The following is a 72,089-nucleotide window of genomic DNA, read 5'->3' as shown; positions in this document are numbered from 1 at the left end:
ACAAACACACATGCCTACACACAAACACACATACCCCATACACACACATAAACACACACGCCTACATACACACACACACACTCGTGATTGCAAAAAACATAATTTGAATTCAAGATGTCAAAATTCAAATTAATTTTTTTTTTAATGCTTAGTTGGGAAACCTGCAGGCAGGGCCTTATTTTACCTGTATAACCAGATTCGTGCGACGAGGGGGTAAGTGGGGTAATCGCCCTGGACACCAAGATATGAAGGAGCGCCATAAACTAAGCTTTTACTGCATTTTAAATTTTTTTTGTACGTATTGTTCTTTTTTGAAAAATAGTTTTTAAAATCTGATGCATTAGATTTTAGAAAACGTCCACCATTCTGTGTGTGGGAAGGGGGCGTCAGAAAATATTAGCCCCGGGGACTCTCCTCTCATGGGACGACCCTGCCTATAGGCCGAGAAACCCCGCTTAGGAGCCCCAAAAAAAGACACTATATGGAAATTTACTAAAATATGTTTTTTTTTCCGGTATTTACCACCACAATTTGGGTTATAAAAGTATTGAATAAATAAGTTAATAATTGTTAAAAATGAACTAAATTTTTGCATCTGAAATTTGACTTTGATGCTGGTTTTGCCTTATTTCTGGTAAAGTTTTCATGCCTTATTATTTGTGAAGATGTGTTTTGACATCGCCTGCTTTTTGAAAATCCTATTGCCATACATTTTGTGAAGTCATAATTTTAAGTAACCTGTAACTGTAGCTGAATGAGCTCGTTTTTTCAAACAAATATCTTAAGTAGGTCATTTCAGGTTTCTTCCTCTTAGACTTAAAATAAATGATGCTATTGACCTTAATGCTTGCTAAGCTGAATTTATTTCTTTGTGCTTCACCTTGTCAGAGTAAGCTTTCTCTTTAAATGTCTGAAGCATTTTTTCCTTCCAGATTAAATTATTTTACATTTTTTTAATTTTTTTTTGTTTTGTACTTTGAATTAGTAACATCAATGTATTAACTTTTATGGATAGATATAAGCTTATGTTTATTTGTAATCATTTGTCATTCTGCACCCTTATGTTATCCCCGAAGCAGAATACTTCAAAATTTGGGACGTACGTTGCAGAGCAGATACTTGAACTGCAGAACAATTCTATTCGATTGTGACGGGAAAACTCGGGCAAATTTTCTGCAGAAATTCTACAGATTTTCTACAAATATATTTTTTCTTAAGATGTAATTTTGCAGAAATTCTGCACAATATCAGGATTTCTTCAATACTCAAATTACGCTTACTTAGCAAAAAATTCGTACAAAATGTTGAGTTTTATGCATCACTAGAGGACCCGACAGACGTTGTTCTCTTCAAACTTTGTAAATTGAAAAGTTAAAAAAAATCAATAAACTATCAAGTGTTTGAACCGCTCTGTTGAAAAAAATAAGTAAAAAAAAATGTTTTATGCTGCTATGGTGTCAGAATGCGTATATTTATTACAACTTGATTTATCTAATGCGCCTGAGCAGTTGTTTTATTAACTGTTTTTTCTCCCGTACTTGATGGTTTGTTCCTTCAGCCATACTCAAAGGATAAAAAGCGTCCTCAGACATTAAGTGTAAAAATAACTATTCATCTAGAACAAACGGGAAATCCCACTCCAACATCCCCCATATGAAAAAGAATAAAATAATCGAAAGGATATCGTTTAGAAAAATCATAAAGGTAAGAACAATTCTTTGAATAAGCGAAAATCACTCATCCCCCCCCCTCCCGGGGCAGGGTCGCGCCAAGCTTGATCGGCGCCGTCGTGCAAATGTCTTTTGCGCCTTTATGCTCTGACGTTCGGGGAAAATATAGTTAGCACCTCGAAAGAGGTTTTGTAAACAAATATAAAATGGAAAAAAATACATTTGGCATTTAATTTATTTAAAAAATAATCTTTAAATATTTAATTTTGGAATATGGTGTACGTTTTTACTTCATATCTCGAAATTATTTAGAGTTAGTTCAGCAGCTTATCTGATATGCTAATAATGCATTTTGGAAAAAGGAAAATTTTTCAAATAGCAAAGTTCACGCCATTGTGAGTATCTATCTAATTTCTGAGTGATAAATAATCGATAAAACAGTTATACCTGCCAAAACATGACAACAGAAGCGGTGACGCAACTAGAAAATAGTTTTAGAGGAGTACATTGAAAAAAAAAATCTCTTGTAAAACTTTTGTAGTTTTAAAAGACGCAATTTTAGACGGTCTTTGGTGGTGTTATGGGAGAAAACGGTACAAGGGGCTCCGCGGAAATTAGTAGAAGTTGAAACCTGAAAACGCGATTATAGGCCGTATTTATTGACGTTAGAATAAGAGATGGAACTCCGGGATTCTACCTGATTTTTTTTTTTTTTTTTTTTTTTTTTTTTTTTGTAAAACAGTTAGAAATCAATTCCTCCTCTCCCCTCCAATTTTTTGAAATTGAACTTCCAAAAACGCAATTGCAGACAACTTTGAAGATTTTTACGGGAAGAAGATTTTGGAGCTCCTCCCTGAAAGTTTTTTCAAAATTAAAGCCCAAAAAACTTGAGCAATATTCTTTGATATTAGGAGAAGTTCAGAGGCTATTTCACTTAAATTTTACGTAAGCCATGTTTTAAAAACCTAAATTTTAATGATATCAAAGGAAGGCGGTTCGGAGGCCCTTGCTCGAATGTTTTCTGAAATTGAAGTCTTAAAAACGCGATTGTAAGACCATATTTCGTAACATTAGGGCCGGCAATCTTTCGAAATTGAAGCTTCAAAAATGCAATTTTAAGGTATTTTTGAAAGTAGCTTCAAGCGATGTTGTTTGGTATTTGAGGACTTTTCCAGGAAATTTTGCGAAATTGAAGATTTGAAAACGAAATTTGAGATGCTCCGTAATGCTTTTGGTGGCGGAAGAGGTACAGAAACAGAGGAGTAGCATTTTAAAGGTAATCTTACTTTCAGACGAACTAGAAAAAAGAAAAGAAATAGGACGGCGGGCGGAGTATCTGGGAACAATTAGCTGTATACTGAAAATTTTTGATTCAAAGATTTCTTTTTGAAAGAAACTTAAGTTTTTCTCCAACATCTTTATTTTTTTTCTTATCAAAACCACTTTGTTTTCCTAAGACGTGTTTTTTTTTTTTTCTCTTCAATAATAAAGAATATTTTTGAAAAACATTCAACTCAGCATTCTGGAGGTGCATAAATTATAATAAAACGTATTCACTGCAAGAACCAAAATGGGGAATAGCAAATTTATGGCGCTTCGTATGCCCAACCTTGTGAATCTATAGACATACCGAAATAGCATTCACGGCTCCACATATGAAAAAAAAATTCTCATGTATGCATAAATTAAAATCATGTGTTTTCAGTGTAAAAAAATGCGCTTTTGAATAGCATGTTTGGACACAACAAGGCATTTTTTTTCCTTTTAGAAAGACAGCGAGAAGGATTGTTTTAATGAGCAGTATAATTTCACCATCACTATTAGATATAATGAAAAGTTCAACTTTATTTTTTTGGTTGGAGATTTTTTCCACTCATTTGGAGCATTTTTGATTGGAAGAGCTCGGCGCCTTTTTGACTCTGGCGCCGTCGTGCGTCGCGCGACCTTGCACATATAGACGGCGCGGCCCTGCTGCGGGGTAAAATAAACACATTCGTAAAACATCTTTAACGTTTCAAGCCAATTAAATACTAAACCATGTACCTATATAATGTAACTTAGATGAGCGGTTTTAATCAGGAACATTGTCATAATGATTATAGCACGAGGGCAAAGTTATTAAATAAACCCATGCCCAATTTGAGTTTTTATTAACCAATTAACATTTCACTATAAAATATTATGTGATTAAGAAAATCATAGCTTCATAACATACACTGGTGTGCAAAAATTAAGGACGAAGTCGAAAAATTAGCATATCAGCTGAACGAAGAGGCAGAGCGGACATAAAGACCAATCAGGAGATTAAGTAAGTTGATGAACGGTAGCACATGCGCAGATATGTAGGCAGACGTAATGGGGGAGTGTCTGAGTTGTATAAAGCATGTTGTCGGTGTAAGATCAGTATTTCTGGCAAAGAGATTGCACGCCGTATAGCAGTTAAAATCACACCGAGTTGCTGCCTCAGCGAGAAATGGCGAATAATCAATCTGTTAGACTACATCTGGATACTTTTACCCGAGGTTGAATCATTGGGAAGTTGGAGGAAGGACGCAGTGTGACAAGTGTGGCTGCAGAGTTCGGAATTGCTCACAGCATCGTTTCACGACTTTGGAGACAATTTCAAACTACAGGAACAGCTGTCCGGGGGTTCAGTAGGGTCGTCCACGAGGAACCACACCCGCAGATGACCGGTATATTGGCTTACAGGCCAGAAGAAACAGGTGGCAGACAGCGGGAGAAATCGCTAGACACAGGACACAGGCGACTGGACGACCGATATCGCGTTTTACCGTGGCCAGAAGACTGCTCGGTGGTGGTCTGTTTGCACGACGCCCTATACGGTGTGTACCTCTAACGCCTGCCCATCGGAGAAGGCGTTCTCTGTGGTGCCAGGAACACCGGAACTGGCGAGACAATGAATGGGGACGATTACTCTTTATAGATGAGAGAAGATTCAGTCTGAGTAGCGATTCTCATCGCATACTCATCTGGAGAGAGCGGGGAAGCCGCAATCATCCCTCGAACATTATTGAAAGGGACAGGTATGGAGGTCGCGGTGTTCTCGTTTGGGGAGGCATCATGCTTGGTAGTCGTACAGACCTTCACATCTTCGACGCAGGTTCAATCAACGGGACCCGTTATTGGAACGAGATTCTTCTTCCATATGTGCGTCTTTTTAGAGGCGCTATGGGTCCGCAGTTCCTTTTCATGGACGACAATGCACCATGTCATCGCACAGTAGCTGCCGAATAGCTCTTAGAGAGTGAGGATATTGAACGTATGGATTGGCTGGCACGATCTCCGGATCTCAATCCCATCGAGCATGTGTGGGATTTTCTAGGCAGACGCTTGGCAGCTCGTACCTTACCACCAGTAACGATTCGGGGGCTTCGATTGGCTCTGTAAGACGAATGGGCTGCAATGCCTCAACAACTCATTGACACCCTCATTCTCAGCATGGGCAGACGCTGTGAAACCTGCCTAGCAGTCGGGGGAGATCATATCCCCTACTAAAGACCGGATGTTTCATGCTGGACACCCATCACAGGGATGTTTCGGCCTTCTGTCGCATTGCGCTCCATGCTACTTTATCAATAAAGCTTCTTTTTATCCCTCTGATTTCTCTTTTAGTAAGTGTTGCTTACATTACACATGTCCTTACGTATTGGGGATCTTACGGTATTAAATGTGTTGATTTGGAAAGCTTTTGTACAAAGTTATATTGAAAAAACCGTCTCATCCTTAATTTTTGCACACCAGTGTATTAAGTTTTATTAAAGAATTCGCACTATTTCTGTGTGAATTTTAAAGCAAGTGCTGATTTGTGCCATGATACAGTTGAGATAACATATTCATAATACATGTCGTTCAACATTAATATCATGGTTTCGCCAAGAAACTACCATATGATTTCTTTCATTTTGCATTTTTTATAAGCTGAAAAAGGAATCGATTATTTCGCAAATAGCTTCCTGGATCGAAATGACTCTTTTAGGCACGCATCTAGGAGAGTTCGTGACATAGTTAACAAGTCAAGTGATGGGTACATTATGCTGTTTAGATTAATTCCGTTTTGTTTTAGATATACTAGACTGCTTAGAAAGATTCTGTGTGTCTTTCACATATAGTGCAGCGCATTCGAGTTGATGTCCGAGTTATTTATACACTGAGTGTTAGCAGTGTCCAGTTTCTATTATAACTGAGCTGGTGTGTTTGATGATCCATAGATTCGACAACTTCTAAAAGAGGAGCCAACTATAGTGTCGGATCTTTGATTTTTCGATCCGGAGCAAATCGTGAAACTGCCAAGTTTTTATATTGAGTTTCAACGAAAAAAATAACAGAAATAGGGTGAATTGCCGAAAAACGCAGTTATTCAGAAAACACAATTAAGGATTTATTTTATTTTGGTATTTGTTTTAGACAGTTTTTGAAGCTGAAATTCTCAATGTTTTTGCTAATATATTTTTTGACTTTACTTTTCCAAATATTTACTTTTATTAAAGCTTTCTTTTTCCCTGTTTTTTGGGGTATAAGGGGTCTTTAAGTAGAGCAGAGAAGAGCAGCCTTACTTTAAATCGCAATTGCAAAGACAGTGGGCCTGGGTATTACAAGTTTGTTTGCATGGAGCATCCTCAACGCATAGTACAATTTCACATGTGGGTCATTCCATGCGAAATGAGCAAATCAGCTGTGGCTGACATGTCACAGATTTCAATGAAAATTTTTATTTAGGTAAACCATGCATATCTATGAGGGAATGCAAAGTATGGAAGTTTAAAAACTGTTTGTTGCTTAGTTATTGAAATTAGAAGTTGATGCTTACGCTAAGCCTAAATTTTCAGAGTTCATTGCAGCCAGTTTGTGACTCAGTAACTCCATAAGTTATAAACGTACACTTAAAAAAAAAATATTTCCACATTCTATAAACAAATCTCTATTGGGAAAAAGCAAAGTAAAATTTATTCGAATCTTTTTTTGAATCTGAGATATTAACAAAGATTGAAATTTTGCCAATTTACTTCAGATTTCAAATCACTCTTCTAGCTCTTTTAATGAAAAAATAACAGTAAAAATGATTCAGAATGAAAAATATATCTATAAATAACTATCGGCTCTAATTTAGTAATCATTTATGAATTTCTATATGACGAAATTGTACTTTAAAAAATCAAAAATTTCCGAAAATTTTATTTTTTCCTTTATCTCAGATGTTATTTTGAAGATGAGGGAATGCTCTAAATTTATTCAATTTTTTTTACGTAACATATTGAAGTGTCTTTTAGATGCTACTAAATTTTAATCATTGGTATCTGCGTATTTTTGTTACTAGAGTAATTTGAACTAAGGTAAAATTTCATTAGATACTTCTTTTCATTGTAAGTTTAGCGAAACTAACCATTTCTTTCATGTTTCATTTTCTCAAAAGCATGTTTATGAGGTATTTGCTGAAATGTTTCCTAAATTATTGTGTTGAATTTTCCTCTCCATTCATTATATAGGAACACAATAGCTCTTAAAGAGCATACTGAGTTTAAAGATACGGGCAGAGGATCATCTCGTCTAATTCACAATAGCATTTGACATTGGGCTATGAGTTTGAGGAAATTTGTTTTATCCATGAATAAGCATGTTTGACGGAATTTCACGTAAAGGTCAATCCATACAGGTTCCATACAGTATAAACTACACATTCATGTTCAAATATTTCTAAGTTATCAAATTAAAATAATTATTTTGAAAGTTACAATATGTTTTTTCAGTATAATGTATTATATAGGGCACAATATACGTAATTTAAGAAGGTGCAATGAAGCTTTCACACTTTTATTTCTGTTTTAGTGTGTTGACTAGCAAAATTGCTCAATTTCAAAGACCTGTATCTTTTTTACAAACCAAATACAAAAAACAATATGTATAACATGTATAGTACTTGAACGGAATATTCAATTGCCCAGAAAATTTTACTTTTAATTCCATCCCCTTTTGGTTTATAGGGGTCTAAAAATGTCATTTTCGTCATTTTTCCGATTTTTGAGGGGCTGTAATCTATAAAGGGTGCACAAACACACAGCAACAGTTACGTATTCTTTTTAGCATGGTTCCAGTGATTAGTTTTTGTCGTATTTCATTTTGTATTTCCGTCACGTGAGTTATCCCCCTTTGAAATGAGTAAAATTTTTTCATTTGGCCTTCATTTGGCCTTTAACCTGTTGCCATTATTTTAATTATTAACTTACAGCTACGTAACTCAGTATGTAAGACTATCAACTTATGCACTTTAACAGCAAAGCGTTAAATTAACTGTCATAAATGTAATTCAAATAGATTTCGGCCAAAATGTAAAGGTCTAAAAGTCCCATTTTTGACTACGAAAATCACTTTTGATGACCTCTAAAAAGTCAAAGGTTCAGTTGAGAGAAAAAATAAAAGTGGTTTTAAGCACATTTTATATGCAGCTTTTAGGAATATGAATTTCAAAAAAAAAAAAATTAAAAATGGTCGAGCGCATCCATTGTTGAAACTGTATTTATTGACCCATAAAACAAAAAAAAAAGCTATTTTTCTGAATTTTATTTTTCGTTTGGAAATCAAAAACCAATTTCGAGTTTCTTCAAGCAAATAGTAGAAACACAGCTCTATATTCTTGTAAAATTTTAAAGTTGTCTGAATTTTCCCTCATTTGAATTTTTGTGTGTACGTGAAGGAAAAAATCATCATTTTACAAAATGTCACTAAGTTTAAAACTGATTTTGAAGACAAAGGAGTTAAAATACAACTTCAAAAGTAAGGTATTTCTTTTATGATACTTAGCACATTATTGGGTATAAATTTGATCAAAACTAATGCATTCCTTAAAGATTGAGATTAAAAAATAAAATGCTTAATTATGAGAAAATTGAAATATTTTCAGTTTTTGAAACTCGGTTAAAAGTTAACTATAATAACTTTGAAAATTTTACTGATATCAGATTAATTACCCTACTCCATAGATTGCAACAACATATAACTTTTATGTTTTCATTAAATAGTTAATAAAATACAAGCCTTCAAAAGTGCAACATTTAGCATTTATGAGAATGCTGTTCAATTTGACCAATTTTCAATCGCATGTAACTATTCAAATAAAAAATTTTAAGCAAAAATATTTTAGATATTTTTATATAGGCATAAAAGGAACCTGTATACCAAATTTCATAAAAATTTCTTACCTTGCGGCCACCACTTTTTTGCGAATTTTGCTCATTTCGTATGGAATGACCCAATTGTGCACAAAGCTATGTTGAAAAGTTTATCAAGTTTAAGCTCATACTGTTCTTTGATACTTTTCCGTGCTTTGTTTCGAGTTAGATACTCACTCAACTTAGTGCTTAAAGCATTTTTTTTTTTTTTTTTTGGCAACAGAAGATGCCATTATGACTATAAATAATTATAAAAATAATCTATGAAATTTTCTAATCGTCTTGAGTAACTGAAGTTTCTCAAATTCGCTCGCAGTGTAGCGTACTGAAGCGGTGCAGATGAGTGTTCAGCTGAACAGGACATTTATTAGGGAACTTAATGAAATATATTTAAATACTTTGTACCGATACCTCACAAAAGCTCACAGGATATTTTGGGATTATGATGTAACACGATGATAGTAGGTTTCGGGAGCGTCAAAACTGAAGTCTGACTTCTCCAAAGTTTAAATTTGCTAGTGTTTTTCGCTCTGCGGATTTTTTGGGGCAATCAACCCCTCCATCCCTTTGACGAAACACAAAAGAAAAGCCATACTGTCTTTTGTTGGAAAATGCAGCTGTCATTAAAAGCTTGGGAAGAATGAGAAACATTATTTCCCAGTCGAGCCCGCTGGTCAAAGATTATCTTTGGAGAATAAAATGGTGCCGCTGCCCAAGATGCAGGTGGCTTCAACACACCCCCGCAGATCGGCGAGCTGCGTAATGAACACAGTGGTGTCAATTGACCTGTCATGGGTTTCAACCGGAAAGATTATGCATAGTGCACATTTATTGAGAAATAAATATTTCGGGACTTTTTCTGTCGAAATACTACTATGTACAGAAAAAGCTAAAAAAAATTGAATTTCGGTTAAATTCACGAAAATGTACTGCTTATTCGCGAACTAAAAACTTTAAAGGAATGTAGTTAATCCTAAAGACATGTGTAAAGAGTGTTAAAAGGAAGCATTTGAATGGTATCAGAACAAGATTTAAACATTTTATTTTCGTAAAAATTTTTGGAAATTCACCATTTTTTTCCTTTTTTTTTCAAACTTTCTAGCTCGTTTCCCAGTAGCTAAACTTTATATATTTCAAAAATAATATTAGAAATGAATTTCTGGGGGCCTAGTTGTGTCATCATCATGGTTATCACAACAGGGTTTTTGTAGGCATTGACTTGCGATGGTGACTGGGGCTTATAAGTGCGAGGGCAGAACAATTTTAGACACTGATGATTTTATTTTAGGCTATCTTTGAGTGAGGGGAGAGGCTTCGAAGGCTGTCCCACGGTAATAAATGTTTTGAATTGTAGTTTTGAATTGGCACTTTTAGTACAACGTTTGGAGGAACGAAGAGACGGTTCGAGGGCTCTCCCCCAGAATTTTTTTAAAGCTGAAGTCTTAAAACGTTTCAGCTGTTTTTGGTGATGTAATTCTTCCCGAAAAAAATTCCGAAACTGCTGTCCTAAAAACGCAAATTAAGGCCATCGTTAGCAAACTTAGGGCAAGGGGTTCGGGACTCTCTCCCTAAAATTGAGCGAAATTGAATCTTTAAAAACGATATATCAGACTATCTTAAGGTGGAACGCAAGGGTTTGGAGATTCTCCACCATAAGTTATTTTTAGCTCATGAAGTTCTTAAAACTCAGTTTAAACTCCCTTTGATGACTTCAGATAAAGTTTTGGGGGACCACACCTGGATTTTTCTTTTTTCCCCTAAGATAAAGTCTGAAACACAATTTTACGCTTCTTTGCTGATGTAAGGATTAAAAGGGGAGAGGGGTCTCGAGCAAGAAAAAATTCTGAATCTGGAGTCTTAACAACGCAAATTTAGGCCATCGTGGGATTTAGGGGAAAAGGAGAGCGTACTCGGGAGTTCTTCCCTGAAAATTTCCAAAATTGAAGTATTAAATTGCAATTTTACGTTATCTTTGGGGACATAAAAGTTTGCGGGATCTCACGAATGTTTTTAATTAAAATTTACACGTGTAAGTGATCTTTTTGATGATAGAAAAGGACGGGGCCGTCGCCCCCCCCCCCCCCCTTACGGAGTAGCTAGCTGTCACTGTCCTGACCCCTTTAAGAAACTTTCCTCAGATCTCCCTCTTTCTTTTCATGGTACTATATACGGTAACTGTTTTATATACTGTGAGACCCTCACAAAGTAAAAAAATGAATTTTCAGTTTTTTATATTAGTATTTCTAAAGGTATCTCTTGATCGTAGATCCCTTGCAAATGGAATTTCCCTTGCTGAAGAAACCTTTGCACTTTCATGGACCTAACGAAAGTCCACCTGAATGGCTCATCAAATACAATAGCATCATCGAGGAAGCAGATGGGTACGTTGTGATCAGTGGCGAATACAACAGATGCATTCCTCCAGCTCTCACCAACATGATGGACCATTTCCCTCCTAAGTCTTACCGATGCAAACCATGCAGTATCGTCTGTTATTCGGCAGGTATAAAATTTTCCTTCATTTCCTCTTAAGGGTCCATAGGCTTTGCTTCAGAGTATGGACATTTTGAATCGCCATGGAAGCTATTAAATCGGGACGTAAATAACATGTGCATGTATGTCAAGTTTTGTGAAAATGGGTTCAGTAGATCTGATATAAATGGATGAGACATATCCCACCCCGGCAAGGAAAGTAACATAACTCAAAAATTGGGGGGAAATTACAAACTATTGGATAATAATGTAAATTTAATGCTCTTTCCTTTACAAAACTCGCACAAAAAGTTAGCTTACGTAATCGGTACGTGATGGCGTAAACACGATATAGTTAGTAGTGACACATCATCAAAATTAGAAAAAAAAATTTCGAACTTAAAGTATGCTTTATTAATTAAGTCAACAAAAACTAACCAGTAAACTTCACATCATATTTCTTTTCGCGCATATAGTATTATTTGAGATAAAATCACTAAAATCTACTTTTACGTAAAACTTTGATTTTCTCTAATGGGTTTTTTGAGTTGTGTCACTTTTTTTGCTAAGATGCGATATGTGTCTGTACGGTCCTCTCTCTCATTAGAGATGCAAAACTACAAAATTTTCTAAAACTTGGTTTACTTATGTGCTGCGGTTCTAGCAAAAGAAATTACGCGACAAAGTATCAACATTTGTTTCATTTGAAAAAAAATTTCCTTCTTTAACTTTAATATTCTATTTTTTTTCACTGAATATAAACCATCATCACTATAAACTTTTGGATTATTTCGTCTAAGATTATTTTTAATTAAGTATGAATGAAATTTTATGTGCACTTTAAAGTCTAATGAATTTGTTGACAAATACAATACTTGTAACTCATTTTAACGTATGAGAAAGGCTTTTAAGAAGATTTTCAATATTTCCTTTTAATTTAATATTAGTTCTTATGATAGTGTTGTAATTTATAATAGCCATTAAATGAGTTACTATTGCATTTCTCTACAGGACCTGGCGGTGGCTCTACTGCTGGAATGCAACTGAGATATTTCCTTGGCGAGCTCGGGATGGTAACTCCCGGATTCATGTTCACCAACCCTGTGGTGCATAATGCATATGCAGAAGATGGAACGCCTGGCCCCTCCAACGAGGCAGCCGTCTCGAAAGCCACCAGGCTTATTTCTGAATTGGAGTGGTATGCAATAGCTCTCAAGAACCATACCGAGAAGAATGGATTGCCATGATGTTATTTGCAATTAAATAAAAAGCATAATTAATGATAATTATGCTCAGAAAAATGACCGAGAAAAATTTTAACATTTTTAGGTGTCAAGGAAAATTTTTTCTCATAAGACAAACGTTTTCTCATAGTTTATGCTAATACATATTTTTTTCTTTCTCTGAAACTAGCCACCAAGGTTTTCTTTTTTTTTTCTTTTTTTTTAGTCTCCCACGTGACCAGGCGCCAGGTATTTGTCAGACCTTAAAAGTGCTTATTAGTTTGCTACTGTGTATATTCTTAAAATTAATAATTTCTTGCTCATGAATGATTTACTTTTATTGTTCCCTATGTTCAGGCCCGTCATTTGGTAGATGGAAGAAGGGAAATCAATTCCCCCCCCCCCAACCACCGGATGTCAGAAATATAATGTAGTTATGCATTTAGGCTGTTATTTTCTTCTTTGTTTTCTATAAGATGTGTTGAGTACAGGGTTGTATGAGTTTCGGCCAGTGGTAGATTTAGCCATGTATAAAACCGGTTAAAATCGGTTAGGATAAAATCAGTTTTGGCCATTTGAAATGGGTTTAAGAAGTAATAAAGTTTAAAATGAAAATGAATAAGTACATAATTTAATGAAATATGAAACAGAAATCTGATAATAAGTCACTATTCATTATTTAGGTAACTTTACACCCAATGCAAATAATAAATTGCTGTATGTTCCAAAAAGGTTAGTCACATCACTGGAGAAATATGAGATTTTTTTTATTTAAATATGTGTCAAACAGATTTGTTTGATTTATATTATTTATTTTTTGGTAAATGGATTACATATTACAAGATTTGCATTAACGGCTATTGTAATATGTAGGTTACATATTACAATACCTGTTAGATTGCTTATATTGTAGGCTGTTTAGTATTACTAATAAAGTTGCATCTTTATTCTTAGTTGTGAACATTTTTTAATGTTAATATAAGATAATTTAAATATAAATCACCAAATCAGTTTTAAAAATTACTTCAATTATGATAAACAAACATCTTATTTCCTTTATTTATGCATTAAAATGTGCAACATTATACATAAAATTTTATGTACATACATATTAGTGTGCATTTGTACAATACAGTTTCGGCCAGCTCTTTAATGGTAACATCCAGTTTTGGCCGGTTTTAACCGGTTTCTACCTGCGGCATGGTCATTATCAGTTTTTTACCACCAAAACTACAACCCTGGTTGAGTGTGACCCCCCCCCCCCCGAAAACTTTTGAGATGACTACCCTGCCTATACTCAAAAAATACTATGGTATAACTCAAGTTTATGGTAATTTTTAAATGATAGTTTTTAGAAAAAAATGTACGCTAGCTTTTTACGTGATATATTTCATAAATTATAATTCTTATGTAATTCTATGCTTGATATTTATAAATCGAGTTCATGCAATAAAAGACAATCACTGCACCTTACAATTATTTGTATTCATCGCATTCTCACGGATTTGTGCTGAACTGCTTTTGCTGTCTTATGGATAGGATACAATGGTTGGAAGCGTTCGAATCATTGAAGAACCAATGTGCCTAAAGTTTTCTCAGATTTCTCAGGGAGAAAAAATGTAAAGAAAAGGCTAAAATAATAGTCACATTAATTTCAGCAAATAATTTTATTTTTCTAAAAAGGCAGTTGTTACAATAGCAATTTTAACAATAACAGAGTGAGATATTTTGAAGGATGAGTGTCTTATTGTGTATCCGAGTAATCACGAATTGCTTATTTTGTTATTTTTATTTTGTTTATTTGTTTATGTAACAGCATATAATGTGTATTTTATTTATATCCGTAATCTCACAAATTATTACACGAATAATATTGCAACTGAAATGTTTTTCTCGAAATTAGATTGATGTAATCTAGTAAAATTTTCTTTTGTATTTATTTTGTAACAAAGAAAACTAAAATAGATGAAAAAGAATAAACTTCCCACTTGGATACTGCTGTTATTTTCTATGTTTAAAGATATTTTTTAATATAGCAATTGAATTTTCTTTATGTTTCCATCAGGATCAGCTGATGTTAGCAATATGCTACTTATTACCCCTTTTCTTCTGGAGATTTTAAGTTAAATAAATGGAGTCATTTTCTTACGTATGCAAAAAACATAAGCAAAATTAAAAGTTTCTCGATTTTAAAACTTTTTTGTCAGTAAGGTATTTAATACCTTACATTTTTTATGGCAATTTTTTGCTCATTATTTCATGATATTTCTACATTTATTGTTTTGAAGCAATTTGATTCGAATAATCAGAATGTAAAATTCGATTTAAAAAATAAATAAATGTTAAAGGATCAAATGCTCTTATGTATTTTTGATTCTTTCTTTTGATATTGAATGTTATCATATTTCCAACTGAATGATTGCTAGTGATATTTTAAATAATTTCTTTTTAGTTTTTGCGTACTTAATTTTTAAACGTTTATTAACATGTTCACTGTCTCCATTCCATAGGAAGCTGAGGTGATTACTAAGCTGATCCCCTTCAAATTTACTAAATGAGTTCTCGGTACATCAGTAATATCGCTGTAAAATGAACAGATTTTAGAAAAAAATGAAAACAATTCTAATGAAATGGTAAAAAACTTACTATTTCTTTCAGTAGCGTAACTATGGGGTCAAACGCCCCTGGCGTACTAAAGAATTTGCACACCCCCCCCCCCCCAAGGGGGAGTCACCCTTCCACGTGGAAAGTCACCGGAGGTCACTGTAACCTGCAAAAAAAAAAAAATTATTTTTTTTTTGGAACATTTTTATTAATTGGTTCGACAAACAGGAGGCAGCAATGCAATTTTTTTTTCTTATTTTCTTTTTAGAATTGTTTTCAATGGTGCCCAATGTTCCTTCTCAGTAGATTATATATACCCCCTCTAGCTCTTTTTCTTGCGAGTTTTTTTTTTTTTTTAATTTTATAAAAGCATTTTTCAAACTCTATAATAAAAAAAAACTCTTAAAAAATTGTTTTTTAATTAGTCTAAATGCCCCCCCCCCCTGGCTGCTGTGCCCCTGGCAAGTGCCACTCCTGCAAACCCCAAGTTACGCTTCTGAATTCTTTGAATAACACAATCCTATTTATCAAAGAAACTATAATTATTGTCTACTTGGCACATGTCTAGAAAATTAAACAAACACCAAATATTTTTAAAATAAGTTTCCTTGAGATGCTCAAAATTGGAGCAAAATGTCTAAGTTTTTTTTTTTTTTTTCGACTGCCACATAATAACAAAAAGTCATTGCTGAAGTGGCCAAGTATTTCATGTAACATTATTTGGAAATAGATCAGTGACCGTAGCCGGCTGGTCCACCAAAAAAGTGGGGGTCAAAGAAGGTGTAGAGGGGGCGGGGTCATTAAAAGCCTTATTTTAATTGGGCGATTGAACGTCATTACTGATTAAATAACCTTCTCTAAAAACAATCGGGGCACGGCTTCCGAAATCGGGACAAATGGCAACAGTAAACTCTCTCCTTTCAATTTAAAGCTCCACTTTAATTTTCCTGAAATAATAACATGAGAAAAACATTAAACATGTACTTATTAAGTCGATTCTTTCTTTCGAAACAAATTTTTTGAATCGATTAATTTTTTCGTTTTTAAATCGATCGTTAATTTTGAACTCAGAAAAGTGGAGAGGCAAGAGGCAAAGTCCTTTTGAAAGTAAGAGGGCAGTTAACCTCCCCCTGCCCCCCCCCCCCCCCCCCCCGCCTTAAGAGCCGCCTATGTCCGTGACTCACGAGCAATGCTCGCAACATAGAACGAAAACAAAAATTTTATACCTACCTATGATGTTTATGGCGGTGAACATGTTGAAATGCTTTGCATTTCTTAAATTTTACAATTTTATGATTCATCATCATTAAATATGTTTGTTCTTCTGGTTTTTTATACAATTCAAGAATTATTCTGTTTTGCTTTCAAAGACTATGATAGTTGGAAATGACCATCTGTAAATCGTTTTGAAAAGTGTAACAAATTTTGTTAAAATTAAATTCAATTTTTTAACGATCTAAAATTATTCTTTCATATACACAATCTGTTGTAGTTGTTTGTTTTTATTATAATGTTAAACTTTTTAAAATTCTGCTTTGAGCTTACTTTTATTTGTTGAATTTTTATAAACATTTCATTTTTTTAAATTTATCTTTTAGCTGAATGCAGAAAATATGAATAAAAAATATTATGTACAAATGATTGTTTATTTCTCTTCTTTTCATTACAAGTTATAATGAATGCTTTCTTTTTGACAGTATAATAAAAGCCGAGGAATCTTACCATTCTTTTTTTGTTTTAAAGTCGTTAATTTTTCAGTGTTATACAAAATACACACTCCCAATATTTTACACTCCCCAAGATGTGATGTGGTATTTTTCTGAAATCTATTGAAGCTTCTAACTTTACATTGGCTTTCAGTTAAAACCTAATCATTTGAATCACACATTGGAAAGTACAATATGATGCTGCTAATTCGGAATCCTGAAAATCGGAACTTTTTTTCCCTCATATTTGAGGCAGTGACAAGCAAAGGGATGTAAGTGGCAAAATTAAAAATTTGGAGATAACCAGTGCAAATGGTAGGTGAACCTCTCCTCTGTCTTGGGGCAAGAGATGGTACTCGTAGCCCTGGTAGGTGCTGCTGTATAGCATGATTTAGAAAAAAAAATCAATGAAAACCTACCTAGGATGTTATTTTTAAACACGTTTTACTCAAAACTTAAAAATGTCCATATATATATATATATATATATATATATATATATATATATATATATATATATATATATATATATATATACACACTGGTGTCCAAAAGTTAAGCATAATTGTTATTTATGTGAGTAATGTGAGAAATATACATCGAAATAGGGGGAAACGATATATGTGAGTGCAACACGGTTACAAAATAAGGAAACTACTCAAAAAAACGGTAATATTTACTTTTATCATCCCAAAAAATAGTTTAAATGAAAATTAGGCATATGAGGAGTTTACTCTTTGCACAAAAAATTTTCTTTAAAAGATGATGCTGAAGTTCAATAGTGTGTATGGCCACCTCTGACTGCCAGGCACGCTGCACAACGATTACTCATACTTTCTATGAGGTGGTGGATGAGTTGTGGGCTTAAACAGTTCCAAGAATGCTAGAGAGCTCTTTTTAGCTCCGGAGCGGAGCTTGGCGGGGGCGAACGGGCTTCAAGTTGTCTCCCGAGCATATCCCATACATGCTCGATAGGGTTCAGATCAGGGGTGTTCGCAGGCCACGTAATTCGCTGGATATTTTCTGATTCGAGGAAGTCATCGACCACAGCTGTTCGGTGACATGGCGCGTTATCGTCCATGAATATGAACTCAGGACCAACAGCGCCTCGAAACAAGCGAACATAAGGCTAAAGAACCTCGTCTCTGTATCTTTGACCAGTGACTGAGCCTGTCTCAAAAATATGGAGGTCGGTGCGGCCATCCAACATAATACCCGCCCAGACCATTACTCCTGCTGACGCAAAGTGATGTCTTTCTCTTATGTTTTGCGGTTGGAAACGAGTCCCTTTTTCTCTCCAGATTGTTACCTAACGAGAATCACACTGTAGAGTAAAGCGGGACTTATCACTGAACATCACATTAGCCCACTGTCCCAGACTCCAATGCCGATATAGCAAGCTCCAGTTTAAACGAGCGCGTTTATGCGCTGATGTGAGAGGAATGCAAACTGCTGGTCTTCTGGCATACAGACCGACATGATTGAGTCTCCTGTAAACAGTTTGCCTCGAAATTGTTACTCCTGTAACGGTACTGAGCGCCGAACCCAGTTCTCTGGCACAGCTGTCCCTATGACGTCGTGCAGAAATTGCCAGAAAACGATCTTGGCTTGCGGTTGTGACTCTTGGTCGACCTGATACTGGTCGGCGGGTAACATCTCCCGTATTTGAAAACCTCTGCCACAGTCTCGAGATTACACACTGAGGCACATTAAGAATACGAGACACTTCAGTTTGTGATCGTCCACATTCTAGCTTTCCAACGATTCTTCCTCTCGCAAACATGTCCAATTGGCGTCTTTGTGCCATTATTAGTTCTGTTTCACCAGATCCAATGTTTCTTGGTACAGCAATTGCATGAAACGCGCCTGAACTCTCTAAAGCGTGCGAGCTGTTTTATCCACATTCCGAAACGCGCACCGGATTCACGCATGACACCATCTACTATACTATTTTGCATAAACGTATTGTTTCTTCTTCAAACAATGAATCTCCATAAGTAACTTTATATAATTTTACGAAAATTTACAGATTTTTCTCGCATTGTATGAATTATGCTTAACTTTTGGACACCAGTGTATATTCAACTTTTTTCTAGTTTTAAAAGTCTTAAAATTTATTGTGAAAACGTTTGGGAATTATTATTAGTTGAAAACACAATACTTTTTGTTCAGTCTTTTTTTTTTTTTTTTTTTTTTTACAGCTTTTGGCCGCCACGTATTATGCGTAAACAGTCGTTTTGCTGTAATTGTGCACTGTACTACTGTGCAGCAATCTTTTAACATCCACTTGCGGTTAAGGATACTTCTTTTTTCTTCTCATAAGTATACAAGACAAAGCCTGTTAAACATAAGTGCAAAACAATTTTTAGTAATCTAATTTGATTTATTTATTGCATCAATCGGCGCAGGATTGATAATAAAAAGCAATATCCGCGAACTATATGCCCCTGCAAATTGTTTGCGACTTCTTCTGTTTTAGTTCAAAGAAATATATACTTTCATTCAGATTGATCAAAAAATAAAAAAAGAAATCTAGAATACTAGGAAAAACGTGACAAATACCGCACAACATGATAATTCTCACTATTTTTGTGAGTCAGAATCCAAAATCCGGAAAATTCAGAAATTCGGAAGGGTCGCGATCGCGAGCATGCATTTGAGGTCCCATACTGTTCTAACAATGCCCTTCAGCAATGCAAATGCTTCACTGCTCTTGGGGGGGGGGGGTCAAGGTGTTATGTTTTATCTGTCTGTTCTATTTCAGTGCAAGATTTATTTTATTATTTAGTTATGTTTTCCTCTTTTGATCGGTCACCTGCTACCTCAAATCACTAATTCCGCTGACTGTATGAATTCCGTCCCACGCCCTTCGTTGAGGCATTTCACTTAGTTAAAAAATTAATTCGAAAGCAGTAATTTACCCATAAAGCATTTTTCAGTGTTAAACTTGGTTTTCGTTTTATATACAGGGTTTTCCGTTTTAACCTGCAACACCTCTATTTTCGCAACCATTAGTCCTAGATGCATACTTCCAATTGCAAAAATGTTCAAAACCAGATACAGGGTTGAGATATTGTAAAGTTTGAAGAAAAATAAAAATGAGTCAAAGAATACATATATAGCTGTTAACAAGGGTTTAAAATTATACGTGTGTATAGAGTGTAATTTTTCAAATTGATTGAGGTTTTGTAGTGTGTTTTTGCGTATCACGGCATAACATTTGCATTTGCTTTTGAATAGCAATGAAAATTATTAATACTTTTTTTTTTACTTCGACAACCTGCCATTCTTCCGAAAGGCCGATAAGTTCCAATCTCGTCTTCTGTATGGTCCCTTAAAACTTTGAAATCGAATATCTCCTTGAGTTTTGGTTGCACAAATGTCATATTTTTGAGCAATCACGATTTCTTATTGTTCTCATTTGACTGTTTTGATGTCGTATCTTTTTATTTTCCCACCGTCACCCTCCGCAATCTGTCACCGTCGACCGGCTCCTCACGATGCTGCTCCTATAGCGAAAGCCGTCTCCAGGTTGCATCCAAGTCCTACACACACGCGCATACATATACTAGTACACACGCACGCACACACACACACACATACACACAACTACCCACACATTCATGCCTGCACACAGACACAAACACATATGCCTACACACACATACACATACCCCCCCCCCCACACACACACACACATTTATATACACAACTACCCACACACTTATGCCAGCACAGAGACACAAACACACATGCCTACACACACACATGCACATATCTCCTACACACAAACACACATACCCCCCCCCACACACACACACGCCTACATACACACACTCGTGATTGCGAAAAACATAACTTGAATTCAAAATGTCAAAATTCAAATTAATTTTCATTTTGTGTTACTAATATCTTTCAATGGAGATTATTTCCTTAAGTATAAGTTAGGGGACCTAAAGCTCGTCTAAAAAGTTAAATTTTGTATTTTTTGACTAATTTTTAGTTTTGCTTCAAATTTTCAAAATCTTAACCCTGCATCTGATTTTGAACAATTTTGCAATTGGAAGTATGCATCTAGGACTAACGGTTTCCAAATAGAGGTTTTGCAGGTTAAAACGGAACACCCTGCAAGTTTTTTCTCTCTTTCTTGGTATTGAAATTTGAAGAAAGACGAGTTAATAGGGCTGCAGTTTCAAGTCTTTTTGCCCTACTGCAGAAATGTCGAAAACCCTCCCTGCTCAAAGGTTTAATCAGTGATAGAGCCAAGCCCGGCTCCTGGGGGGTAGGCGGTCGCCTAAGGCGGCAGATGTTAGGGGCGAAAAGTTTCGAAATTGAAACATTTTTTTAAAGAATGAATATCTGTTTCAGCGCCATAAGATTCATTGCTTCAATGCTAAAAAAAATTTAAAAAAAAAAAATAGATTGTGTACCAGTGCTTGGATATACAAAGCATAGTTTGGAATTTAACTAGAAATTCAATTTAATTTTAGAGGTGGCAAATTGCGTGATTTAAAAGTCTTTTGAAAATATTAATATCTGTTTCAGTGAAATGCACTACCGTAAACGTGGGCTACTTTGTCCCACATTTTGAAACTTTTCTCATCTTTCCTCAATAATTTTGTAACTATTCATATTTCCAAGCTGTAGAAACTTTTTTTTACACATCTAGAACTCTCTTAATTTATTTTTAAATAATGATCATATTATTTCCAAGTATTATCACCTTTTATAATTGTTTTTTGTTTGGGCCAATGTTACCCTTGCCATTGGGTTACTTTGGCCCAAAGTGATTTTCACTATTTAAAATCATGGTAGAACTAACTAAAGTCAAAGAAAGAGGCGTGTTCGTACAAAAATCTATTTATCTAGAAGAAAAATACATTTTAAAAGAAGTTTGAGTCACACATATTTATTTTAAGGATTTTTTTTTTTTTTTTTTTTTTTTTTGAGCAATCACGATTGCTTATTGTTCTCATTTGACTGTTTTGATGTCGTATCTTTTTATTTTCCCACCGCCACCCTCCGCACCCTGTCACCGTCGACCGGCTCCTCACGATGCTGCTCCTATAGCGAAAGCCGTCTCCAGGTTGCATCCATGTCCTACACACACGCGCATACATACGCAGCTACACACACACACGCACGCACACACACATACACACAACTACCCACACATTCATGCCTACACACTGACACAAACACATATGCCTACACACACATACACATACCCCCCCCCCCCCCCACACACACATACACACATTCATATACACAACTACCCACACACTTATGCCAGCACACAGACAAACACACATGCCTACACACACATACACATACCCCTACACACAAACTCACATACCCCCACACACAAACACACACGCCTACATACACACACTTGTGATTGCGAAAAACATAATTTGAATTCAAGATGTCAAAATTCAAATTAATTTTTTTTTATTTTTATTTTTTTTTTTATGTGTGCATACCTAGTTACTGTCACTTACATTGCTGACAGAGAACAATGATCTTTTCATTAGTTTTGGAGGTTGAATAATCTTTCAAGAGAACACATTCGTAAGACAAAGGATCCTTATTGTCGGCCACTTTCGAAACTTGTGGGTGCGTTCCATATTCTCAGCATGAGCTCCTTCTCTCACATCAACAGCTATCCCTGGAAACTTGAGCCCATTCGATTCTACAACAAAATTCAGCCATTTTTCCACAAAATTTGTAAGAAGTAGATGTAACTGGGTAAACTTTTTCCAGGGGCGTAGCTAAGGGGGGGGTTTTGGGGACAAAACCCCCCCCGAAAAGTTAGTCTCAAAAAAAAAGAGAAAAAGAAGAGAGAAGAGAAAGAAAAAAAAAGAAGAAAAGGGAAAAATTCCAAGCGATTATTAATACATATATATATATTATATATGTATATACATATATATATATTATATATGTATATATATATATGTATATATGTATATATATATATATATGTATGTATATATATATATATATATATATATGTATATATATATATATATATATATATATATATATATATATATATATATATATATATATATATATATATATATATATTATATATTATATATATATATATATATATATAATATATATATATATATATATAAGAAGTAACCCCCCCCGAAAGTCGGGTCTAGCTACGCCACTGACTTTTTCTAAACTTGCTACAATTTTCAGTTTGTCTTCATCTTCCACATTTTAAAGATTAGATGTAGGTATGTATGCATGATTTTTTTAATTTTTCATCAGTCGGTAAAATTCGAATCTTATTCGATAAAATGAGAGATTAAGTAACCCAAAATTTAGTTTCGGTGCTCCCCTGTATATTACGTTTCCTAGACTAGACGAAATAGAGCCCTAAAATCGCTATATGGTAGTATTTTTTTCTCAACCGTTTGTAAGCATCGGCATTCCGACTAAACGCTCTCACAAACCAAAACTTATTTTTATTGCTGTTAAACAGCCGCTCTATTCCGGAAGTATGGAAGCTCAAACATCGTTCGTGAATGGTCAATTGGCAAACAAAATAAAGCGTATTTGCTGCTTCGACGCTTATGCATTGCAAATGAATGCAGCACCCGAGAGGGCGCTGGTATGTGCGAGCTCTTCAATAGAATTCTCGTTTTATCGAAGCTGAGAGAGAGAGAGAACGAAATCATGTTGCTTGGTGAGTAAAGGTTCTTTTAAAAGTTTCGGAGGGAAAGTCCCTCTTTTTTCAATTAGTCAATATTTCTACAAAGTGTAACGTGTACCTAATATAATCCTTTTCCCATTACGATGAATATTCAATCTTTGATTAATGTCAGATGCTAAAACTGTTTTTCCAATCAATTTTTAAAACTTGACTGTGTTAACATTTTTTCGAACTTAACATATTGTAGAAAATATTAGAAATTTTATTTTGATAGTATGTTTCTTTAAATTAAAGCTTAATGTTAGTCTCAATCATATTTGGAATGACAAATTTTTATTAAATGATATGAGACTTTTTTTTTTTTTAAATTACATATATATACGCATCTTATCTGCTAGGTTTTTTTTTTTTTTTTTTGAAAACGAGCGCTAATTTGTACATGAAAAATGCAATGAATCTGGCGTTTCTAGAACTTCTTATGCAGTCAATCTTTTACTGTTATTGTCTTTAATTAACGATCGACAGTGAAGTTATACTAGAAGTGTCGGTACTTATTTCTCCAGTGTTCATTTAAAAAGATTGGAATAAAATCTAATTAAATGTCCTTTCATTTTATTTATTTAATCCCCCCCCCCCCCCAAGAGTTGCTTATGAAACATTTGCCTTGTATAAGGGGAGGTGAGGCACGTTGGTCCGCTCATTAAAAAATTTAATGATTTGTTCTATTTTCTACAATAAGTTTCACTAAACACTTCTCAACACCACAGATTGTTTTGGAAGTGTTGAATTGATAAACATTTTTTATATTAATTTTTCAACGGAACCTCGTAAACGTGCCCCACGGGTGGGGTACGTCGGTCCGCCTGGTGGGGCACACTGGACCGCATAACTCAAACAACATTTGTTATAATTTTAGTGATAAATACTATTAAACTTTGTAACTACCTTATTCTCTGTTGTGTGTAGAGTGAAAAAAATTAAGTTTAAAGATAATATAACATATTAAATTGATTTTTTGATAAATCATCTTTATTTAAAAACAGCAATAAGTATTCACCAAGCACGCAATTATTTTTTTAAAAATCAAAAGAAAAATCGCAGAATACTGTTATAATTATTGAGATTTAAGAGCAAAAAAAAAGTTTTTAAAATATGTGGGGGTAGATTGGTTGGGTTCAACGTGCCCCACAAAGAGTAGACTAACCTACCCCACTTTCTTGGTCTGAAAAAGTGATGCCATAATTTTTTTCTTTTTGATAAAAAATGAAAAAATTGCCAATTATATCGCATTAAAGGAACTTACTTTAAGAAAGGAGTTCAATTCTTTTCCCGCAATCTTGATGAAAACCATTAAAAAGTTACAGTTTTCTGAAAATTACTCAGGACTACTTAAAAAACACTTTTTGGAATAAAATTTGTTCAACGTAACTGTACCATGTGATTTCATTGTAGGATTTGTAGGACCACAGGTGCTATTTGTTGGTCATAAAATAAAATTAAAAAAAAAAAATTTTAATAGTATTAAAATAATTGAGACCGGTTCAGCGCTGCCCCACCCCTTCCTAATGATCAGTTACCTCTGCTTTGAATGGTTCCGCTTGCATTCCACGCAGCCAAAATGTGTATTTATCGAATAATCATTGATAATTATATTATTAGGACTAATAAATGCTATTTTTGAAGAAAAAAAATTGTGACTATTTTAGAAACTTTTTCCATTATAGACTTCTAATGCAACTATTTTAGCAGTGAGTGGCAGCACTGCTGTTGAGTTACATGAACTAAAATGAGCGTATTTTATCATAATGAATTTATTTTCAAACGCGGCCACGTACTAAAAATATCGAGATGGGGTATGACATTTCGCAATGTTTTTTTTTCCACAAAAATTTGATTTTCCTCTACTTTACATTTTTATGTGCTATATGTACAGGATGGGGCTATTGCCCAACCCCCTACCCCCGGATTTTCGAAACATAATGTAATTATGTACTTTGTCTTTTTTCCCTGTAAAATGTCCTGAATTTCTAAGCCCCCCCCCCCCCTCGCCTCCAAAATGATGATCCTGTCATAGTGCTAAGTTTTGTAACTATATGACCAGCAACACGAACTTTTCGTCAAAATGCATGTGAAATGTTTTCAGTTCATTCAAATACTCAACGCTACTGATTCTTTTAATAAATTTGTCTGTAAAGAATCAAAAATGTGATAGACTTCGCATTTCACTTACATAGTATGAGACGTTTTTAATTTTTCCTCGTGCGTTGAAACAGTATCAAAACTAATTTTTTGAGGGATAACTTATCAGTAGATTTATAATTATATTCACTAAAGCAACGGTTCTCAACCTGTGGGTCCCGCACTCCTGAGGGAGAGGGGTAGAAGAATTTCCAGGGGGGCTGAGGGTATATGAGAGAAAATAAAAAGATTAGAAACAATGATATACTTTATTTTGTGATCACATGAAATTATTAAAACAACAGTAATTAAGGTTGCAAAAGTGACCAATGGGGCACGCCAACCTGCCCTTGATTTTAAATTGCCTAAAATAATTTGGGATCAATATAGTATTTATTTCTTTGCTTCTTGGATTTCATACGTTCTTTCGATAACATGTTCAAAACGAAGTTTTGTGCAAAGAGTGGCGAATTTTGTGTGCGAAAATATCTGTATTTTTACTTATTAACTAGCTTTTGCTATCCTAATTAGCTCCAGTTTCCTATTCTACTTGTACAGTCGAACTGGCTTATAACGAGCCCTGTTTTAACGATAACTCGGATTTGGCGAGGAAAAAAAAGATTTGGTTGGTACTATGTTAAGTCTATGTGAACATAACTCGCTTTTAACAAGCAAACCCCGCTTAAAGCGAGCAATATTTTTGTGATCCTTGAAATTCCCGTTGATTTCCTCCTCAGAAGGGATAATTTCACTTTTGGAAAAATTCCACTAACATTTTAAATTCAACCTAAAGTTACAGATAAGATATAATTCTTGAAAACAAGTGATGACACGGCCCTTTTTTTTTTTTTTTTGAAATTCGTAGAGTAGAGGAGCATTTAAAAACTATATATTTGTTGAAGGGAATGTTATCATTAACGAGATATACTTCCGAGGATATTGTAGCTCAAAGTGAAGCTAATGCAAATGAGAAAAACAAAAATAAATAAAGCGACCACGATAATGTGAAGAATTAGAAGTTGAATAGCTCTCGACATACATGACTTTTAACGTGCAGAAAAACTCCAAACTATTTGAAGCCACAGATGCAAATGAAGATGTTTTTCGGTTCACACGTTCCTTGAAAACAATAACAAGAAAGAGACAATAGGACAGTTCAAAGTAAATGGCAAACTTCTTTGGTACTGTATAAAAGCATAGAAATAACAAAGAAAGCATGTATAAATTTCATGATTTTTTTCACGAACCGATTTTTTACGATAACTCGGTTATAACGAGCAAATATCGCGGCCCCTTCGCGCTCTTTATAAGCAGGTTAGACTGCAATAAGAACGTACTGGGGGAGGGATGTGACCGCGTGTCAGTGCTCAAAGGGGGGCGCAGAGCCTGAAAGGTTGAGAGCCCCTGTGCTAAAGAATCATTTAAATTCGCATGCAAACACGCACTAAAAATACCTTAAATACGCACTACAATATTTTCCTTTTTTCAGTTCTCACATCTGAATTTAAAAAGATTGACCTTTCAATTTTTCATTTTGTTTTTATGTCGATAAATACTTATTAGCATGTATTCGTTCGTATTAACCATGCTACAAGCTAACTTTGTGTCAAATTTCGTGAAAACGGTCTAGGCGCTACGCGCGTCACAGAGATCCAGGCAGAGAGACTTCCAGCTTTATTGTTAGTAAAAATGAAAATATTTCAATTAATTCGTTTTTTATGATACAGAAGAGCTTGGTTTGACGTGATATGAAGTAGATTTAAATAAATAAATAAATAAATAAATACGGTGGTGCTAAAAGGTGGCAACAAAACAAGGCGTTAATTTTATTTACGAAAATGAATACGATTCATCTGTAATTTTCTATTTTATTCTGGAGCTCAATCATTTAGAACCTCTTAATTTGGTTCCGGTCAGCATCGGATTCGGGTTTTCTATGAACAATTCTCATCGCTCTCCTAAAGGGCCGTTGAAAGTTATTCTAATGCAGAAAACTCCAAGCTCCCGAATGAGATAAAATTTTAAAATATGCATGCAATATTTCACCCTATGTTATAAAATTTTGGGGGAAATGAGTTTAAAATTGGAAAAAAAATGAATTTAAAAAAAAACTCTTTGAGGTACACACCAAATGCTACAAACTACTTTGGTGCCAAGTTTCACGAAAATCGGCCGAACGGTCTTGGCCCTATACGTGTCACAGACAGCCATTCACCCATCCCAATCTTACCGCTTTATTGTTAGCAAAAATTAAAGGGAGCTGAATCAGATGGTACGGATATTTAATTTTGCACAACTCCCGCATTTTCAAGACAAATACGGTTGAAAGTTTACATAAACGATACGTTAATGTACCGTGCCGTTCCCTATGGTGTTTTTGCCACTCTTTCAAGCAGGGCCGTCCCGAGGGGGGGGGGAGCCCCGGCGCCACGAAATGTCCCCGGGCGCCACGAAAAATTGCCCCGGGCGCCACGAAATGAGGGGGCGCCGCAAGGCGCCCCTCTTTTCAGCGGAACAGAAGGACCTCGTTTTGACAGGCACTATACGATGAGAGGCGCCCCTCATCGTATAAAATGCCCTGATTGTACAAAATTAGTTGCGCCTTGCGGCGCCCCTTCATTTCGTGTATCATAGGTACACAGTCATAGACACACAAAATGGAAAATCATTGCAATGCTTCTCTATTTTTTTCTACGACACGAAAATATTCCTCACTCCAAGTCTCCAAAACATTAGCTTCTTTTGTATCATTGAAGCACGTACAGAGTGAGACTGTAACTGTTTTCTGAGAGTATAACTGTTTAAAATCAAACAAAAGGCACTTTTCCTTTGTTTAGCTCTCACCAAATTTGCTTGAATTCTGTCCCTGCATGCAGTGACGGAAACAGGAAAAAGTTTTAAGGGGGCACATCGGAAAAAAAAAAAACAGAAATATTTTTTTTTTTTTTTTTTTTGTGATTAGATGGGGAAAAAAGGTCAAAAAGTGTCCGGTCAAATTTTTGAAACTTCTAGTTTTAAAAACGCAATTTTAGCCTTAAAAACGCGATTATGGGCCATTTTTATTGAACTTAGGGTAATGGAGGAAGCTCAGACACTGTTTCCGATCGATTTTTTTTTTTTTTTTTTGAATAGATTGAAATTAATTCCTTCTCCCCCTGTAAGTTTTCGAAATTAAAGTTTCAAAAACACAACTTTCGACAAACTTTGAAGATTTTATGGAAAGGAGGATCTGAAGTATTTCCCATGAAACTTGTTCAAAATTATGGTTCAAAAAATTTAAGCAATGGTTTACATTCAAGCTATTCCACTTGAATTTTTTTGTAAGTGTCGTTTGAAAACTCCATTGCTTGTGATATTAAAGAAAGGCGGCATGGGGACCCTTGCACGAATATTTTCTTAAACTTAAGTCTTAAAACGCAATTCGTTAGGCCATATTTTCTAACATTAGGGCCAGTGATTTTTCGAAATTAGAACTCTAAAAACATAATTCTGAGCGATTTTCGAAGTTTTTGAGTATTTGAGAGCTTCTTTCTAAAACTTGGAAATATTTGATACAAAAGAATAACATCTCTGTTTATAACATATATGAAAGCTGGTATTAAGTTCGCACAAGTAAAACCAAAAATACTCTTGAAAAGAATCATTGGATGAGTCCAGATCGAAATTTAATTTTGATGTAATTTACTTCGATAATTACAGTTTCTATTTATTATCAGCAAATTATTTATTCTTGTTCTTAGTTTTATCAATATGAATAACCAATTCAATTTTAATTGTTTGTTTTTTACTCGCTAAAGATTTGGATTTTTAACATTTCCATTTTTCGAAAAGTTTTTGAGGCATTAATGTTTTACAAATATTAGAAACAGATTCATTGCTTGTGTTTTAATTTGAAAAATGCATAGCCCTCTGATTGGTCTGTTCATTGGTATGTAAAAAATTCAAGCATGTATTGTGCACAGATGCTATAACTAACTCGATTTTTCTGTGTGTATGGGGGGGGCGCCAGGAAACTTTCGCCCCTTCGCCATCAGCTCTTTGGACGGCCCTGCTTTCAAGTAGGAAAATTAAATATTACATTCAGGTGAAAGGCAGGTAAGAAGTTTGTAGTTACCGTGTTCAGTGAAAATGCTCCAAAACTACATTTCATTCAATATTTATTTAGAGAAGTAACATAACAGGATTGAGTTTATAATTACTTTTTTTTTCTATTACAGGTTTACTTTTCCGAAAATCTTCCTTTAACCTTCTGCTGGTGTTATGTAAGTACCAAAACATAATGCATTCAGGGACGGATACAAGGGGAGTTTCATGGGGGGTCATGACCCCTCCCAAACCATGGACAGTATTTTTGTCAAATGTAAGAAATTCTGTCGCAACTTGAGCGAAAGAAATGAAACTCGTTTTTCAAAAACCGACGGAACCGTCAAGCTTTAGAAAAAGATTTAAATAGTTTTTTTTTTTTTTTTTTTTCAATTGAAATTGATCGATAAATTTGAAAATCAATTTCAACTCAAATTTAATTTTCAGTCATTAAACGGACATACTTTGTAACTCACATTTTGTTGAATGTGAAACAGACTTCACAACAGAATTGAGGAAAGAAAATAAAATTATCACTGGTTGAAGATAATTATTTGCAAACTTCCGTTAAAAGTTAAATTCGGCTAACAACACTTCTTTTAAACATAATTTTTGGCTAAAAATTATGAATTAATCGAAATATTATGTAAATGTGTTAATTATTATAATGCATAGAAATATTGTCTGATTTAAATAAATCACTGCACTTCTGATCTATTCAAAATTTCTTTTAGGATTACTTCATAATTTTGATTTTGTGTATCATTTTCGGTCGCAAAACGTTTACGAAGTAGTACTGGTGTTTAAAGATTATTATTTTTTTCCTTTTTAGCTACTTTTAATTTTGCTGTTAATTTTATTTTGTTAATGTTTAATAATGTACCAAATCTAACTCTTCCGTACTTTCTTTTATAGCATTTCTAAATAAACTCTCACTGTGTCTTACAACTTGTAATATCATAACCTGCAACCGACGGGTGGAAAACCTCTTGTCACACACTAGAGAAGATGGAACCGAGACGCTGAGCAGGTAGAGGAATTTAGCATGACGTCATATTGTTGGCAGTTGGCACATTTTTATGAAAGCTTAACCTGAAGCTTAAAATTCCTAGATTGAAATAGTTTAATAAGTTCTCATAACAAATGTAACGACACGCTCTCTTAAATGCTTTGAGATCGAAGCTGATTTCGAGACTGCAACAAAATAAGTTTTGCCACCGTTGTTGCCTTACAAATATGAACTTTGGATCAATAACAACCAATGTCAGATTTTGAACAAGTCCACGAAACTTTTTTTTTTTACGTTGTGAGTAACTTCCTAATGTTGAGTTATATTAATCACATTAATCTACGTCCGATAATCTTTGTTTCTTTCAACAATCAGGATTCTTATTTGGAGCTAAAACGGTGTCCCCCCATTTTTGCCGACACGAAATATCCTTCCCCCTTGTTTTTCAGTTTTAATCATACCTTTTGATATATTTAGGGGAGGGGGGATTTTAATGTTGGCGAAACTGGGGATATACCGCCATAACAACCAATATCTCTTGTAACTGCAGTATAGTTAAAATAATTAAAAATTATTTGCGTATTCCCAACGTAGCATGTGATAATTGGAGACTCTTGAAGTGTTCAAATTTTCGCTGATCTCGAATGTGTAACAATCTTGGGGCTAAATGCTGCTTTCTTCCTATATCTGCTATAATGAAGTAGTGTTTTGCTTCTTGATTGTGTACTTTTTACTTCCTTTTACAATAAAAAAATTATTAAATAAAAAAAAAACCCGACTGCGTAAAACCAAAAAAACTAAAAAGAAAAATGTATAAATCCAATAGTTTAGAATGTTATTAAGTACTACTGAAAAACTACACCGTTGAAATAGTTTTATAACCGTATACACAAATAAAACAAACATAAGTTCAAAAGCAGAATAGAAGGATCAACAGTCGGGGCCCATTCCTTTATGATTCAAGGAACCCCGTAAAATTTGAATGGGCCCCGACTGTTGATACTTCTATTCCCCTTTTGAATTTATGATTTGTCTTATCTGTGTACGGTTATAAAACTATTTCAACGGTGTAGTTATTCAGTAGTACTTAATAACATTCTAAACTACTGGATTTATACATTTTTCTTTTTAGTTTTTTTTTGGTTTTACGCAGTTGGGTTTTTTGTTTTTATTTAATAATTTTTTATTTTACACTTTTTACTTAACTTTCATTGACTGAGTTATTATGATTATAAGACGGTACATTTTGCAACCTTGTCATTTCATTGGGAGAGTTTGTTTGTATCGTGAGGTTTTTAGTAATTTGCGGTGGTCTAAACTACTGATAATTAGTCCCTCTAGGAACCTAACTCGACTTAAAGCTACATGGGCTTGACCTTCGGCAAAAATGCGCGAACTTAAGTCAACTACAGCACAGCTATATAAACAGCCTGTATAACTCATGATGACGCGAAATCGGAAATGTCGTCAGTCAAGTCTTTCTCGCAAAACTAAAAAAGTCTCTCAAGAAAGTACAGGTCGCGAAACTCAGTCCCTTAAATCAAGGCAAAAACAAATGCAACATGTTAGAAATGAAAATCGAATTAGTAGACTCTTTCTTTTGGTGCTTATTGCACGGGTTTATTTTGATGAGGACTACAATCTGAGTGTCTTGCCTTCGTTACGCATAATATATTTTTTATTACAGTACAGAATACATATAAAGAACACATGGAAGAATTTACATCAGAAAGAGGGGAAAGTACATTTAGAGCGAGGGTGTCTTGACCAACCGCCTCAAGTGGGAGAAGCAATCGCTTAGACCACTCGGCCAATGAGACCCCAATTAGTAGACTTAGTAAACAAAAAATTTCAGGCGTGCGAAACTATTAGTGTCGCACGCTACCTGCGTGCGACACAGTGTGCAATACCCAACGTGCGCCGATCCCAAACTGACAAAAAATATGGCAACTGGTTGTTGATATGGTGAATTTTGATTACTGTCAAGTGTTTAGTGACACTCCCAAGGTTAAGACAAATCGATTGACGTAAGAATTACCAAAATTGGCCGAGGCGTTTAGCCTGCAGAACGCCACATAAGAACAAACATACATACATAGACTTATAAACACATTACCCATCTTTGCGTGGCGTACGCAGAGTCGGGTAAAAATTCAGGCAGCGAAAACTACCTGCATTTGTCGCACGCAGGTTACGTGCGGCACAGTATGTGACACCCAGCGTGCGCCGATCCCAAACTGACAAAATGGCAAATGGTTTTTGAAATGGTACTTTTGATTACTGTCATGTGTTTAGTGACACTCCCAAGGTTGAGACAAATCGATTGACGTAAGAATTACCAAAATTGGCTAAGGCCTGTAGAACGCCACATAGAAACGGACATACATACATAGACTGATAAACACATTACCCTCCTTTGCGTCGCGCACGCGCTAAAAAAGGAAGTATTGTATTCGCGAAAACTTTTTCACTCAAAAATCGACCTTAACTTCCATTTTGCTCACCCCCGAATGAATGTTGGTTTTTTTTTTTTTTTTTTTTTTTTGAGGTTTTTTTTTTTTTTTTTCCCCCGACCCGACCACACGGTCATACATACCTAAGAACGTATAGACGCCCGAAATAATCATTTTGACGATTCCCGAGTTAATAACAGCGACTTTTCTCGTGACGTCTGTATGTACGTATGTATGTCGCATAACTGAAGAACGGTATGTCCTAAAAAGTTGAAATTTGGTACGTAGACTCCTAGTGGGAGTCTAGTTGTGCAGCTCTCCTTTAGGTTGCATTCGGATGTTTCTAAAGGGGTCTTTTGCACTTTTTTGAGGGGAAAATCATTGTTAATTTCGATGAAAACTCAAGTGGTGATATAATTTGGCGGACACTTGAATTTATATTGCCAGTCTGTTGGTCGCCAAGTTTTGTCGCCAACTTAGCGACAAATTTGGCGGGTTTTTTTTTTAGATCTGGTTTCAATTTGTCTACTGTTGCTGATATTTAGAGAGTTTACTATTGAATCACATTAAAATTGCAATAATGGGGAAATAATAGGAAAATAATGGGCCGATGTTTCCTGCAAGTTAGCATCGGCAGCCGATGCCGATGGCTAAATTGTTGAACCATCGGCGCCGATGTGATGCACACATCAGCTCGTTGACTATGGATTTACGTAGAGTTAATAAGAAATCACACTAAAGAAGCAAAACACGATATCAGACATAGGAAAAAAGCGGCGTTTAGCCCTTAAGATGGCGGACGTGTCATTGCCTTTAGACTACGATTCAGGGCTTTAGTTGCTCCAAAGTACAAAAATTTCTTGACTTTCACTCCAACTGCAACAATTTTTTTGTTCCCATTCATTGTCACACTGCAATCAACCAATCATGGTTGTTTGGAATCCAACTGCGTGAACATACTTTTGACAACCTATGAGGTAGCGGTTGGGCATTATTGATGCCGTAGTTAATAAACGCTACGAAAAATAAGGTGCCATTTTCTCGAGAGTTTGGACTTCATTCTTTATTTTCCTTTCTTTTTTGAAAACTTTAAAAATCTATTAAAATAATGAATTTTAAAAACTGAAACTTAAATTTTAAACTTTAAAATTTTGTTCGTGTCTACAAAATTTTGTTTTCAAAATTATTTCTAGATTTTAATTTTTGAAATTTGACACTAAAAAATTTTATTTTAAAATTATTTTTACTTTGACTGCAAAAAAAAAATAATAAGAATGTTTCTTCAAATTATACTACTTACGAAAAAACAGGGGTTCCACGAAAAAAGTGGTTATTTAAAAGAGATCCACTCAGAAAAAAAATTAAGAAACGCTGATTTAAACAGAAACAATGACTATTTTCGAAAATTCTTATCTGTTTTTGCCCTTGACAACGGGTTATAAGTAGTCTTGCCACATTTCTGAAGTTTTAAACGGGGACACCGGAATGCCCCTCCCCCCTCGTCGCAAATATTCAAAAGAGTACACACCCCTGGCTGGTTTTCAGAGTGTTTTATAGTTCAATCCCAAGGTTATGAATAAATGCTTACAAATTATGAACTTAAACCAGGGGCAATAATAAATGACCTTAGCAGAAAATTTAAACATTTTGTTTTCAACAGGTAAATATTTTTAAGTTACTTAAGTAAGAAAAAAAAACTTTGAATGAGGAACACACACACACAAATTTGAGCAATATGTACATGTACTTTTCATTGACTAGGACTTCTTTTAGAAAGTCTTTTTTGGTTTTAATCTTGTAAAAATCCTCACAAAGCTGATCCAATATTTATTTTACTAGTCAATGTTACAAATGACAAAGTAGTTATCCTAAATAATCCTTCACAGTTAATTATTTGAAAATTTTTTTTGGTCATCTGTAATCAAATTTATCTTTTATCGGGACGTGAAGTAATCCGGCCAGGACACCGGGATTTTGTCTGAAAACCGGTACTGTCTTGGTCAAACCGGAACGTCTGCCAAGCCTAGTTGTAAGTGGAATGATTTTCAAATCCAGAAACCTTCTATAATATATACGCAATCAGACATATGCATCTTTCGTATGCCAAATGGCTAGCTCCTGTTGTAAAACCAGCAAAATTCCAATATTTTTCCATAAATATATTATATGCATGAAAATGAAAGAGTTTTTCATTCTTTTTAAAATTTAATGTGTGAGATTTTCATTGGTATAACACTTGTATTCTCCAAACGTTAAATATTATCTCAAAACTGAAAATGCAAAAATGAAAATGTTTAAAATTTTTAAATACTCGTATAATTTATTTTTCAGGCATATTAAGGATTTTTTGAAGTGTGTTGGTGAATGTTACCATGCACTTTTTCCAAACTTTATTCCTAAATTCGAGGACAGTCTCAACATGTCAGAAAAAATATTCAGCAGTGATCCTATATTTTGTAAGTACGTGGCAAAAATATAAGTTTTCTATGTTGTGGTTTTTAAATTAGAAATTTTCTTTAAGTCGACTAGAGGGCTGCCATCCCCTAATCGCTGAGGTCATGCACTTTTGCCAATTGCATAGAACATTGAAAGGAAAAATTTGCGGCAGAAGTGTTATTTTAACTTTCTCTGTGCCAAAACGAACATTTTGAATTTTTTTTAACTATATTCAATGGTAGCAATATTAAACAGAGGCGCCCCGTTGGGAAATCACGAGAGGGCACTGTGAACCCCCTAAAAATATCTTGATTCGGCAAAATTTGGAGTTTCATTAGGTAAAATTATCATTATTGGGCAAAATTTGGAGTTCCATTCGGCAAAAATTATCATTCAGCAAAATGTGGAATTCCATTCAGCAAGTTGAGAATTTCCGCCCTGATAAAAACTTAAGTTCGGGGCGCCTCTAACAGTAAACAAAGTAAATCATGCACAATTTAGCAAATTGATTTACGTTGTTCACTATTGTTACTCTGTTGCAGAAATTGATTCATTTAATACTCAATTGGTTTTTAACGATGGAGGGAAAAAAGTTATATTCTCTGATTGTTTGTACGTTGTTTTTCACGTAATTGCAGCAAATGTGTCAATTGTTGCTCAAAGGTAAAATCTAGCAGCTCAATCAAAAAGGAAAACCAAGCTCAGTTAACTTTAGAAAAAACTTCAAGAAGAAAAACTTTTAATATATTGCAAACAAATATCCGACACCTAATTAAGATACGCTGTAGGACTCTTAGTTTGGCATTCCAAAATCCGTAAAGATCGGAAAATTTGCGATTTTCAGCGACAATTTTCACTTTGTTTTAAAGTTAAAAATAAATCCAGAGGGTGAAAATTCAGAAAGTTCAAAGAAAAATCGGGAACGTTTTACCTCTTTTATGCAGAAATAAGGCGATTGAAATAAAATAAACATGTTTCAGAAAATTATCGGATAATTTTTGTACTCGTAAGTAAAAAGGTTTCGTTTTTGCGATCGCCATGTTTTCTCTGACTATGGGTCAGATACGCAAATAAGTTAATGTTAGGAAGCAAGCTATAACAGTGCTGTGATAAAGTTATGGCAAAGGAATGAAAAAAAAAGTCTTTGAGGTCAGTTAAATCATCAAAAAATAAACAGATACAAAATCTTGCATTCCTTGTGACAATACCCGTTCTTAAAGTTGCGTTTTTTAAAAATACAACAAGGGACTAGAACACTTCAGGACTCGTCTGTATTTTAACTATATAGTCCAACCCCATCAATCCGAACTTAAGGGGGGGGGGAACCAGTTAAGACGGGTCAAAAAATCCTTTTTTTTAAATATAAAATTTTAGAACTATTCAAGAATACGTTGTCAAAATTTAATTTAAAAGTCCGTTTAGTTCCAATGCTATGAGCACTTAAAAAACTGAAGATTGGAAAATGTTCACAGAAGTTTTTTTTTTTTTTTTTTTTTTTTCAATCACGTTTTTCTCGAAACGACTTTTTTTCAATTGGTGTGCATTCTAGCGCAAAATGTTATGGGCCAATGGTTCTGAAATTTTGTGTGAATATTCTTTATACAATTACACTCTATATTAACCTAATTCTTTGATATTATTATTAAAAATATTTTTAATGCGAAAAATGGTAGAAAAACGTGAATTTTGTGATCAAACACCTCAGTAGCATGAAATATTTTATTTTTTTAGCCAGAATTCTGAGCAAATATGTTGTTAACCATAGAAAAAATTGTAATGGTTACAGATAAAAATTGTGACTTCAGGAATGCACAATAGCAACAAGCTCTGATGGCAACCATCCATGGACATCAGCTTCTAACTCTTCTATTTCTGGCAGAAATGACTTGAAAAAATTACAAAGTGTATCTCAAAATATGAACAACATATCCTTTAAGTTTGAACAAATTCTGATTATTCCTTCAGTGTTGAAAAAATTCACGAAAAACACTAAAACTTCTGCCTCCTAAACTGGTTTCCCCCCCCTTAAGAGGATCCAAATAGCCCGAATAAATGAAAGTACGGATTTAACAAAACAGCCTATAAATTGAGCCAATGTACATAAACAAAACACTGTGCACTTTTAAAATTCAAGAGAACGAAATATAAAATTGCATAAGAGAAAATTGCAAAAATACAAAATACGGCCTTCAGAAATATTACCTTGTTGCGCCTAACTCGGTTTTTTATTTATACAGTATGTACATCTGAAAGCTGCCTGGATTATGCGAAGTCCGGTTAAGTAGGGTCCGGATTAAGTAGGATTTACTGTATTTAGAAAGTATACTTATTTTATCTTTAAACTTTTTGACCAGACTCCGATCAAAGTCCAGATTTTCCCTTCTTGACTTCTTTGGAAAAAAAGTTCTAACTTCTTTATCATTCACAAGATGAAGTTTCCCAGCTCTGTTGCATTCGAAAGGAATTAAATTTCATTGACATTCGTTATCAGACGAAGCACTCTCGGTTTTTCATATCATCTTCTACCTTGGGAGGTAAAAGCACTAAGTCACAAAAACAAATTTATCCAGGAGATGAGTTTTAAACGGTTTTCTTTTGTTACTAGAAAGTCGCCCGTCAAGGTATGACGAGTGAAAATTGCTTCTACTCTTTTACGTTTGAACGAAACCATTGACAGTTTGATGATATTTTGATAGTTGAAATTTTAACCCTAACTCCAGTGGATTAACCCTAAACTCCGGTAAGTAGCGTTAATTTTATCTTTTTCGTTTCTTCATTCCCCTGAAATCACGGTTTTACCAATAAAACAGTTCAGTTACCGGATCGAGTTCAGCTTTGTCACAATAAAGCCTTTCCATGCGCGTTAAACATTACCAAAACATATTATCAGATTATCATGCCGTGGCGCGAGTTTAATTGTTGAAACTCGCGAGTTACTCGATCATTGGCTATTATTTATATGAGGATGATTTGTATTACTGATAGAGAGCGAGAGAGTCATTTATGGGGTTATAAAATACAAAATTCTTTATCAAAACCTTAGTGCTTTACAATACTGAATAGAGTATAAAAAGTTGAGTAAGATGGTGCTTAAATCTCGATTTTGAAAATGATGAAAATAGTGCCCTTTACAGTCCAGGTACAGATATGCACTAGCCGTGAGAACGCATGAATCGGGCAATAAACTCCGAAATGAATTTTGTAGAGTTACAGTACATTGTAACAGTCATCCATGGACATTCCGGGGAAAAAAAAAAAAAAAAAAAAACTCCAACTTTTTCAGCTCAGTTTATATTGAAAAATTTCATACATTCAGCGATTTATCAATGTAAGCCGTAGAGCGACTTTCCTGTGACGAACCAATAAGACAAAATTCTGAAACTCTTTACTGGTTCATATCTCACTCTTCGGGGTCCCCCGTACCTACTGCTACTTATGGTTTAACCGGTTGGATTGGGCCTTGAAGACAGATCTATTTTTTTTATCCAGACTAGAAGCTAAGCAATATCCCTGGTCCAGCACCCCCAGAAGTAATGATTTACCTGGAGGATTTTGTGACCGCGAAATATTTAATGTGTCCCTGTCACCCTTGACAAGCCCGGAGGATCTTCTATCGGCTGGCATCGAATCTGAGGACCCTTCGGTCCTCGATTCTCTACTGTAGGGTTAGTACCGTAAAAAATATTTTTTAAGTATATAGAAGTATGTAAAAGACTTATAAAATAAGCTTCATCGCGGATAACGTTACCAACACCGCAGTTTTCATACACTGGTCTTGAATTAATCAGACTGCAAGTTTTTTCTAGTGTTAAAGACAAAAAGTGGCAATGTAACACTGTTCGTGGCGGTTATAGACGAAGCAATAATTTCAGTCCGTTTCCACGACAAAAACTCATGCTGCCATCTAGTGGTAGAACAACAAGTTTACTTCTAATTTATTATAGTTGATTGCAAAATAGCACTGCCGCAACCCCCGCGGCACGGGGAGGTGCAAGAGGTATTGGGGCACACGCTCTAAAAATATAACACTTCGTTAAAATTAAAAAAAAAAATCTTATGGTGGGTGGCATCACTTATAAATCTTGCGAGGGGGGGGGGGGACCCACCGAAGTCTATGTACGCTACTGATCATTGTGATAAATAAGTTTCAAATAATGAAGTTTTTGAGCAATGTAAAATTACTCAACAGTGTGTTTTTTGATTCACATTTTTTAAACCTTTAATTGCAGATTTAAACTATAATTGGGAATGCGTTGCTCAGAACTCTGTGTCTCTGATAACATGCCTTGCTGTAACACAAAGCATGAAAACATCCACTCTCAACGATAAAGCATCTCGTCTGTTGGCGTGCAAGTATGTGCTTACTAAATTCGTTTGAATTAAAAACACAAAAGTTGAAAACTCGATTTTGCTCGCAAATTTCATTTCAATTATCAAAGCTGTCATTTTGCATCGCAGAAGTGAAAGTGACACAAGTCAGTAAAACAGCGAGAAAATCCAAAGTTTTACACAGTAGGGTAACGGCAACAGTAACAGACAATCGAGTCGTTATTTTGGATTTAAATAATAAGAATTTTAGGCGAGTAAAACTGATGTTGCTGCTACGCGTGGATACGGTGCAACCATCTAATGTTGCTCACACACCACATTGTAATACACAACCAGCTCAGTTAGTTCCAGCCGAGGACTGCAGTTTCGTGCTTACTAGGACTCATCAGCCCGGCTTAGGAAGCGACTGAGTTGGGGGTGGAAAATCTCTTAAGGAAGCCAAGAGTGCCAAACAAACTGGTAGCCAATACAGAATTAGCACTGACCAGACGAGTGACCGAAGCACTGGTTCGGTACTGCTCGAATATTGAAGGCAAGGCAAAGTGATTTCAGAGTAAATTACCGTCCTATAGCCAGGGCTAAGGCAGAAATGCATGAAATACACCGCCAGCTCAGTCAATTCCAGCCGAGGACTGCAGTTTCGTGCTTATTAGCACTCATCAGCCCGGCTTAGCTCAGCCGTGCTTATAAGCACTCATCTGAGCTGATGAGTACTAATAAGCACGAAACTGCTGTCCTCTGCTGAAATGACTGAGCTGGCGGTGTATTTCATGTATTTCTGCCTTAGCCCTGGCTATTAGGCAGTAATTTACTAAAATCATCTAGTGTTATTTGGAGTGAATTTTATGAACCAGTTAGTATTTACAAGGCAGTGGTGGAAGGTTCTGAACAGTCACCACGAGGTCTGCCGGTGTGTCATGTTCATTTGAATTTAATAAAATTTTAGATTTAAAAAAAAAGGGTTTTTTTGCACATTTTCAAGGGAAAAGGGGAATTCTGTTCACACATTATATTCATCATTTCCTTACCCCATCGGCTACTGGGTATCATCAGAATTGTCGTTGTCTGTTACTGGGGGGTCGGACCTTTTTTCGAAATTGAGTAAATAAGAACAGAATTAACTCATTCAGAGGATCCAGAAGCAGCTAAATGTTATATGAGACGTAATTGCATGAGAAAAAAATAGTTTTAAAAGTCTAAATTCATTAAAGGGCTCAGAAAATTGAATTAACCTGAGAGCGATGTCTTAAGCAAGTCTGTTACTGGTGCCGTTACCCTAGTAGTTTTTTAAGTGTTTTAGTCTAATACAGTGGACTCTCTCTATCTAAACACTCTGTAATGCGAACACCCAGACATTCTGAACAAATTTTGTTGGTCCCGGGAGCATATATGCGTTGATTCCGTCTCCCTCTATAATGAACACTCCCATAATCTGATGATTTTTGTTCGATCCCTTGAGTGTTCAGAATAGAGAGTCTACTGTTTTACAATACGCGCAAAAAATTATGACGTGATGTTTATTGGATAGTTTTTGTTGTCTAAATTATCAATGCATACTAGTGTACTCATAAGTTCGAAATTCTTCCTTTAAATTATGAAATTTTAAAGATGTGTCACTATTGATTATCTCATTTTACGCCACCACATACTACCAATTACGTATGCTAACTTCGTGCGAGTTTTGTGGCAAGAAAGAGCTTTAAATTTCGATTTTAAATCAATAGTTTACGTTTCCCTAAAATTTGGAATCTTGTCACTTTCGTTGCCGGGGTACAAAATGTTGTATCCCTCCAACTGCTATGAATGTCTGTAACTGCTATTTAAGTTAGTAAAATTGCAATTGAATAATTGTTTCGAGAAAATAATATTAATAATATAATTGTTTATATAATAATTGTTTCATATAATTCAGAAATACCAACACTCAACTTATTTGAAATTTTATATATATCTGTAAAAGATTTTTTTTAATGTGTCGATCGTGCAGAGGGGCGAATACAAGGAGAAGGTCATGCCCCCCCCCCCCTCCTACAAACCGTCGACGATATTATCCATACAATTTTTACATATTTTATGAATAAAATGTAAAAGATTGAAGTGATCACTTCATTGCATTTCAACTATTTGTAAAAACAAATATTTGAAATATTACTTCCTTTCATTGCTTATGAAATTAAGTAGTAATGTTTATGCCCCACTTAGTTCATTATTTCTGATCTATTTAGTGTTTTTCATTAACGCCTAAGGAGTTTCAGAAATTTTTCATATCCAAAACACTATAATTTTATCATGATCCTTAAAATGGCGGTCTTTATCCGTTCCTTCGTTCGTGTTTATATTATGTCGGTCGGGCCATACTACGGTAAGGGCTATGGATAACTGGATGATCAATGGGTTTGTTACTGGAGGGATCAATATGTTTGTTAAACATATTTTTGTTGAGGGTTAATTTTAAATCAGACGTATTTCTTCTTTCAAAAGCCTTTCTGCACGGCTGTTTATTTTGATTTTCACAAAATTATCGTATTATTTATCATCAGAATTTATTCTTACAAATTAAAAACCATAAGTAGACCCTTCTAATGTTCCCATCACTACTTGCAATCAATAAAATACTTTTCCATCAATAGCACCAAAACCAATTACTGTCCTATCTTTTAACGCGAAACCTTCCTCGAATTTGCGCATGCGTCAGGTCTCTTCTGATTTTATCAAAACAAGGGTGATAGCAAGAAGGAAAGTAACGAGCAAGCAAAAACTGAATGCATCGGGAAGTGCGTTTCCTTTAAACCATCACCCCTTTTTCGATTGGAGCCGTTCGGAGCTGCTAGTCGCGGAGTTCGAGAACAGACAGTAGTAAGTTACGAGTTTTGTGAATACAAGCTATGTTTCAGCAATACCTCACAAATGTGTGAAGTGTAAAATAGGCATCCTTATATATTATTTCTGTAGCCTGTTTTTGGTTTCTACGCGAGATTTTCCTCAATTCTTGATCGATTTCTTTGATTTACACCTTATTTTAAAGCTTATCGTGCTGGCTACTGACGAAAAATAGACCCACGGTCTAAAAAAAAATTTCTGCCAAAAAAACCTGTTTTAAAGAACCAGAATGAGGTTTTCGGTTAAATTTATAACTTTAACTTGCACGATGACCGACAGAGCTGAATAGCTTGATCGGCAGAGCGTTCGACTGGTAACCAGGAGAATGCGTGTTCGGGCCCACGTCCGGACAATCTGCATCAAAAAAAAATAGAGAAATGTCTTGCATTGCATGAACACTTAATAAAGTGAATAACAAATATGAGGGAATAGAATACATGAGAAGGAAACGCTCCTTGCTGTTATGAAAACTTGATCTAACATTGTGCTAAATTACTTCTAAATTGTAAGACTTTTTTTTGTTTGTTTTTAAAGTTTTGGCTCCAGTAAGAAATTTAAAGCATAATGTAAGCAAAAATATAAGTATCAGGTTCAAGATTTCAGACTACAATGGAATTTTTTGTTCAGAAAAATATAATAAATCGTATATTGAAATCTAGATTCTTCTAATGAGTTTTTGACTCTTTGTACAAATAAAAAAATTGCTACCTCAATTTGAAGGGTAAACTACTTTTTTTTTCTTCTTTTTGTAAAAAACACATAGCCTATCACATTTTTACTACATTCGAAAAGCTACGCTTAAAAAGGAACTTAGTTCAAATTATTTTGTATTTTAACCGTGCTGTTAAATGATGAACACGTGCTGCCATCTAAGTCATAACAGTTCAAGCAGCCTGTGGTAACAAATTGTAAAAAATTTCAAAAATAAAAACATTTCGCTTCAATATCTTATCCTATGTATTATTCCCCTCTCATTTTAAAACTTATCAGGCTGGCTAATGACGAAAAATACACTTACGGTCAAAAAACCAAATTTTCGGAAACGCCTCTTGCTGTTTCAAAACCTTGATGCAGCCTGAAGTTCTTATGCAGATTTTTTTTTAAAGCAAATTTCTAATACAATTTTCCAATTTTTTACGTCGCTTTTGGCAAAAAAAAATAATAATAATAACCTGTGTGTGCGTGCATGTGTGTGTTTTCTTTTCTTTTTTTTTATAAAGCTTAAAAGCACTGGACTTAGTTGTTCGGTTAAATTGATAAGTTTTTTTTTCGATAGAGCGTTCAGCTGTAAACTAACTGAACTTCGGGCAAGCTCGAGCTGTCCGACATAATAGCAAATTTTGATTAATATTACACATTACATGTACTCATAACATACAGCAGATAGCACACGGAATAAAATAAATGCAATGGGAATGCTACTCGGTGTTTCGACTCCTTTATGCAGGCTACAGTTATCATTCGGATAAGTTGACTGTTAATCGAGGGTGTTCTTCCTTTTATGGTTTGACTTCATCCAGACCACTCAGCACAATGTAAGCATAAAAAAGTATTAGATTTACCTCAAGGAAATCCTTTTTGTGCAGAAAAACATTTTCATTGTATGCTGAAATGTAGATGTTTCTAATAACAGTGTTCGACCTTTTGTGCAAATGAAAAAATACTACGCCAAATTAAAACTACGAGTTTCACCCAGTAAACCTTTAATTTTTTTCATTCGCGCGAATACGATATAAACCATTAAAATTATTATCAACTTCATTAGTAAGAAATCATTTTCTACTCCTATGCTTTCTGCTGAAAAATAAAAAAAAAAACATTTTTTTTCTGCGTTCGAAAGATTACACTTAAAAAACGGACTCAGTTCAACTGGTTTTGGTTATGAATTGTAAGTGCTTCGATTAAAAGAAAAATGTGTGCGGGCATTTAAGCTGTAACGGTTAAAGCAGCCTGCTGTGGGATATTGTTCAATATCCAAAAAAAAAAAAAAAAAAACACTATTTTCAATCGAATTTATTACTTCTCTAAAATGTTTGTTTCAATCGCTACGTGAGACCTTCCTCATTCTTTAATCAAATTCCATGTTTTACGAATAATTTTAAATCGTATCATGCTGGCTAATGACAAAACATAGGGTTCATAATATTATTTTTTTTCCGGCGAAAGCTTTTTTGCTGTTTTTATTACGCATTCTTTCAATGAATAGCATTAGAAAAGGAAGGCGCAATTGCTAGATTTGTTGGGGTGCCTTGCTGTTAAGGAGAATGTCGCCAGTTTGAATCTGTGCTAATAAATATGTCTTTATTGTTTCTTTTTTTCCGTCAGATGCTCACATGGGCAGGACTGTATTTGCCACAACCTGTTTTTTCATATGCAAATTTACTTCTTTTTCACGAGTCACTCAGCCACACTTTCAATGGTATTTATGTTTGCATTGAAAATACGTACAACCAAAAGGTGAGCGATGATCAAATTATCACAACATTGTATTTAACGAGGTTTTTTTTTACTGATGTCTTTAAATTATATGCTTTCTCTTCTGCGCTTACTTTTTTTCGGTTCTTCTTCATAATGTTCTTCCTTTTAAAATTTTAAAGAGCGAAATGCCTTATGAAACGATTCAAAGCACAGTGCGGAGTTCCGCACGGGTCGACTAGTACGCATTACCGCAGCAGGGTATATCGCAGGGTTCTGTATTAAAACGTCAATATAAATGTGCAAAGGCAAGGCAATATATACCAATCATTTATGTGTCTTAAACAGAAAAAAAAAATTGAGATCTTAATTTCAAAATTCTTTCTTTAAAAATCCATTTTTATTAAAGGAACTTAAATGTTAGATGTGTTGTTGAAACGAATGTTTTTCTTCTTTTTTTATCTAACATCAAACAAAACTTTTAACAAGAAGGAATGTTTAGTTCTATACATTTAACTTTTTAATTTTAATAAACGATGAAAAGAACCTGCTTTTTATTTTGTAATTCGAAGTAAACAAAGAGTGAAGCATTTTATACTTTTTAGCTCAAGACTGCTGTATTTCATTTATTCTAAAAAAAATAACTTGAAATTAAGGGTTTATTGAACACCAATGATGTATAATCACGTTTTAGAAATGAGGAAGTCAAAACAAATCCAGATCATGTAATTAGATGATTAACGACAACTTTACTTTTAATTTTAATTTTCTCATTGACACTTATGTTTGACTTTTTAATGTTTAAAATTGTAAAACATATGCCAGAATTGCATTCATTTTTATTGTAGAAAAGCGACAGCTATTCTAAACTGCCCTCAAGAAACACTTTTCGAAAAATGTGGAGAAACAACAGCAGATGCCATGGATGAGATTTTTAACACAGCTTTAAAGAGTGAAGTTGAGAGTACATGTCAAGAAGTATCTTCTGGGGCTCTTTCAAGTTTGCATACGTATAACAAACTAGGAAACAGTTAAGTACATAATCAATTGCATATTCTCTTCAACGAGTTTACGATAAGGCGTTGTTTCCTTCGGTCAAAAGTACTACTTTTAATCCTTGAAGTCGATGGAATAAGCAAACTAAATAACATGGACCCAAGTAATACTTTCATTTTCCCGACAGTTATTTTTTAATTATTTTTTTTAATGTCCGATTTTTCAACCAAGGCGTTGTCTTTATGACGTCACAAATGATGAACTTAGGCGCGTAATCCACTGGCGCGCTGAATGCTTACGCTTGCTGTCTTACCGTCTTTCCACGTTATGGTAATTCAGAAGCGAATTAAATACTGCTCTCTACGCTTGCTATCAACCATATCGTTGCCACTACATATGCAGGCCGAGGAGTCAGTCACCTTTCTCACCTTTAGTCACCTTTTGAAAATTTGGTTACTTTTAGTCACCTTTTGCAACTTTTGTCACCTTTCTTGAAATGCATCTTAGAATTTTTTTTTTTTTGAATAATTAAAGCTTTGAAAAGTATATGAATGATAGCTTTAACAGTGAAATTGATTAAAAAAATAGCCTTAAATATGCCTCCCCCCCCCCCACCTTGTTTAAGAAAAATAGTTATGCAACCGGGAAATCAGGGAATTTTTTTATCGCTTGCAATTGCAGCCTATGAGCAGAACCAGTCTTTCCATCCCTTCTACAGATGGACTTGCTCCTTATTTTCGGGAATGTATGTTAAAAGAAGCATGTTTATCCTATTATACTTAGAGCTTTGATGAAACTACCAATGTCAAAGACAAAAAAAGAACTGCAACGAACAATAAAATATTGGTCTGAAAGCCAGTGTTGCATCACAACAAGGCATCTCAAAACTTTCTTCTTGGGCAAGGCAGTTGGTGAAATTTTGATTGAGAAGCTATGTGAAGCACTTACCGAGATTAATTATCCATGAATAAATGTCTTATGCTTTCCTTTGGATGGTCCTTATGTTAATAAAAAGGTTTTTAGGTTGTTTGACACTATTATCCTTGAGACACGAGAAAAAAGCCTAATAAATATTGGTACTTGCAGTATTCATAAAATGCATAATACGTATGTCAAAGCATTGCAGTATTTAGGTGAAGAAGCATCTGAACTTCTTAGTACTTATAGCTATTTTGATGGTTGGCCTTCCCGTTAGGAGGACTTCGAAGAAGTGCAAGCTCAACTAAATACACCTCATCACAAGTTCCTGAAACACACAACTACCTATTGGCTTACCCTTGGACCTACAGCAAACAGACTACTGGAACAGTGGGATGCTCTTGAGTATTATGTTTTTAAACATGTGCCTTTAAAAAAGAATTCAGCTATGCAATGCAGGTCATATAAAGCTGTTGCAAATGTTTTAAAAAGACCTTCTATAAAAGCTGAGCTGCATTTTATCTTTTCATCTGCTGATTAGTTTATGCAGTTCACGAAACGCTTTCAATGCCAAGCGTTTATGATACATAAATTGTACCAAGAAATAGAGGGCATTGTTCAGACTTTTATGGCTCGGGTTATAAAAGCCTCAGTCATAAAGAAAGTTGATTTTTCAAACGTAGACACGGATGAACTGTTTGCAGTTGGTAACAGACTACCTCTTGAAGATCTCGTTGTTAGTGGAGAGGTGACAGATGAACTGTCAAAACTGAAAGAAAATGAAAAGGTTATGTTTTTAAGAGCTGTTAAAAAGCATTGTGTGACTGCAGGCAAGTATGTAAAAGAAAAAAAGTTGCATATCAAACGGGTTACTGAAAAGTTTTAAATTTTTGGATCCAAAAGAGCGAAGTAAAATTAGAAGCTGTAAGGATTTGATAAAGGTTGCCAAAATCATGCCTTTTAATGTTCCACTCGATAGGTTGCAAGATGAATGGAAACTTTTGCAGCTGGAAAAGGATGATGAAGCATCCGAAAACAAAACCATTGATATCTACTGGCAGCAGCACATTTCAAAAAAGGACTCAACTTCCAATGATCTAAAGTTTCCTAATGTTTCTAAGGTGATAAAAGCTTCACTTGCATTATCACATGGTAATGCTGACATTGAAAGACTATTTTCCATTTCAAAGTACCTTTTTGGTAAAAATAAGACAGCAAGGACTGAAAGATTTTTAAACAGCATACTTATAGTTAAAGACGCTGTAAAAGAATATCCTCATTTGCTTTCTTTACCAATTGGTCCAGAAATGATTAAATGTGCACAACAAGCACACACAAATTATACAACAGACATGGAGGAATGTAAAAGGAAAAAAGAATTGGAATTGAAACATAAGCAAAAAGAAGAGCAAAAAAGAAAGGATTGTGAAGAAGAAAGTAAGAAAATGGAAAAAATTAAAACATCTATTGAAAGTGAAACTGTAGAAATCTTTACAAAAAGCATATAGGCTATTTTGGTAAAAGTCAATAAAAAGGGATAATCCTTTTCTGCTTTTGGTTACCTTTTAGTCACCTTTGTTTTCAAATTTGTCACCTTTCTCACTTTTTTCAAAGGCCATCAGCAGTCCTCGGCCTGCATATGAATAATGAAGCGAATTAAACATTGCGCTATGCGCGAATGGCAGTTCATCATTTGTGATGTCATGCGCAAAAGCGTAAAAACAAAGTTGAGTCTGCGCACCGATTTAAATAATTTTATAAAAATAGTAAACTTTGTCAAATTATTTAAAATTGGTCAAATTCTGTGTTTTTAAGCATGCTTTTTCAGAAAAAAACTTTTAAAATTTCGGAAACGACCCCGTTGTAGTACCGCCAATTAAGGTGGGAATTTGTGCAATAACCTGTTATAATCTACCCGCGTCGTAAAGACCTCTTAGATTGTCAGTTTGAAAAATTGCATGTGGGGCAAAAGCTAGAAATTTCCCAACTTGGCAACAGTGCCGGATCTACGATTTTTCCGAGATGAGGTAAATCTTGAAATTGCCGCCATAATCCATCTTCCTTCAAGTTTTTATATCGAGTTTTCACTAAAAATAAATACAAAAATTTGGTAAATTTACTCCCCCCCCCCCCCACACACACAAGTTGCCACTCGGGACAAGGGACCAGCTTGCTCCCTCCTAGATCCGCAACTGCTTGGCGAAAAAGACTGACAATTGCCGTATGAAATCCTTTGGTTCAGTGCTTAAAAAATGTATAATCAGTCTTCAGATCAGCGTTTTTCAACCTCTTTTGACCCATATACAGTAAAAACTTGAGAAAATTTTTGCAGGCCAGTGAAGTTTGTGTGCTTAGGTGGGTTTTATTTTACAAGGTAAAGCTTCACTATGTAGCAATACTGTTTGGTTCAAGTTCAGGCCAACTTTTTCATTTTTGTTAGCCCACGCCTATTTGGAGAAAGTCTCCTCTTACTGCTTTAAATTTCTTCTCATTTCCTCAGACTACCGTGCTAAGCGCAAAATCGTATCAGCAGCTGAGTTCAAAATGAGAAATTGTGCCGTTTCAATTTTTGCGCCTCTATGCATTTGATTCGGATGCAAGTTTTTCAAATTTTTTTTAAAACATTTTCCACTGACAATTGACCATAAAAAAATTGTGTTTGGGGTAAATATGTCACAAAGCACCACCTGTTGATCGTAGCTCAAATTTGATAAAAAGTGTGCTTAGCACAGCAGCATATGTGGTACAAGCTTCTATCGTCCCACGAGAGTCCTCTGCTGGCACACAGACTGCAATGATTAAGGTTTGACACTAATTGTTGGATTTTCATATCAATTTATGTACAACTGTCTCTTCAAACTTGAATGAAAAGACAAAAAATATTACCAATTTTTCATTCTAAAGTTTTAAATTAAATAACTGATTTATTGATATTTTTGCATGACAAGATGGGAAGTTTTTGTTCCCAAATAAAAACTATTAAAAACATATTCCCATCTTTAGAATTCATGAAAATGGCAGCTTGTGTAGATATCAAGAAGACGATTTTAAAAAATTGTTTGCAAGAATTTCTAACAGATTCCTATGCTGTAAGGAAGTATATGTGTTGGTGAGTAATGCTTTTCTTCGGTTTAGTTCCTAAATATTTGTTTAGTTCCTAAATATATGTTTGACATCATCTTTGAACGTTAAACTGGGGTCAGTGGTTGATCCATTCACTCTGTGGTTGATAGATAGCGAGTGGATGGAAGCAAACGCATGAGTTATTATTACTCCATCTAATTCGTTAACAAGAAACGCAATGACTCCTAACCACCCAGAGAAAGGACGGAATAAAGAGCCCGCTTATCTCCCTAATTTCTACTAAGACCTCGTTGCAAAAATGCACAGGGGAAGCCCAATTCTTGTGAGCCCATATACCTTTCCCTTCTTAGTCGAACAGTTTCTCAGGGCCCCACGCGGCCCTGAGGTTCGTCTTTCGGTTCTCCTACCTTTCGAGCAACCTAGTCCGATGGAATCTTTCCAGAGTAGACACAGTGGTGACTCTTGAATTTTTCAAACAGTGTGAAATGATCTGTGAGCTTGTGTTACTTTGCTGCGAGCAATTTCGAACTGCTTGACAAAATTAACAACACTTAAGTTGCCATCGAAAGATGTGTGAAGAAAGGAACAAACCTGTTCGAGTTTGTTCCTTTTCGCACTTTTTCCATGGCATTCCGGAGTAAGAAGTAAAATTTTAATTACGCCAATGGATGCAATTGGCCACGGACCTAAACCAAACTTAACTGGTCCATATCCTTATTTGTTTTTTGGCCTGTTTTATCATACTGGTGTCTTTGCTAGTACTGCCGTTATATTGAGTTCTTTGTTCTTTAGCTTTGCTTACAACGTAATTAGATATACAGTTGGTTCTCTATTTAACGACTTTCAAGGGACCACAAAAAATCGTCCTTAAGTAGAATGCGTCCTTAAATAGAATGCTTCTAAAACTACAGTGGAGCATGCGGGACCGTGAAAAGTCGTCTTTAAATTGAGGATATCGTAAAATAGAGTGTCGTTAAATAGAGAACCAACAGTACAACTTCTGACAGTAAAGTTCAGAGAATGAAGTCAGATCGGCTGATCTGGCAACACTGGCGAAATAAAACGCTGCACTTGCTTACTGGCAGGTATTAACCACCTGCCCCCCCTCCCCTCACACCGTTGTTCAGTTGAGCGTCGTTTGTGTTCCATTTAAGACTTGTTTTACGTAGTGCTCGTTTTGAGCTTTGGTTCTTAACTGAGAACAAGAAAAAATGAGTGAACAAAAGATCAATTTAAAGTTTGTCTAAACAGTTCCTAGCAAAAAAGAAAGTAGTGCAAATTGAACACCAGCCATACTCGCCAGATCTCCATCCTCCAAATTTCTTCCTATTCCCACGAGTCAAACTCGCTTAGAAACAAATTGCATTTGACAATATTCCTGACATCCAAGGAAATGAGACGAGGCTTTTGAACTCCATCCCAAAAAAAGACTTTTTGCCAAGTTTTTAAGACATGTATCTCATCAGAGGTACATAGTTATGGGATGTGACTATTTCGAAGGACAGTAAGGTAACTCTCGTTAATATTTCATCTACGTTAATGTTACAGGACCATTCACCGAACTTTTTTGTCAGAGCTTGCATTTACCTACAGAGGATGTTACAAGAAATTCATTCATGGGCTGCTAGCGATGTAAAAATTTTTAAGCCGAAACTAAAAGTAAATTAGTTTTAATTGACGTCCACTTTTAACGGAGTTTATTTTATGTGTCATGAAAATTATAAAAGAAAAACACGAAATTGAGTTATACTGTTAGTGTAAGAGAACTTGCAAAATACATATTAAATGTATTTCTTTAATATCACCGTTGTTATTTTTTTCCTCTTCATACTAGGGGTGCGACATCGATGTCGATGTTTTGGAAACATCGATGTTTTTTGTTAAAACATCGATGTTTTACTTTCGATGTTTTTGGAACATCGATGTTTTGGGTTTGATGTTCTTTCGATGTTGATGTTTTTGTATTTTAATTGAAAATTGTAATAATTTTTTTTACAGGGAAGCGACATCGATTGAAAAACATCAATGATTCAAAACATCGATCTTCAAGATAAGACCAAAAAAAAAAATATGTTATCTGTAAATTGACCCAAAAGCATTGAACTCTCGGAAACATCTATATCACCTAAATTTGAAAAATGTAGGAGCTGAGCTCCTGTCAGCTACCATGCAAAATAAGCTCAAACAGAGATGCCAACTGCTCCGCAAAAATTGCGAAACTCCTAAGCTCTGCAAAAAAGTTATTTTGCTCTGCATTTCCCGGTCGAGCGTTTTCAAGCATGACATAGTGATTAAAGCTGTTTTTTATTTTTTATGCTAGTGCTTAAAATGAGTATCAAAGCTCAAAAACAATTCAAGACAAGTGGTTTTCGTTTTTTTTTATTGAATTTTATGCAAAATACGGAGCTGCTCCGCCAAATTTCAAAATGCTTCTTAAAACCACCACATTTGCTGTTCAAATTGTTTCTCCAAAGTTGGCTCAGAATCCCCATTGCTCCATTGCTTGGAAAATAGCATAGAAAAATTCAAAGAAAGTAAATTCGCTGCTGCCGGTGTTTAGATTACCTGAAATTTCCCAAAACTATTTAAGTTTCAACGGAGTATAAAATGAATGCATTCAAAACAAACATGGGATTTTTTCAATGTATTATAAGCATAAACGGCGACAGAAAAGCTTTCTCTGGTCTGATTTGTTTATTTTTTCTCTTCACTTGCGAAATGTGGTGTTGTACGTAATTGGTTAGAGAATATATGAATATAATTTAATATTGACTTTACTTGGAAATTTCTGAAAAAATAGCTAAATTAAATGAATTGACGCAATGCCAAAAAAAGAATTTACTGATCGACTAAGAAACATTTGTTAGAGATTATCATGTATTTAAGTCTGTAGTGTTGTACACTCAAAAATGTACTTTATATATTGATAAAAAGATCGATGTTTCAAAACATCGATCTTTTTAGTCGATGTATCAATACCATTGATGTTTTAATTTCGAACATCGATGTCTTGAAACATCGATGTTTTGCCATCGATGTCGCACCTCTACTTCATACCTTTTCGAAGTGCCTGCATTTCATTTCTTGCTTTTAAATTATTGAGGAAAACAACTAACATTCTATAAAGAGATATTAATGGGAGAAATTAAAAGAAGCTTTAGCACACAAATAGTTTTATTTTCATAGAATCATCTTAGCTATATTTCGGAAGGAAAAACTTAATTCTCAAGCCTTTTTTTTTTCCAGTGAATATGGCGATCTCATAAAGTGTATGACCAGAGATTCGGATGAATGCGTTTCCCATTTGACCAGTGTTTCCTTTTTTCGAAGTGTGCTTTCTCTCGGTGAAGATAAGTGTGACAGCGTTGAGGAATGTCCTAAAGATAAAAATGGTGAAAATGATTTTAACTTAGAACATAGCAACATCGCCGATTCAGTTGAAACACCTACCCAAGAGGCGAGTTTGCTTTCGTTCGGAATATTAGCAGCAGGTCCGTGGGAAAAGGAAAACGTGAGTACTCCGGTCACAAAGTATGTCCAGACGATCCACGAGAATGCTTCCCAACCCCTCATTGCTGATACAGTGCTCTCAAGTACAGCTTTCGCTTTGAACGAAGATGAAAGAGAAGAAAAAAAGGCTGAAGGAACAATTAGAATAACTTTCCCATCGAAGCAGGGAACCGGAACGAAAACTGAACGAGAAAATACAATATTTACTTCTACTTCAGTGTCCAATGTTCCTCATGGAGAACTCGTTAGTCGCAGAACAATTCCATCTCCCTGTGTAAAAGTCAAAGTGGACTTAATACTATTTCTTTTGCTCTTATCAATTACAATTTTCCATTGAAATTTTCATTGTAAAAAAATAGCCTTGAGAAGAGGCAAAAGTACCAAACTGCAGCTGTAGGCTGCAGATTTTCTCACCGTTAGTGGGGAAATGTTCGGAAAATTTAAACTTTTGTTTTTTTTTTTTTTTTGCTCATTTTTATTTTTAAATATTTGTTTTTGTAAAAAAATGTTCCTTTTTTACATCGAGCTTCAAAACTAGAATTTGTTTATTGTTGTGTATTATTTTGTCAAAAGTGCTCATTGTTGATCATTTCACATCAAGTGGTTCAATTTTCAGAACTGTTTTCACCTGACCATCTCAAAAATCAAATGCTTTTCCTGAAAGTGTCTTAGGTCATCATAGAACAAATAAATATTCTAATTCTAAGCCACAATTTCATCTACTGACTGTGCGAGCTATGGTACCCGTAATTTAAATACACTACGATTGAGGAGCATGGCAAAAAAAAGGGCTTAATTTATTAAACAATATGGCGATCAAACCTTAATTAACACCAGTTTGATAACTGTAATGCGAATTTTGCGTCTGAAATCCAATATTTTCGTCTGATTTTCAATTTTTTTTATTACGGTAAGAAGTCCGTGAAAGTTTTGAGGTGGTACACAAGAGGGTTTTTTTTTTTTAAGGCTTCAAAGTTAACCAAAAATCATAATTTTTATATGTGATGCGTATTATAACCTATTTTACACTCACAAGCACTTAAGACTTTCTGTCCGTGCTTTTAAACTAGCAATGGCTCTGAAAATATAGTAGGGGAGATTTTAAGCACTCATAGTCTTGCACTGCAACAAAATAAGTGCTAACTTTTATCTCCTATTTAGAAAGAGCATTTTTTATTCTACAAAAACTCATCTAGTTTCATCTTACGGAGGAGATTAAAAAAGCCTGTGAATTAGTTTAAACAACAGACTGAGAATAATATATGCGTTTAAACTTGAGGAATTTGTTTTAGTATTAGAACAGTGTAGTTTGGACTTTTTATTCTTTGTTCGAAATTTTAAAAACTCCAAACTTACATATTAAGGGATGCCGAAAATCCGTAATTCTTAAATCCGTCCACAACGACTCCTAGATGTGAAGTCAACGGTACAATTTACTTTTTTAAGAAAGTAATTAATTTTAAAATTAAAATATTGCTAATAAACAAAATCTTTCTTAATAAAATTAGAGAACCCTTCTGCACAATCGTGTGATGTGCACTCAAACTTTAAGAGTGAAGCAATACCGGACGTTTTTGAGATCTTGACTTAAATTTTATCTTATTAAGGTAGCGTTAGGAAAATAGAAAAAAAAAAAAACATCCTTGATTTCTGAGTTGGTCAATCAGACTGTAGTGATCCGAATAATAAATTTAAAGCGGATTCGGCATTTCCCTCCATTTTTTCTCTATTTATTCCCTCCATTTATGTGTTTTATTCCTTTTTACTTTATTTTGTTTGAACTTTTGTAATGTAATTTTTATATACAAGATATTTATAAACTGCACTGTATTTGCTGCTTTAAACTAGACTCTTTAAGAATCTAGTTTCTTATCTCGACTTTTCAGAATTCGAAACATTTTGCCTTCATCTGGTTATAGTAGAAAGTTTCCTAAATAAATATGTTTTTCTTTCCTATTTAGAACTAAGGCTTAATCTTTGCTTCATTATATACATTTTTATCACCGATTTCTGTTCCTATATTTCATATAATGACAGTTGCAAAAAAAAAAAAAATCAGAGTCATATTACTTATTTGCTTCAAGCTCTCATTACTAAATATATATATATTTTTTCTTTTATTTGTTGCTTCTCATTTGCAATGTTTTATTTTAATTCATTGCCACTTGCAGACATTTCTTTCAAAAACAAGACGTTTTGCAATCATAAGCTTACCCTTACTTTTTTTTTTGAAAATTACATTTAAAATTTTTAATTGTGCGAAGTTTGTATGTCTGAAAAGTATCATAGGTTTTTCTATTTTATTACATTAACTAAATAGTTTGAAGAACAAATTGTTCTCTGATTTCTTTTTGGGAATAAAGATTTTTATTATTCCATGTTTTTTTTTTTTTTTTTTTTTTCATTGGTTTTCATGTATGTGCAATGAATGTCTGCATTGTCCTGAGCATTGGTTGCACACTTCGTCCAGCCGTGTTTTTTATTCGGCTGTTGAAACAGCTGACACAAAAAAAGATAGCACATGCTTGGAATGAAAACGATTTAAAGATAGGGCAGCCTTTATCAATGAATCATAACAGCGATTAAATACAGGCGGTATTGACTGTCAAATCTTTCTTGAGTTAAAGCGTTGACTTCGAAAAAGCAATAGATACATTCTCAGGGTTGGATTTTTGACGCCAGAAACCTGTTTTTTGACGTGACACGTGAAACTTTTATCGAAAATGTCAAAACTTAACGAAACGTCAAAATGATGTAACAAACTGTCAAATACTGACATTGTCAAATATAGTCATTATTGAGAGTTTTTATACACAGCTAAAATTTTCTGATGCTGAAAAATTATTCAACTATAAATTACACATTACATGAATCAAGTTAATTAAAATATAGATTTTTCATTTAAATGAATTTGTCATGCCATTAAAATAGTTCCAGGTATTAAAATTGTTAAATACATTTTTGAAAATAAGTTGTTTGAAATATTTAATAACTAAAACAATTAGCGACCTGTAATTTTATCAATCTAAAAATCCTTCTTTGTCAGGATTTGTCTTTTTCCTTTTGAGTAAAAGTAAAAACTAAGTTGATCAACACTCTATGATTAATTGTAAATTATTTAATCATTTTTGACAATACTATTTTTTTTCCTTAAACCTTTTGTAATTAAATTTTTCTATGGAGTAATATAAATGTTCTCTTATCATCAAATGAGCTAATATTAGCTTGAAATACAACTAAGTCAATTCAGGTTTCTAATAGCTTTTGAAGCTGAATCTGCACCATCTCCTGGAAGTTACATCTTACTAGTTAGTTCAGGATGTCTCAGCAAGAGTCCATTCCGAACATAGAAATCATATTCAAAAGCTTCAATACTGGCATTTTGTTACCACATGCTTCGAGGGAAAAATATTTAGAATGGGACTAAATATGGTATGTAAGTATTAATTAAAAGATGCCTATTTTATTCAAGTGGACAAGTTTTCAAATTAAACCAGATGAATGCATGCCATGTAAATACTTTCAGTTTTGAAAAATTAATGTAATAAAGTTTTTCTTCTTTTTTAAACAATACTGCTATACATGGTATCAGTGGCGTAGCTAGGGAGAGGCGGAGGGGGCGGTCCGCCCCGGGCGGCACTTTTTGGGGGGGCGGCAATTTCACACTTTTGATGTGAAAAAATTTTAAGCGTTTTCCCAATAAGGAAATTATGCTTTTGATCTATTACTGGAGGCAAAAAATAAAAAAAAAGTCTTCGAATTGTAAGGTTTTAGTACGACTATAATAATGAAATTACTCTAATACAAAACATGTGTTTTTCTTGAGGACATCTCAGCACTATTGTTTGTTTTTTCTCTTCCTTCGTCTGAAGCTACAGAATGAGGAGGTGGTAGTTTAAAGTCAAGGTACCATGTTTTCTTTTCCTTTTTGCTGTTAAGGTTAACTATTACGGAAGAAACAATAAATTTCATAACCTTTCGTATTATGATGAAGCTACCACTTGATTTTAAAAGTAAATTTCAAAGAAACCACCGTATTAAAAAAAAAATTTTTTTAAAGGACAGTGACAACAAGAGTAAAAGGCGATAGGTTTCAAATGGTGGGCGATTTCTTGTTCATTTTCAAGATTGCATTATCTGTTTAAACAATTGCTTTGATCGGTCTTTGACTACAAAATTTTCACTACGAGGGAATGCATTTTATTTTCATTTTATAAAAAAAATATTCACAACTCGAATAATAATTGCTTCTACTACAGCATTATATCAACTAATTCCTTTATACAATGAGTTTCACATTTAGTCATTCATTTTAAGGAAAGGTTTTTATTAGTAAAATGATCTCTAAACAAAACCTTTCACATTTTGACCTCTATTAGTAAAAAAGAGAATCATCCAAATTCGGTCTTGAAACATTTCAAGGAATAACCTATCCCTTCACATCTCATCTTTTAGCCTAATATTGATTATTGAGTTTTTATAACTTCAATACCAACAAATTCCTGAGGACGGCGAAGCTCTGACCTCTCCTGTATAATGGTTAAAGATAGTCTAAAGTGTGTATTTAGGACATCAACTTCGGACTTCAAAATCCCCATCTCATCCAATGTCTCCAAAAATAGATTAATACATTAACTGCGTCGTCGACAGTCTATATATGAACTCCCGGCGCTAAGCTAATTATTTGAAACAATTTGAAGAAAAACAGTTTTATTGGACTTTTTCATGAATAATACCGCGTACAAAACAAATTCTATATATTTTTTCTAGAAATTTTCCACACTGATATTTTTCAAAGCAAGGGGCAACACATAAGGTAGGTTTGGACGCACATGTTTTGCATTGATTACGCAATTCTTTTCGAATGTTCAGAGAATAGCAGACGACGCATTTTCTCACATATACTTACATAAGACATATACTTACGTTTGCTCATTTTACGTTTTTATTTACTCCACAGACTACAGCACAAAAAACTCGCACACTATCTCGTTTGATCGCGCGCTCGCCTGCTTGCATCAGAAAATGTTTTTACAGCAAGCGCAGTAGAGACGCGATCTTGTGTTCTCTTTTTAAACCTTGTCTAAATGTTCGTCTATGCACGGCAGAACAGCCAGGAAAACCAATGGAACCCGCTGAAAAAATATAGCAACGTGTTGACTGAAGGACGAGTTATCTCGTCCCTAGCAGTCAATGTGTTAAAGTTGGGTTTTTGAAACTTAAACTTCAGAAAAATTCTAAGATAGGGACCCCAGCCGTGCACAAAATCACCTAACGTCATCACTGTTCGCTCCAAATTTCGTTTATAGAAGTCTATGAGGGAAGACCGCAAACCTTTTTTTCTCAGTAGTGAAGAGCTTAAAACGTGCAACAGTTTTTCGAAAAATATTTCGGGTGGGAAACCTCCCTCCGAACTTTCTCTCATCCGTCAAACAACGGCTGAAGTCGCGTTTTTAGGACGTCGTTTTCAAAAGGTTTCAAGGGGAGACGAAATAACCATCTTACTTCCCAACAATTTTGGAAACATTTAGAAACTAATGCCGTCAAAGATAGCCTACAATTGCGTTTTTGAAACTTCGGCATCGAAAAATTTTCAGAGAACTCCTGAGCGTTCCCTATTCTCTTTAACGTCATCACAGATAGACTAAAATTGATTTCAAGTTTAAAAATATTTCGGGAAGAAAATTCCAGTTTTTTTTTTTTTTTTTGAGTTAGGGAAGACCCTTATACCACTAGATACAGCCTATATTTACGTGTTTTTCGATTTTGTCGAAAAGCTTTCCGGACAGCGCCCCCAAACCTTTCTTAGTATCTTCACGTATCCAAAGATAGCCTAAAATTGCTTTTTTATCACCTCAGTTTCGGAAAATGTCCCCCCCATTGAGAAGTCTTGAACCCCCTAACGTCACCAAAGAATGCATAAAACTAATTTTATTTTGAAAGAAAAAAAAATGGAGGGAGTTCCAAGCATTTTTTATACAAGCGTTACTAAAAATTGCTTAAAATTCCGAATTTCGACTGAACTTTAGGAATGTTTCGGTGGGGCTCTGAATTACTTTTTTTTCTTCTGTAAGAAAAATAAGAAGAAAAAAAAATTTCTTTTCTTGTTTATTAAAATCTTATTAAAATACTTTAAAGTCTTTAATGTGTCAACTATTTCCCATCAAAAAGGGCGGCAAATTGAGGAACTGCCCCGGGCGGCAGAAAGTGTTGTTACGCCACTGCATGGTATTCTTGTTCAATCTACAAGACCTCTATTTTCGAAACCGTTACTCCTAGCAGGACTCGACCGATGCATCGGCGCCGATGGTTCAACAATTTAGCCATCGGCATCGACTGCCGATGCTAACTTGCAGGAAACATCGGCCCATCGGCCTTAAAAACACCGAAAAGCCGATGGAATTGGCCGATGTTTTTGGAAAAAAAAAAGGACCTTTGTTGTTTTACTTTTTAATACAAAGTAAAGGGAGTTATTGTTTTCAATCAAAATTGTTTACTTAAATTTCAGTATGAATTTCTATTTTACTCGCCCCTGAAAGAGTTTTTAATACTGCATTCTGGTACCAAACAAGTTAATTATTGCGTTGTTTCTTGCGGCTGGATGTACGTATATATCTCTTATAAGTCATAACTGAAAAATGGTAAGTTGTAGAAGGCTAAATTTTCGCATGTGGGATATGCGCACGTTACAGTTGTGCACTTCGCTTTTTGTTTTCTATCGGGTGTTCTAAAAAGCCTATTAACTGATTTTTTATGGCTATTAATTACTTATTTCAATGCGAAACTAATAGAATTGGAGACCATGGAAACAAATATGAGATGGCGAAACCGGTTTTGTATCCTTTTGTTAGATTCCCGTTGAACCGACGATAATTTTTCAATTTTCGATGTTTGTAATATGAACCACAGTAATGCAGTATTTTCTGTGTCGCTTCGGCGGAGCTACAAGTTTGGGACCCGTCGAAATACATTTTGTGGCCCTATTTCTCTATCACAGAAGTTGTAAAACATTTATCATAAGCATTTTTGTAACTCCTACGGTGCCCCTACGGTTATGGGGCCTCTCGCGCAATTGCAACATTTGCTATAATTTAAATCTGCCACTGCACGTCAAAACAAACTCGGGTGCAAGTTTTCAAAGGGTGTTTTTGCTCAATGTTTATGATTATTTTGAACTCTATTTTTACGACTATTTTTTGTATTTCCGAGAACACTTACGTGCCCCTCCCCCCACTCCCTCAATTTCTGAAATTAAACTCTAGTTGCAGTTCTGAGTTGTTTAAAACTAACACCATTCATAAAATTAGAGATTTTTTTTCAAGCTTTATCTATTGTTTAGGAAGAATTTAGAGCATTAATGTAAGAAATTGATTAAAGACGTTTTGAATGGTGACATAATTCGGAAAACAAAGGGACTTATGATTTTTTTTTCTGTTGTAAGTAACTATTTTTATGTATTTATATAAAATCAATGAATAAGTTATTTTCGTTTTCATCATATGTTTAATAATATGTTGTAGAAAAGTTTCAAGGATTTTCTATTATGCAATTTTTTAAATTTCAGAAAATTATTGTTAAATTGAAGACTTTAATTTGAACTTGTTTGTAGTGCTTCATAAAAGATTAAACAATCAAATTGTTCAATATTACGTGTACAAACATCAGATCAAGTAGTATATGTATTCAGTTATTAACTTGGTGTAAATATTGAGTTTGTTTATTGTAGCTACGTTTTAAGAACCTCGCTCTTTTCATGGCTATTTCTTTTTTCCGCAAAATTTATGTCAGTTATACATTTTATGAAAAATGCAAACTTTTTTATTCATAAGTATAAAAATATTCCTATTATGATTTAATATTGTAATTTATCTGTTACCTTTTTTTTTTAATTTGATGACTAAAAAATGTCTACGTGCAACCTTTCCACTTTAATTGTGTAATTTGTTAACGGTTTCATAGTATTAGTCTTAATTTTTTGAATGATTAAAAAACATAATTTAATGTTTTTTAACTACGTTTAGTTTATCTAAATCCATACATTATTACAATGTTACTGAAATCTTAGTTATTTGTTCAATTTAAAAAAAAATCAATTGGTTATTAAACAGTCTCTTTGTTTTTCTTACTTTTTTTTTTTTTTTTTGGCTGCTGTTCTTTGTCTTCCATCATACAGCAGTCAAAAAAGGAGAAGCATAACTACATCCTATACAGATTGTACGTGGTACGATCCAAAAGTTAGGGGAACCAGCTGTATAAAACCTTACCCTGAATAGTTCACATCACCGAAGCATATCCACCTTCAAAAGGTCATCTTGAGGGACTATGTACTTCTGCCAGTGTTCATATAACTTTTGGAAACACTCCTGGAAGCCATTTTCGCTACCTTCTGTGATGCAGCTTTATCTTCTCCTGACAGAAGAAAGCAGCGTCCATGCAAATGTTTTTTTGCTAGGAACAGGTAAAAGTCACACGGAGCTAAGTCCGACGAAACGTTATGTTATTTGTTTGTCATATCAGAGTATTGACCAATCGAACCGTGCATCCTCAACATGAAAGTCGCCTTCTTCCCCACGATGAAGTCAAAGCAGCAGCGCAAGAGGCCTTACAGGAGGTTGCGATAAATGTCTTCCAGGAGTCCTTCTAAAAGCTATACGAACTTTGGCAGAAGTGCATAGTCGTTCAAGGTGACTATTTTGTAGATAGATGTACTTCGGTAATGTGAACTATTCACGGTAAATTTTTATACAACTTGTCCTCGAACTTTTAGATCATACTACGTACGTATGAGTTTTCAACTGAGTATTTCATAACTTTTTGAGTGACGTAAGTTTACGCGCATGAAGACATCACAAGAGAATTTGCGATGATTAATTAAGGAGGCGTTCAAAATGGATATTTCGGTCATCTATATGTTCTTAGGTACATATGCATGTACATATGCGCCGAAAAAACTTGTGAAGTTTAAATTGGATGATCGTAAAATAAAAATTTAGATCGAAATTTGATTTTTGGGGGGGGGGGGATTTCAATTCCTTATTCGTAGAAAGGAAGTAAAGTGAAATGAATCAATGATCCTTTAAATCCCTGAAAATCTTATCAATTTATTTCTGTTAGATTCTTTTTTTTTTTTTTTTTTGCCATCGGCCAATAGCATCGGCAATCGCCCATTTGGAGGAAAACAATCGGCAATCGGCCGTCTGTGAACAATCGGCCAACAATCGGCATCGGCCCATCGGCCAAAAAATGCCATCGGTCGAGCCCTAACTCCTAGATGCGTACTTCCAATTGCAAAAATGCTCAAAATCAGATGCAGAGTCAAGAGTTTGAAACGAAAGAGTTGCAGTTCAAGCATTTAAGTTTGCCCCCTACTTTCCGAGGGAAAAAAACTGGAAGGCTTTACAGCATTTTTTTTCTCTCGAAAATAAGCTTTTAATAAAGTTGTTAAATGAAATGTAATGCCGCCCGCCTTGTCTAGTGGTCAGAGGTGCGTGACTGTGATGAGGTGGTCCCGGGTTCGAATTCCGGCTCGGGCATGGACGTACTTTCTCACTCCTGTCCTTTCTTTGTGTGAATGTGCTTTTATGCTGTGAGTGTGTGAGTAGTTGCCTACTCTATAAACGGGTCCTTATGGGATGTGTGTACTGTGAAAGTCGGACTTCACACGAAATTACGGTACAGTTGGAAAAGTGAAGCAGCGCACCCCAATTAGCCAGCCTGGCTGGCACAAGACAACAATGAAATGCAATCAAGATATTTGAGTTCATAAATGTGTGATGTTCATATTTTTTTACGATAAGTTTTATTTTCTGTGCGATCGCGATTTTTGTAAAGAGTTCGCTTTTGCAACTATTGTTTTTACCCTATCAAGATTTTTGAAAATAGTTCGTTTCTCTTACAATGTCAACTGCTGCTGTTTGTATTCTGAATGAATGTCAATAAAGTTGCTCTTTAATTTCTTGTAGCCTTATTTCATTTATTTTTTGCGCACACTACTTTTAACTTCCGTGCGATTGGAAATATGGTGAAGCCTTTTGATGCAGTCAGTCTTTTACTGTTGTCTGTACAATGTGAATTTTTTTGAAATGTGTCGGTAATTTTTTCTTTAATGTTCATTTAACACGGCTGGATTAAAGTGTGGAAAATGTTTTTGCAGTCCCCCCCCCCCCCCCCCCAAGATTTGTTTAGGGATTGTTCTTGGAAAAGTTGCTCTGGGGCGTATTGGTCTAGCTCCCTACTTGCATATTGCGCAGCCAAGATATCTATCGAAGTGTCATTACAATTATAGTGACATTAAGGCTATTTTTTAAAAAATAGACTGTTTTAGAAACTCTTTCTACACCTGACAACTTTTTTGGACATGACTTTTTATATTACAGTTTACTGAAGTAACTATTTTTTGCAACAGGGCTCAGTGGCAGCACTGCTGCATTAAATTTTTAAAGCAGCAGAACCATTCACCCGAAATACAGGTTCAAGTATTCAATTTGTTAACGCGAAGGCATAAAATCCCGGTAATCACGTGATAAGCCATCTGGATAATAAATTCTGAGTAGACGGAGCTCCTGCTCTATAGGGAAATTCTTTAGACATATGGTTGATAGCAACGAACTCTTTATTAGTATGTACTTGAAACTAAGAAGAGGAGTTGCGCACTAATTAACTTAGATTAGAGCTTTGAATCTGATAACAGCCCATCTGTGAGCACTGCAAAATTCAATTCATTTGATAACTGCTTCTCGATATTTCTTCTTTTGAAAATAATCAATTTGATTTATTAGTTCAGTTAAGGATTTTTTGCAAGTTCAGAAAAGTTGTTTCTGTAATATTTTAGAACTTTCCCTGTTAAGTTCGACATTTCAGAACGAAAGGTATAAACAGACCCGGTATTTCAAAGTTTTCCAGAGGGGGGGGAGGCAAAAGTTATGAAATCATTTTATAGGAAAAAGGCATCAAAATGCAAGCAAGAATGCGCATTACATTGTTTTCAGTCTGGGGAGAGGGGGGGGGGGAATTGATTGCCCAAATGACGGGCTGGGCGAGGTATAAACAATAGTTGGAGCAAACTTAACCTGGAAGCATTGTAAAGACTATGTAGATTCTAATTACAGCATTATGGCAGTGCCAGGTTAGATTTGTCCCTACCATAAACACTCATTTAAATAAGTTGTTAATTCCGAACCTTTAAGATGTCTGCTTTAGGCTTCTAATGTCATCTAGAAGAGAGGACGTCGAGCAGATATACCCTGAGCTTAAATTTAGGGAAGGGGCACATTTTGAACTTACCACATGAATCTCCGAAATTCAACCGAATGGCAAAATACGGACATGCACTTGCACATTCATGCAGTCCTACATCTCATTCGATGGACTGCTTGCATATAATAAAAAGAAACCTTTTAGGCATCATTGTTTAAAAAACCTTGCAATATTACAACACAGTCCCCAAATTTTCCGAATCATCAGACAAAACTTTGCCGAATAAGGAATTTTTTGGGAGGTCATAGCGACCTCCTTCAGGCAAACGTTTTGTAAGAGTCATTCACACGGAAAAAAGGATGAAGATTTGAGTTAAAAGGGGTTTCACGAAAGATTAATAATAAAATAATAGCATGCACCATTAAATAAAATAGAGACAAAATTTGGAATTATAAATAACACTCCTTGTGCTGAAGTTGTAAACACAACGTTCATTAAAACATCAGATTTAGCAAAAAATAATACGTACACTGGCCTCAAAAAGTTAGGGTTCAACTGGTTTTTTGCGTCTAATTTGCATATGAATGAATGTAGGAACAAAAGATTTGGAGGATATATGCATTAAATAGTTTTTTGTTGAATGCGTCATAGAAATTTGTATAAGTGTATTGCAAAAACGATTTATAACGAAAAGAGCAATCTTTGCGGAAAAGTACATTCTTGGGGGAAAACAGCACATCACAGTGTTATATAGTAAAATTATGTCATAGAAACATTTAAAAAAATGGGTTCTAATAAGGAATATGTCCCCACCCCCGTTGTCGGGCACCGAAAAGGAAGCGAAGACCAGACACTTAAGTCTTGTTCCAGCTCATGTAACGACGTTGGAGGAGGATTTAAAGCAGCAACGTTTGTCAAGATTGTACCAAAGATGTTCTATCGTATTCAGATCTGGAGATAGAGCTGGCCATTTCATTCGTTCCAAACCGTGATCCTCAAGATACTCCTCAACAATCCGAGATCAGTGAGGTCGCGCATTATGATCCATCAGAATGAAGTCATCGAACCATTACAGCAAATGCAACAACTTTTAATCCCCCCCCCTCCCGTTAATGTGCTTGCAAAGCGTCTCTACAACGGTTACTTTTTATGTTAGAAGCCACAAATTCTTCTCCACCCTCCAAAAAACAACTTACTTTTATATTTTGTTTACATTTTCAAATTACATCGTGGTACACAACCTTCTTCTATGCTGTTCTTATTTGAATTAGTGCCATGTTTTAAAAAAATAAAATACAAATAAAATATTTCACATTCATTTATTTTCTAAAACAAAAACAAGTGTAAACAAAAAACTAACAACATACGCGTTAGGAATCTAAAAACATGGTTACTGCTAATGAAAGTACAGAGTCTTTGCCTTTGATCAACTTAACGATTTGTCTGAACTAAGAATCTGAGAAAGTTCTATCAAGACATCGCGACAATTTATAGTGTTTTTCAAATTTCGATCCGTTTCCTTCTTTTGAAGAGCAGATTTATGAAGCAACAGGAGGCGGTAAGCCAGATTCCACAATTCCAAGTCGTCATACTCCAAGTGTTCATAAATACCTCGAATGGAGCAACCAACTCTCTCTAAGCTCCGCAAAAGTTCATTTCTGCAAACTTCTTTTTGCTTTATAAATTGGTTTATCTCCAACTGCTTCCTCTCAGCCAGGTTTGAAAAGTAATACGTGTAAAACTTCCTGATATCCTTGAAGAAACAATTTTTAAAAATGTAATAATGGACATTTTAAGTTTATTTACTTGAAAATCTAAGAATACGTATACGGTAATTTATATTTTAGTTTCATTACTTTCGTTTTACCTGAAATAAACAAAATATTCTTTTCCATACAGCTGAAATCAGACCAAGATTTTTTTCCAGAATTAAGTCAACCTTGTACTTTAACAGAAGCAGCAGAAAACGTATCACATAGAAAGAACAATATTTATCTGAAAACAGGAAAGAAATCATGAAAACAGTTAAACTTAAATCAGCAATAAACATTTCACGAGCTAATATTACATACATATACATCACACCTAAGGGTGTTAACATTCTTTGGTACAAACTCGCCAGCTAAGAGTAATTTCACCAGCTAAAGGTGAGTTTACCCTTAGCTGGCGAGTTATAGTTTCTTACACCCGGGGCTTAATTTCTACCAAAAGAAATGCAGGAGCCCTCTCACAACTTAGTTTTACGAGTAAATAGTCTGAATTCGCCTAAAATGTTAACATTTGAATAAAATTGAAAAGAAGTGCGGGAGCTCAACTCTCGTTGGAGGGGGGTGGTGACAAATCAAAATAAAGTTTTCAAAAATTTTAAGAACTAAACGTGTTTTTTCTTTTTTTCGAATAATCATTCAAAGAGTTTGAATGGAAGTACAAGTGTTTTGAGTACTAAGAATAAAATATTGAAAAAAAAGGAAGAATTTCTGCTAATATTTTGGATTCATTATCCAAATTAAACCCTTCAACTTTTTATTCGTTCTTTTATCTCGTGAGATATTTTCAGTATCCATTTAGTCCTCAATTGTACTTTTTTCCTTCTAAAAGAAAGGTTGCAACATCCAGATGGCATCTTTTTTTACCAGTTTTCATACTGAGCAAAATGAAATACAAAAATTGAATTGGTAAATTTTGGATTTGTTTGATGATTGAGCTGTTCAAAATTCGCGCATAAGCAAGAGTGTTTGCGAGTTCTAACCCCGAAAGTTTTTTTAGGAACGCATTTTTAGACTCTTTTGTGGTTAATAGGAGAAAGGGAGGCTTGGAGGTCTCTCTCCAAAAATTTTTTGAAATTTAAGGGTATGTTTTTAAAAACAATTATTTGCTATCTTTGGTGGCTTGAAGGGAAAGGGTGAGATTCAGGAACTTTCCCCCAGTCGTTTCTTGGTATTAGAACTTCAAAAACGCAATTTTAGATATCTTTAGTGATGCTAAAAACCAGGGGGTTCGAGGGCTATCCCGTGGAAAAAATGTCGGAATTAAAGCCCTAAAAACGCAATTGTAGGCCGCCTTTGATGACGTAGCAAAAAACATGGGGTTCAGATTTTTTTTCCCCAGAAATATTTCGATGTAGAAGTTCTAAAAATACAGTTTTAGATAATATTTGAAAGATGAGGAAAGAAGAGACACGGGGGCTGAAATTTTTCGAAATTGAAGTCCTGAAAACGCACTTATAAGCCATTTCTTATGACGTAGAGGGAACATAGATTGGAACTTTCTACATCGGAAACTGTTCGAAATTGGAACCTTGAAATGAGATGGTTGGCCATCTTTGGAAGCGTTAAGGGAAGGTTTGGGTCCAGGAGCTATTCTTCAACTTTTCGATATTGAAGCTTCAAAAACGCAATATTAGTCGATCTTCATTGATGTTAAGGGAAAGGCTCGGGATCAGGGGCTCTCCCTCGGATTTTTTTTTTTTTTTTGAATTGAAGCTCTAAAAACGAAATTGAAGGCTCCCTTTAACGACATTTTCGGTAAAAAATGTCGATTCCGGCGATTTTTTCGAAATGTAAACTCCAAAAATTCAAAATTTTTGACGATCTTCGCTGACATTGGAGAGAGGATTCGAAAATTCTCCCCTGGAAACTTTGGATTTAAAGTCTTAAAAATACAGTTGTAGGCGATTTTTTGTGATGTGCTGAGGGGGGGAGAGTTTGGTAGACTTCTCCCGGAACTTTTTCAAATTTACAAACTTTTTGGGGGGTGATCGCCCAATCGCCCCCTCCCCCCCCCCCCTTCCCGTGGATCCGCCATTGAGCATGACAGAGTAGCTAAGTTGATATTGAAAGCACTTAATTATTAAGATGCGTAAGGATGGTGACTACTTCTCAATTTTAACTGAAAATCCCATTTTCGTGTATTCTGTCCTGTAGTCTTCGCACAATTCTGGAATGTCGCATTTTCTGAAGTGAACGGAACACTGAATGCTTCAACCAAAAGTCACTGGGAAGAGTTTGAGCCCAGCTATTCAGGATCATTTGAAAACTGCGGGAAGTTGCATGTTTCAACAAAATCCCTGATGAAAAATAGCCGCTGAATTTTCTCTGTCATACAAATAGGAATTGCAATACCGTACCAAAAACGCAATACCGATATTCGGTATTTTTGAAACGTGATACCGGAATAAGGGTATTAGAAATTTCTCAAAATACTGATCGAAAACATTGTTTTGCTGCTATATTTCATAATTTTGTGGCAAAATTGTTTTATTTATGAAAACGTATTATGAGCAAATATAAAATGAAAAAACAAATGTCATAGCAAAATAATAATAATAATTATAAGAAACATAATGCATCTTGCAGTGAGTTACCGCCCATAGCCAGGGCTAAGGCAGAAATGCATAAAATGTTCCTGACTAAGCATGCACACTTTTAAAATTCATTTCCCTCAAAACTGAAGGTTAAAATCTAAAAAAAATCCTAAGTCTTCAAAATTTACTTTTAAGGTTTTATCAATTAACACTGAATTTTTTGAGGCAAAGCTATGTATTTTGCAGTAAGTTATCGCCTACTGCAAAATACCTAACTTTGCCTTCAATCTTTGCCTTGAACCGCACCACTGCTGCAGTCACTCGTCTGGTGTGCTAATTTTACATTATCTACCAGTTTGTTTGCCTCTTTTGGCTCCTTTAAGAGGTTTTCCGCCTCCAGCTCAGTTACTTCCTATTCCGGGCTGATGAGTGCTAAAAAGCCCGAAACTGCAGTCCTCGGATGGAATGACTGAACTGGCGGCGTATTTTATGCATAATGCATGCATTGAAATGTCTCTAAACCTGAAGCTCATTTCAGTGCACGAATTTTCAGCAGTTTAAAATACTCTTTCTGAATTCACGCATGCCGGTGGAACTGTTAACAATGCGCGATGCACCTTCTCTCTTGATCAGAATAGGTTTATGATTGTTTTTATTGTGCTTTTTATTAGCCTTTTAGTTTTAAATTTACGATAAATTTAACTAAATTTAATCTTATTAGTTTATTTTATTCGTTTTAGTTTTCTTTTCAAAATAATTTAAGGGAAACAAGGGAGTTTGACCCGTAGGGAGACTTGACACATGATTTTTTCCATGAAAAGGATATTTGGGAAAATTTTAGTCATATTATTGGTTGACCAGTCACACAACAGTATTTTGCTGGGACAAGCCATTTCAGAATTGTCAATGGTTTTCAAGAAAATCAGTGTTATATGATACTGCACCTTAAAAGCAAATTTTGAAGACTTAGGAATTTTCAAATTTTAACCTTCGGTTTTGAGGGAAAGGAATTTAAAAAGTATGCATGCTTTAGTCACTTTTCTATAGCTCTCTATTGATATACAGTAGTTTTATGAAACTTGAATCTAAGTTGCTAAAAATTTAAGGTAAACAAAAGAAAGCTAACTAGGGAGCTTTGACGCAAGCTAAGTAGGGAGACTTGACCAAAAGAATAAATTTATATTTTTGTTTAATTTGATGTTTTTTTAATGAATTTTTATTTTTAAAATGTTATTCAGGCGTAATAATTTGATTTTATTCATGCAATGATTCTAATATTGTGAATATGAAAGCCTGATTTTTTTTTCTAATGAGTAACTGTGATACATAACATTTTGGTCTAAAAATTGTTTTTGACAAATAACTGAAATACTTATAATCTTTGAGACCAATGAGTTGTTACTTAGTAAAAAAACCGAAATATTGCTTAGATCTGATCTGACAAAGTTTTGAATGAGACTTACTCCATATTTTCTGCTAATATGGAGTAAGATTAATAATAATAAAAATATATACGTAACACATCACCTAAAGAGTGAACATTTTGTAATATTAAGCTTCAAGTATCACTTCTTAAAACAAAAAACGCCATCAAACCTGCGTTTTTGATTCCAATACCTATGAATCTTCCTGTTGATACGGAGTAATATTATACATATATCTGTAACACTTCACCTAAAGAGTGGACATTTTGTATATTCACTTCAAGTATCACTTATTTAAACAAAAAGCACCATCAAAACTGCGTTCTTGATTTATATATCTGTGATTCTTCTTACATTCATGAGGGGGGTCATGTCTCCCTAAGTGTTGGGTAAAGTCTCCCTAGCTCTAGAGACACTTGACCCATTTGCAGATTTGATGAATATAATTTTTTGTACCATTTCTACTTGGAATTATGCTATCAGTTTTAGCCATAATAATGTGCAAAATGGCAAACTATTTCGGTTATTTTTTATTTCGTTCTAACTATTCTACAAAGAAAAAATGGGAAATGAAAAATCAAAAATAGGGTCAAGACTCAATGGTTTCCCCTACAGTTAACATGATGTAAATATCTGAAATTTTAGCTGATTATGCCTTACCTATATGCAAATTTTCAAGGCACTATATAATTTTCTAAATATTATCTTGCCGAGTATAAAGCTAAATAGCGAGACGGGACAACAAACCAATACCGGTGACAACAAATTACCATTTAGTATACTAAACAAGAAAACGTTTTTTGTGGAAATTCCAGTGCAGTTGAGACAAATATTTTAAAAATATCACCAAGTATTACGGCGATTGATGGTTTCAGTAATTTTTCATAGGTCCAATGCATTCAAAATTGCACTTGAAATTAACTTTCGCAAAAGGGAATGTGAATGGTTAGGGAAACGGAAAAAAATAAACACATGGTGCGCATAAGCGCACGAAAAATGCGATCCATGTCACCATCTTGTAATGAAAATATCATTTTTCATCACTTTCCACTACTTTGTTTAAAATATTCTATTAGTTCGTGCTTTTGAAGCCAAATTTTTACATCAATTGACTGATTTTGGTACTGGGTCATTCCATATCAAGTGATCCAAAGTTTTTTCCCTCACCTTTTTGTAATTCTTTGAAATTTGGCTCATCAATTGTACCTTTTGAGGTAATCAAAAGTCCAAATTTTTAGATTTTTATCTCTATTATTTTTTTATTTTATGACACTTTGATTTTTCGAAAAACCCTCTTTTTTTCATGGATGTTTGAACATAAAATGGACGATAACTCAGCACCAAATAT

General features: G+C 34.7%; 2 protein-coding genes across 2 annotated transcripts in view; both read left to right on the top strand.

Moving 5' to 3' along the window:
• The window catches only part of LOC129217230 (uncharacterized), a 16,555-nt gene extending 3,982 nt beyond the window's left edge, over window positions 1-12,573 (top strand). Inside the window, exons 2-3 of the mRNA XM_054851504.1 lie at window positions 11,121-11,357; window positions 12,338-12,573. Of these exons, the coding sequence (XP_054707479.1) occupies window positions 11,121-11,357; window positions 12,338-12,573 (473 nt within the window). The remainder of the gene's footprint in view (window positions 1-11,120; window positions 11,358-12,337) is intronic.
• A 10,924-nt stretch (window positions 12,574-23,497) lies between these two features.
• LOC129217229 (uncharacterized) lies at window positions 23,498-54,242 on the top strand. Its single transcript, XM_054851502.1, has 8 exons — window positions 23,498-23,560; window positions 29,923-29,967; window positions 30,704-30,818; window positions 35,582-35,706; window positions 39,916-40,039; window positions 46,159-46,340; window positions 50,228-50,333; window positions 53,555-54,242. Exons 1-8 carry the CDS (start codon window positions 23,551-23,553, stop codon window positions 54,153-54,155), a joined length of 1,308 nt encoding a protein of 435 aa, XP_054707477.1. The 5' UTR covers window positions 23,498-23,550; the 3' UTR covers window positions 54,156-54,242.
• Window positions 54,243-72,089: the final 17,847 nt, after the last annotated feature.

The sequence above is a fragment of the Uloborus diversus genome, chromosome 2 (genome assembly GCF_026930045.1).
Source record: "Uloborus diversus isolate 005 chromosome 2, Udiv.v.3.1, whole genome shotgun sequence".
NCBI classification, from domain to species: domain Eukaryota; kingdom Metazoa; phylum Arthropoda; class Arachnida; order Araneae; family Uloboridae; genus Uloborus; species Uloborus diversus.
The sequence above is the reverse complement of the archived record's forward strand: the minus strand, read 5'-3'. Positions and strand labels throughout refer to the sequence as shown.

What these genes read in the sequence shown, in the direction of transcription:
- LOC129217229 (XM_054851502.1), top strand. An exon ending in CAGCAGTGATCCTATATTTT is followed by an intron (nt 35,707 to 39,915) that starts GTAAGTACGTGG and finishes CTTTAATTGCAG; the next exon opens with ATTTAAACTATAATTGGGAA. An exon ending in GTATAACAAACTAGGAAACA is followed by an intron (nt 46,341 to 50,227) that starts GTTAAGTACATA and finishes TCCCATCTTTAG; the next exon opens with AATTCATGAAAATGGCAGCT.